At 42.0% G+C, this 60,948-nt stretch overlaps 1 protein-coding gene across 11 annotated transcripts; it reads left to right on the plus strand.

Moving 5' to 3' along the window:
• Positions 1–23,984: 23,984 nt before the first annotated feature.
• CCND2 (cyclin D2) lies at positions 23,985–60,545 on the plus strand. 11 transcript variants are annotated; one of them, XR_014936585.1, is made up of 6 exons: positions 23,985–24,185; positions 25,627–25,842; positions 28,347–28,506; positions 38,072–38,220; positions 48,348–48,624; positions 55,820–56,912. XR_014936585.1 is itself a non-coding variant. In XM_015871355.3 (6 exons), exons 1-5 carry the CDS (start codon positions 23,991–23,993, stop codon positions 45,796–45,798), a joined length of 747 nt encoding a protein of 248 aa, XP_015726841.1. In that variant the 5' UTR covers positions 23,985–23,990; the 3' UTR covers positions 45,799–45,835; positions 55,820–56,912. The 11 variants fall into 11 exon arrangements, 8 of the variants coding, with proteins under 8 accessions (XP_015726841.1, XP_015726822.2, XP_085378486.1 ...); XR_014936588.1 differs by lacking the exon at positions 48,348–48,624 and adding an exon at positions 39,546–39,634 and having other exon boundaries at positions 55,820–55,959; XM_015871355.3 differs by lacking the exon at positions 48,348–48,624 and adding an exon at positions 45,772–45,835.
• Positions 60,546–60,948: the final 403 nt, after the last annotated feature.

Genomic DNA, 60,948 nt, shown 5'->3' on the forward strand with positions numbered 1-60,948 from the left:
AAATACTTGCAGCTTGAACTTTTGGCACTGACAATATTTCTTAAGTTTAAGCTTTAAAGTGTTGAGTGCAGATTACAGTGTTTCAGAATTTATGGGAAGTTACTATCACAAAAACACAAACACCTTTTCTAAGACCTGTAAAGTTGTCAGTGGTTTATAATTTTCAAAATTATAATTATTTTTAAAACATTTTCTTTGAAATCTCATGGTGTGAGCTGGCCCCATTCAAAATGAAGGAATAATATAAATTGAAGGTTATTTCAAAAATGTTAATCTTCTATATTCAACTTCCAAATTATTCAGCTAGTAATTCTGGATATTATTTTCAGAACCTAATGTCAAATTAATTCAAAGGAGCTCCATAGTCAAAAGAAATTCAGTTTCATCAGTGAATATGCAGTGCACAGAAAATCGAGTCACTCTGAGGTATCACGTTAAGAACAGCTGGAAGCAAGGCGCAAAAGTTCACTAGTCCATTTAAAAACTGTTGCCCATAGAGAACTGCTGCACTTACACTGTGTAAAAGGCAGAGGATTGAATATACCCATGCCGTGTTGCTTTTTTACATACACAGTTTCTTCAAATTCAAGGCAGACTTGCCTCTATCAGGACATCACTTATCTTGGGACACCTTGGAAAAACTGAAACTTCAGATCTTAAACAGTAAGGTACATGGTAGTAGATAATTTTTAATGAAAGTATCTGTGTAAATATTTGGAAAAGTACTCACGTGAGAAGGATGCTTATCATGACAATCACCAGAAGGTGGAAATTCACTCTCTCCCCACAGCAGAGTTCAGAAGTGGGTGGTAAGATGCAGAGCTGTACAATGACCCTGAAATAACCCTGAATATCTACCTGCTGAGGAACACATGCTAGGTATAGGTAGGTAGGAAGAGGGAATGTCACTTTTCCCCCTAAAAAAAAAAAAAAAAATAAAAAAAATCTCATTTTCATTTAAAAAGTAACTTTGGATTTTCTTGGTTTTCTTTAAAAAGAAAAAAAAAAAAAAAAAGAAAAAAGAAAAAAGAAAGTAAAAAGAGAAATACATACAAACATTACTCTCTTCACTTTGTTGGGAAAAACCTTATGTTTTCCAGGAAGAGTTTTTGCAGCCAAACTTCTGCAGAATAGTAAGTTGCTCAGTCAAATACGCTTCAGTAAACAGTTTTCAGCTTCACATCCAATTATCACACATGTGAGGAGGAGGAGGAGAGGAGTGACGAGGATGTTTACAAAATTGAGCTGATTTTGTATTTTCCTATTTTATGGTTTAGGAAAACACTTAAAGTAAAGGAGAACAGGGGACATTTTCTTTTCAGCAAGGCACCGTGTGTTGAAGACACCACAGCAATAGATGTAAACTCCAACTGACCTAGTAAGCCCAAAGCAGCCTGCACCAGGAGCAGTGATACAGGATGGAAAACAGCTCTGCAGGAGCTAGAAGAACATCCACCAGCTGAAAGTCACTGAATAATTCAGGCGGGCAGAGTGTGCTGAACATCGCTAGTCCAACTCCTTGCTCACAGCAGGCCTAATTCCAAAACTAGATTAGATCTCACAGGACCTTGTACAGTCAGCCTTGGGCAATGTTCCAGGATGGGTAAACCAGAGTTTCCCTAGACTCCAGATCCTGTACAGTACTGTTCAGAGAGAACATTTTTTCCAAATAAAAAATCACAAATTCTGTGTTGCAACACATGCATTTTGTCCTTCCTCTGTGCAGCTTCTTGAAGAGTCTAGCTCTGCATTTTCTATAACATTCATTTTGCCAGTGGAAGACTGCATCTAGACTGATCTAATTCTTCCCTGGGCTGATCAAACCCAGTGTCCTGAGCCTCACCTCATACACCATGTGCTGCAGCCACTTGACCATCCCAGAGGCCCTTTGAAGGACTTGCTCTAGTTTATCAGACATCTTGTTCTTCCTATCAGAGGGACACGTGCAACAGTGGAACATGTCTTAGTTCCGAAATAAGAGAGATAAGCAGTCATATTGCATGGAAATGATGTGTGATTGCAGCATGGAGTAATAGAATTAGAAGCTTGTTAGCTTCAGTGATAGTAAGGAAATGATTTTATGGGCTTTTCTATTGTCTGTCAACAAAAACTACTCTTGGCAGGCTGGAACAGCCCACACTCTTGTTCATGAGCTTACTACTGTATTGACTCAACCTACTTTCAAAGTAAGCCTGATATGGCTTCAGATGTAATGCACACAGGCATGCAGAGGGAAGAAAGAGGGAAGGCAGAAAGGTGGATGCCAGTTCAGTGCCCTGGCCTTATGGTCCAGAAGCAATGAAAGCACACTTTTTTCTGAGCAATGAAAGCAAACTTTGCCCATGCACAGAACCTGAAGTACCTCCTCAAAGGATTTTCCAAGTGGCAGTCTTTCCATCTAATTCATGGTCAAATGCAAAATTCAGTGTTGCTGCAGTCAGATTTTCACCTGCACTTGCAGAGAAAGAGCATGTAAAGGGCAATCAGGGCAACAATCAGGTAATTGCACATCTCTGAGAGATGGCTGTTCTGCACTGGTGAGATGGACTGTGGTTTCTGAAGGCAAGGTAACATTTGACAGCAGCCCAGTAATATCACAGTTATCAGCAGCATACAGCAAGAATGTGCCTTTTATTCAGCTTGGGAAGAGTCTTGAGCACTAGAGGTGGCTGAATTGTTCAGTTTCTCCTCCAAGTAGCAGGATGTATGGAAAAAGCGACGTGATCAAGATGTTCATGGACAACACTTGAGCTTTCTTGACTGAATTGCTTTCTGGGGTCATTGTTACAGAGGACAGCTGAAATAATAGCTACCTTCAGGGGAGCTGTCTGGTCCTGGATCTTATGAAAACGATTTGCTTGATGTTTTTTTAGTGGCCCTGATTTTCCTACATAAGACAGATTATAAACTCTAACTGTAGCTGAGGACTAAGAATTTGATAACAATCTTAAACATGTATTAGCGCATACATAAAACAAATCCATATATTGTTGCATGTCTATAACATCCATGGCTAACGAGGCATCAGCAGCACCAGACACCACTCATTCTAACACTGAGAATTTCCAGATGAGAGAAGGAGGTTGGCAAAATCTTGCTATCACCAAATCATTGTAAAACAGCAGAGCTTCTAGGAATTTCAATTCTTTTCTCAGTTATGGGCTGAGAACATTACAATTGTGTTGAGCACAAAGGCAGAGTTGTAACTTGACAGGCTTGCATAATTTATAGCCTCCATTAAAAAAGAAGTTTTTATTAAATTACTTAATTTATTAAATTTTTGCAGCCACTTCTGACTTTGATAATATTGAGGGGATTTGCATCCTGATGCTATCATTCAAATCCTTCTGTTTAACCTTATAAACATTACTGAGATTCCAGTCCAAATAAACAATTATTTATCTATTACTGCTCATCAATTCAGAGCTGAAGGTATTTAAATGGGTACCTCATTTCACACCTCTCAAATAATTTTTCTTTCTCATTTTGTAAAGCTGAGCTTTCTTTACCAATAAGTATTAACTAAACAATAAGCAAAATCCACTTATGACCAGGAATATACCCTTTACAAAAAAGGCATGTTTTATGTGTATTTATTCACATTGCTATTTAAACTAGAGAAATATGTGATAAAGAACCAAAGCTTTTTTGCTGACCAAATGTTAATTCTCAATACTGAGACACAATAGTTAGACAAAACAGCGTCTAACACTATTTTTACCTCCATGTTGAATAGAAAACATGAGAATTTGTACAATTGAAGTGGTAAAAATACTTTTATCAGCATCCGCTAAAGAATATTTTAGCAATGATAAAACAGCACTAAGCAAAAAGGGTGGGTGACTGCAATCTCAACATTACATTGCATACTCTAGAAGGATGTTTACACTGCTGGAATGAAAACAATCCATAAGCAAGCTTTTAACTTAAAATAAGTAATATAAATATTTATCAGACTGGTGTTTTAAGGCCTATATTACTAAACTATTTCTGTATAACATTGGGAATGACAGCTATTGTTAAAATTGAAATGCTTTCATAGCAGAAAACTAACTTGAATCCATTTAGCACAGAATTTTGCCTTAGTGAATACACTCTTAAATGGGCTTAGAAAACTCAAGTCAGAAGTTTTAGACAGATAGACCTTATCTTGGGAATGTGTTCTGTCTTAGCTTGATTTCTTCTGCAGATCCCACTGATACTTAGAAATCCCTCTTATTTTTAATGCAGATTCTATGAGATGATTTTGAGATATTCCATAGTACACAAGCATCTGATGAGTTTTAAGCTTGTGTCCAGATTCCTCTGCAGGATCTTTCTACTCCCAGGCAGACTGACACTTGATGTCATCTGCAAACTTACTGAGGGTGCATTCAGTGTCATCATCCAGATCATCAATAAAGATATTGAACAGGAAAGGTTCCAATACCAATCCCCGGGGACACTCTAAATAGAGAGCCACACCATCACTTCTCCTTCCTTGCCTGTCCCTCCTGAGGATCTTGTAGTCATTCATTACAGCACTCCATCTATGGGAGAGACCCACCATGTTTCCATAATGGCAACTAAGTCATAGTTTGCTTGCTGCACAATGGCTTCCAGCTCCTCCTGTTTATTGCCCATGCTGTGTACATATTGGTGTAGATATACCTCAGCTGAGCCCCTTACCTCATCCCCAGTGCCATAATCTTTCCCTATGCTTGTCTCTAGTGGGCCTAGTTTTATCCCCTTTAGACTAGCTATGAAGTCCTCTCAATGAGCCCTGCCAGCTCCTGAACTCCATTTCCTCCTTTGAGACTGGTGAGACCCATCAGCAGACATAAGGCCAGGCAGCAAGTAAACCACCCCATGGTCAAAAACAACAAACCTCTTGCAATTGTACTAGCCTCTCAGCCATGTATTTATGAGTTGTGTTTTCCCTCTCCTCTCATAATCCTTCCCTGCCACTAGAGGAAAACACAACTTGTACACCTGCTCCATACATTCACTGCCCCAGTCCCTTGAAGTCATTTTTGATAGTCCTCAGACTTCTCCCAGAGACTTCATTGCTGCTGGCCTGAACTATCAACAGAGGATAATAATCAGAGGGGAGAATCAGACTGGGAAGTTTCCTAGAAACACCCCTGACCTGTGTCCAAGAGTCAGCACACTTCCCTATGGGTAAGGATGGGCCAACAAATGGGGCCTTCCATTCTTCTCAGAAGGGAGTTGTCTATGACAATCACCCTTCTTTCCTTCTTAGTGGAGTGGCATGTAGAGTTAGACACCTCACTCCAGACAGTCTCATTTGTGAACATCCTACCGCATCCTCAAGTTCCAGAGCCTTAAACCTATTATGGAAGGGCAGCTTGGGAACCAAGCTAGGTTGGGTTGAGGGTTGCCTGTGATACCAAGCTGGGACTTGTTTTCACTTCTCTTAAATCATCTCCTTCTTCTCAATGATGGCAGAGCAGGGTGTCTACCACTTTTGGGAAAAATCACCCTGGCATCTTCCTGACAATTTCAGCAGAGTTACTCCACCAGTCTATCTCCTGCTTGCACTCTTTCATACTCAGTCTCCCCACTTTCTCCTTGAGCTCTGCTACCATACTGAGAAGATGAGCCACCTGCACACATCTCACACAGGTGGAATCCCTGCTGCCATTCACCAACAGCAACAGGCCCAAGCAGTCCCTGCAGCCAGAGACTTGGACCACCATGTTTTTAGGTGGACATGCTGAGTTGTCACATTTTTTTGTGCCAGAGGTCCCACCTAATGGAGACCATGGTTAGATTTGTTGTTGGGGAGGCAGCTGATAGTCGAGCCAGTCTTCTGAGTGAACAGAGACGCTCTGCCCTCCTTGTGCAAACTGCCCAAACAAACTGCCACACCACACCTTTTCTGACACACTATGCTGTGTTTGCCCATCATGTTTGTACCACTCCTGGGTTGCTGCACTCCCTAGTGGATGGTTTTATACACGGCCTCTGCTCCTGGCTCCACCCCCACAACATTAGAGCATTACTGCCACACAGAAGACAATGGCACTGGGCTGCTGCTCTCTGACAGGGCAACCCCTCAATCAGCTGAGGCAATTCCCTGCTTCAGCACAGATTGTCTGCTCCAGAGCCGAGCATCTCACCAAAAGGTTACTCTGCTCTTGAACAGTTGCATTCCAAGCTTATTCAGCTTGGACACAAGAAGGCTCTGGGGAGACCTCATAGCAGCCTTCCAGTACTTTACTCCAGTAAATGGAGCTTATAAGCAAGAGGGAAAACAACTTTTTAAAAAGGTAGAAGACAACAGGACAAGGGGTGAATGCTTTTTAACTGTCAGTGTCAGTTTTAAGGAGGATTTTTTTCTCTGAAAGGGTGTTAAGGCTCCAGAACTGGCTGCCCAGAGGAGTTCTGGATACACATTCCTAGAGGTGTTCAAGGCCAGGTTAGATGGGGCCCTGGGCTTGGGCTTGTAACTAACTTTGAGGTCCCTTCTAATCAAAGCCATTCTATGATTCAGTGATGTATAAACAAGAACATACATTGGTGTGGTGTCACAGGTCTTCATGACAACAGCAGCTCTGAACCTAGCCCTTGAAAAATATTCTTGGGTATAAAACACCAGATAGGCTTCACTCTATTTGCATTTTTAATACTCTTGTGTTTTGTTGCCTCCAGCAAATACAGCATGTCAGAAAGACAATTAGCCCAGTCTTTGGCTTTGAGAAAGAAAGGCACCTAATGTATGTACAGTCATACACAAGCAGACTCAAGCTCTGTGGCCTGATTTGCACTACCTCCTTGCCAGCTCTTGAACTGCATGCTCTAACACAAACAAATACTCTAGGGTATATAAATAGTGAATTGGTCAGAAGTTTCAAGATTTTTTTGCAGGGGTTGTTTTACCTGGGCTGGCACAAGCAAAGCAGTAGGCCACAAGAAAAGCACTTGCTTTTCATGCTGTAGCCAGAGGTCGAGGCAGAAGTCCTCCAACACTCCAGCCTTCCCTAGCACAAGACATACATAAGAGAGCAGGGTCATCACAGATAATCCTTTTGACTGAGGCCATGCCAGGTTTGTTAAATGATGTAATTTCACAGCCCACATACAAAGGTGCTTAAAAAAACCACAAAAACTAAACAGAGTCCCTATGTCATTCTGTCTCAGGAAAACTGGCAAAAGTGCTTAACCCCAGAGGTAGGAGAAGCCCTTAGCCACATTCAACCTGCCTGCCAAGTCCTTCTGAACTTTGGAATCTTGACTGTTTAGGGATCTTTCCATGCTTTTGTTCTTGTCATACTACTACAGCAGTAGTATCATCTACATTACTGTAATGCTTAAAGACCTCATTTGAGACACAAGTCTCATAGCATTGTACACAAGACACTAGTCTGAGTGGCCTTTCTCAAGTACATCATTATCTAAAGGGACGTAGCAGATGAAAGCAGGTGGAAGAAAACACTAGCAAATCCACTTTATATGTGAGTAACCAATAGACTTTCACACCAAGGCCACTCTACACCACTGGCAGTACTGTGGTAAATAAGGATTTCAGAGTAGTTTACTGAAGAGTAAATGAGAATTATACCCTGAGATAAATTGAAAAAATTATTAAACAAGAATTATGTTGCAGAGCCTTCTGAGGCCTTCAAGTATTCAAGATGCATTTCTGAAAGGTACACTAGCTCTGCCTTCTGATAGTAACAGTAATTTTTAGTCTTTTTCAGCTGTGGGTTTTTCAGAAGAGCTGTGAATATCATCTGCAGATACAGGTGAATGCAGAGCAGACATTAGCCTATCTGCTTTGCCACCTCCTGGGCACTCCATCTCTCCACAGCTCAGGAGCCTGCATGCTCCCAGCTCTGGCACAGCATAAGACTGCTCTTGTATGACACCCAGGCACCTCACTCAATTTGGCCAACTCTTCCTGTTTCAGCAAAGTAAACATTTCATCTCTGGGAGCAGTGAAACCTCACTCCCATTTGGTGGGGGAATTTAGGAGCACATTTTAAGCTCTCAGATGCCTCACCTCTGGGCACAAGTTTGTAGCCAAGCACATTTAGGATTACTATTAGAGAAACAACCAGACAATAGTGGAAAAACAAGCAAACTGAAGACTCTGAAAGTGTTCTAAATGCATTAAGCTAGGTGGATCTAGGTGGGAAACATGTATATTAGGTCTATATCTAAGTAGTGCAGTGAGATTAGACATCTCAACTTACAAAATAAAATAAAAAAGAACAAAAACCACAAAAATGGTGGAAAAGTCTAGTATAAATTTTACGTACTCATTTCCTAAAGAAAAGTGTGAACATTTGTGATTATTTTTAAATAAAAGAGGCAAATGAGAAAGTGAGGGAGAAGTATAGCTATGCATACAACGGTAGTACATATTTCCATGTAAAAGGCCATATGTACACTATTTAACTGAAGGTCTGCTGGTGTAATCATTACATGAGCTTATACTACAAGGTATTCATTTTGTGACATAGTAATGATACAGGGTATCAGCCTAGATATTTTTTAGATGGAGCTCGTAAACAAAACAATACAAAGTAGTGGACCACCTTCCTAGGGAGGGAAAGGGAAAAAAAAACAAACAAAACTAAACTAAACAAAAACCACCAAGCTGCTGTCATTTACCAGTTCAGTCTCAACTGTACTGAGATGATAATATACGTTCAGAAAGCCAGGGTAAAAGCTCTGTATTTGGCACTAACTCATCGCCCAGAGTATTCAGCAACATAGGCACAATGATATGTTTACACGTACACCCATTTAATCAAACACTACTAGATAAAGAAATATAAAACAAAGTAATGACTGAGATTTAACCCAAAGTTTAAAGTGGGCATATTCAGCGTACAGCCCCGTGCTGCCCTAGACAGCTAGTAATGCAGCCTCACAGGATCACAAAATTTTAACATCATAATGTATTTGATATGATTGGTCTTGGCCTTTGTAGGGAGAAGAGTCATGTGGCCAAAGCACAGCTAGAGTTGAAGCTGGCCAGTACAATAGGGAACAGTAAAGATGTGTTTGTTTGTTTCTTTTTTAAATATGCGAATAACAAAAGGATGGCCAGAGAGAACATTGGATCATTACCTGGTGAGAATGGTCACCTGTAGGACTGGAAGGTGCTTTGAGCAAGTGTGCAGATGATTAAATTGGTAGGAGCTGTTGACTCCATTGAGGATGGAGAGACCTTGCAGAGTTCTAGTCAAATTAGAGATCTGGTCAGTCACCAATTGAATGAAGTTTGACAGGAGCAAGTGCTGGATTCTGCACCTGGGAAGGGTCAACCCTGGTTATGCATACAGACTACATAATACAAAAAGGATATAAAAACTACTGGATAGCATCCAAAGTGGGCCACAAAGACAGTGAAGTACCTGGAGAAGATGCATGAGGCGTGGCAGAAGTCCTTTTGTTTGTTCAGCCTAAAGAAGAGCAAAGAGAGACCTCATCACAGCCTCCAGCTTCCTCATGAGAACAAGCAGAGGGGCAGGCAATAATTTTTTCCTGCAGTGGACAGCAACAGAACTCAATGGAACAGTATGAAGCTATAACAGGTGAGGATCAGAGCTCACTAAGAACTGCAACCACTTCCACCGAACCAGACACTGACGTATTAATTTCACAAAAACAACATCAAACATCCCACTAGTTTCATGGTTTTGGATGACAGTCTGCAAACACACTCTGTATCTATGGTTACTTGGCCAGGTAGTCTTTCATCTAGAGATGCATCCACCCCTCCAGTTGGCTCTTCATCCCATGAGGACTTCGAACCCTCTGCAATTCAGGATGACTGTAAGACTCTCTCATCCCACATGTGGGATTTCTATCAAAAAAAACAGAGGGGGAACAACTGGTGGACTGAAGGGGAAGGGAAAGGCATATCATTAGATGGAAATAGGCAGCAAGAGGTCTAAAGTCTGGGCTTTGTCACGTATATTTGATTAATTTTTTGATGGATTGCACAATTAGTGGGTGAAGGGAATATAAAAGATATGTGTTTAGATTTCAGTAAACTATTTGATCATGTGTTCCATGAAACCATTAGTGGGTAAATTAGTTCAAATTGGCTTGATAAAAGAATTACTAACACATGGGCTGCAAATTGGATAGAAGACTGGAGGAAAGAGTAATGATAAACAGCAATTAAACCGGAAGTAGTGAGAATTTTATTTTCTTTCCCAAAGTGTTAGTACCAGCATTATTAATTCACATGCATTATGCAATCAAGGATGAAAATCACAGGTGATAGTAAATTGATATAATCTATTATTCGTAATTATAGAGTAAATAGATAGCCAGAGAGTATCTCAGGAAAGACTCACCAATGCTGAGGCTTTCAGTTGAGACAGATGCTCACCAATGTTGAGGCTCCCCACAAAGGAGCAATCACCAGAATGAGATGCTACCTTAGTCGTGGTCAGCCCTTAAATGGGATCTAGGAGAGGTGGAGCCAAGCTCCATCCCTTCCAGGAGCACAGCTGAATTACCTTCATCTGTGCTCCCGTAGCTGACTTTTCACTTACCTCAGGCAGTTAATCAGAGGTTCAGGCTGTGATCAACAGTTTCCCTTACAACAACAAACAAAAATGATAAGCCTGGAAGTAAGGCTTCAGTGTTCAAGTGCAAGAGAAATATGTTGTTCCATTGTTTTTGAGCTTATGCATTTTGAGTAACCTCTGCATAGAGAATGCTAAGGTTTTACGCTGGCAGCAATAGCAACTGTTACCCCAGCATGCCATCTAACAACTTACTACATGACTACTGTAGCAAAACACTATCTACTATTAGCTACTGAGTGTCTTGGGGGCATTACTGCATAAGATGGAAGGAAATAAATAAATGGAATGCCACTATTTACTTGTTGACCACTAGAATCCATTCACACCATTTTGACTTTCCAGAATTCTGATATATGATTTCTGAAGACCGTAAGTAGTTATGACAATGGCTGCATAAAAAAGAAAGTGTCTTCAGGAACAGAGGAAGGAACATATGACCTTCCATCATTAAGAAGACAAGCAGGAAATTCTTTGACAGCTCCTTGAAAGCAATTTTGTCTGCTACACCAAACAATTTTGAGTTGATAGCAACACTAACTACCTCCAGTAAACTTCCAGGTAGAAAGTTTATGCACATTAAGCACTATCACAAGCTATCTCTCTCTTGGCCACCAACAGGTGGTAACAGAAAACTTCCTCCCCAAAGCCCCTACCAGCCCATCAGTGTCTCCCAGACGCCCTTAAATCTCCTCAGTTACTCTAAACACTGACAGGTGCATATCAGCTGCTGTCAGGCTCACAACCCCGCTACAGTTTTAGTAGATAAAAAAAAAAAAGGAGGAGAAAGCCTTATCAAAATCAAACACCTCAGAAGATGCTAATGCTGAGAAGATGGTATAGGCCTCACCCTACCAGAAAGAACTTCAGCATTAATAAGTATTAAAGGCAGTACTAGAACACCTGATCTTGTGCAACACCTTGCATTAATTTTAAATTCTAAACTATTCTTCTAGTTTTCTTCCCTTTATTACTGCCTAACAAAGATAAAGCATTGGAAAGTTATGGAGAGGATGACTAAATGGGATGACTCTTAGAGAAAGTCATGCCTTCATAGGCATAGGAGGGGTCTATAGATGCTAGCATTTCCATGGGTGTTTGCAAGAATATTGAGTCACCAGCAGATGAACAGCGTGCTTCCATGAAAAACATGGGGCTTTTTTTCTTTTTTCTTTCTTTGGTCAACCACAGTTCAAAGGAAAACGTGGGTCATCACACAGGGCTTTACATAGCACAGAAACCTCTGTCATTTCTAGTCATGTAGACATTCTCTGAACATAAGCAGCCTGTTAACCCATAGAGCATTTAAAATCTTTATTATTGCTTGTTCTGTGAAGTTACAACTGCTTCTGTAAAGTTCTTTGTAATACTAGGGAAAGTATAGTCATATACTAGAAACATACAAGAAAAATAGTCACATACAAGAAAAAACTGATTCACTTAGCTGATCGTGAGGGTCTCTGCCTGTAGAGTGAGCACTCCTTCTCAGATAAGAACCTTCATCCAGAAGACATTCTCCTTTCAGAGGCTAACCCTAAAATGAGCCTGGGGCTGAGAGGAGAGTGTGGACACTGAGTCCACCCCTTCTGGTCACGTAGGAAGCACGGGTAAATTGTTTGCACCTGTGTTTCCTGGGTCAGTCATAACCATTCCCTGCATGCTCAATCACCCATAGAGGCTGTGACCTAATAGTTTCCCTACAATGATGAAGACCCAACTCCTAAGATCAATAGGGTAGTAAAATATCCTGTTGGTGCAGGAGCTAACTGTTCTGGCAAAGTCCTTGATCTGTCTTTCTCTTCCATAATATCCTCTTCCTATGTATTTGCTTTGGGTTTTTCCTGAAGGTTTTTCTTAGGAGTCCTGAAAAAACTTTTGAGCTATGGTGGAGTCACTGGGAACAAATGGGTTGTGAGCTGTTTCAAGTTCATCACTTCTGTTCAATGGCTTGTGATTTCCTTGGTGATGCCAGCTATCCCTCTCAGTCCTGTGCTATTTTAGAGCAATTTTCCTGCCTGCTTATGAAGTACCATCCCTCTTAATAAGTCTCTGTAAACAGTGAGACTTCTTCAGTGCAAAATGTTTTCATGACAGTCACTTTGTAAGCACTGTCCTCAACACACTTTGTTTTTCTTAAGTCCTCAGATAAGTGCATTTTATGATGTTTGGGTGGTCTCTGACACTGTGTTCCTTCACCTAATCTCTTTAGCTCACTCAGATTACTGCCAGATTTCTTAATTCTCCCTCATGCCTACTGAGCTGATGCAGTATCTCTGGGCTAGTACCATGCTGCAGCCTGTCAAAATGTGATGGAAGATGGCCCTGAGTCCTTCCTCGACTTAAACTGCAGCTGTCATTTTCCATCAGTGCCTACTGTTGTGGCTTAGCTCCTGTTGGCACAGTACCCTGTATACAGTTTAAACTGTGTTTTTTGCTGTAGGTCTCCACTTTCCACAGAACTTACACTTTTAACTCAACTCATCCCCCCCGTTTCCCTCCCCTCTTCCCCCCAGTCCCCCCCCACTCCAGCTTTTGCTCCTTTACCTTTACTCCTGTGGTTTTGTTCTCTCTTTACTTAAGGTTCCAGGAAATCATCTACACTCATGTACATTGCCATACACATTGCTTTCACAAAAGCCTCCTATATTAAGCCTTCATTATTAGGAAGAGAAAACGAAAGATTCAGAAGAATTTCTTCCTAAGCTATTAGTGTCAGATGACAATTTCCATTAAGATACAGCTAGCAGCAACTTCTTCCCAGCATTAGATTCCTCTCTTAGGATGACACTTCATCAACACCGGCTTAGGAGCACCGTGCCAAGTAAGGTTGGTAACCACATCCCAGGCTCCCATTAGGGTACTGGACACACATGTGGCATTATAATGAGACTCAGCAGGTGGATCTAAACTGGGGCAGGGGGCCCAGAGAAGAAATTAGATGGTACCATTCAGCATTCAGAAATCACAGGACACCAGATACATTGCCGCTGACAAGTTTCTGTAGGAGTGGAGGATGAGAAGAACAGCATGGGAGGGTCTGATGAGCGATGAAGCTCTGCTATACTTTATTAGGAGCATTTTCCCTGTATAAGAATCAGTGGAAAAGAAAGTGCACATTTGTTGGAAAGTGCCCACAGTGGACTTGCCATGTCCCATACTCCATCAACTCCTTTACCCTTCTTTTCCTCACCCCTTTCATTCAAGCGTCTTCATCTTACTGATAAAATGAAAACAGTAAAAAAACTCTTCCAGAGCAGAAGCTGTCTCTCTGGCTTTGTATTTGTCTACGTAAGAGCTACCTTAGTCACAGTACTGCATTTCTTTTTCAGTATACCGCAAGATAAATGTTTCTCAAGTCTAACTCTTCTCCACAAGGCCATAATGCACATAGATCTATATAAACAGAATGACATGCCTTGGCAGGCTGACATCCGCCCAAGGCTGGCTTCACTGTCTAAAGCTGTTAAAATCATGTAACATCTTCCATCTGGCCTTCTGTCTGCTGTAAGCACTTCATACAACAGGTAAATGCAATGGAAAACATATTACTCCTTGCACTTCTCGTGTTACTGGGAAGATGGAGTGCAGGTCTTCCCTAACAGAAAATAGAGCATAACCTATGTCTTCATGCTGGCACATGGACATGAGTACCCATGCATCTGACTCACAGAACTGTTGTACAAACACAAATCCAGGCAACAATCTTTTCCCCAGCAACCTTGAAATATCACAGACAAGAGGCAGACGAAGCAAAGCAGGACAACAGTGGAACATAGTCAAGCCAGTTCAAACCAAAGACATGACTAACCTGGTATGCTGCCTACAGTCATGATTTGCTTTCTTTTTTTCTTTTGTCCCCTTTTTCTCTCCCAACATCAGGCCTAAGGTGTTTCTCCCTGTTCCCAGTATGCCCATCTCAGAGCCCACATATGCTGTGTCCCAAGCAGCTGTGACACAGGGCTGTTCCCATGAGGCTGAGCGGAGTTGGACATAAACCTGCTACCCTCCCCTGTCCATCTATCTGAATGTTACTCCCTGCATTGTGAGTCCGTGCTGCTCTCCCCTTCAAACACAAATGTCTGTGTTGGCAAAGCCCCTTGGCAAATGAGACAAAGGGCGGCCAGCTCCGTACATTCTGACCTTCCTCTTCTCAGAAAAACATTCTGCACTTTATTCAGGGTGGGCTGGCCTGGATATTACATGTGGTGTCTCCTTTCAGGGCACCAGAATCCTTGTGTCCACTTGTACAAGAGTGGATGGCAAATAGGGCCAGTTAAATGGGTTAGTTGCTAATGTTTTGCTGTTTGTATCTCTTTTTACCCATGTGTGTAAAGAATGGGAGGGAGAGGGGGTAAAGAGGGGGAGGGGGGAAGTTAAGGAAAAAGGTGAAGAAAAACAAACAAACATACAAAAAAGCACCAAAAAACCAAATAACACTGGTGTCCCCAGGGGTCCACAGACAAAAGCCAAAGCCCACTGTCTGCAAGGAAACATGAAAGAGATGCAAGAACAAGACAAGCATATATGATTTTTCTCCACATATTCTCCTGTTACTGCCCTGCTCAGGACACATTGACAATCAGTGTGCCTGGATGCACTCACTTCCCCATGCCTGCCAAAAAGCTGGCAAACTTTACTGAGTCAAACCTCATAATATGCCTGAAATCGACATATCTAGAGATAGCTATATCTGCTTTCTCTGCAGACAGAAGGAAGTTCTGCAGTCAGCACTGTCAGAGTTGGAACCATCTGGGAACTCCCGATCCATTCTTGAGCTCTGACCATAAAAAACAAGGCTCCCATTAGAAGGGAACATTCAAGTTATGTGGCAGATAGAAACACAAGCATTGGGATGAGAGATAGTATTTCTGTCACATGAAAGATTAGTTAATTGTAGAACATCCTCTCTCAAGCCTACAGGGAGAAGCTTGGAGGCTCACAGATAAAACAGACTGAGTTATGTCTTCCTTTGCTTCAAGGGAGTACAAGTACAAGGACTTTCATTGTCTGCAACACCAGCAACATTGCATTGTTCAAAAGACCTTGTTCACTTATCAACTTTCTTAAAAATCTTTTGTTCACAAGCCTGCTTGTGTGCAAACGCAGAAAAGAAATCAACTTTAACTAGCATCAGCCTGCAGTTGTTCAATGACAGGAGTCAAAAGCTATGGATATGAACATGGGAAAATCCAGCCAAAGCAAAAGGAAGACACAGTGAGCAACAGCTGCATGAAAAGAAAATGGTGTTTCTGTAGTGTAAGGGGGAAAAAAAAAAAAGATTCAGTTACATTAAGCATCAGGAAGAAGTTGTCAGCAAACATTAGAATTGTGATTCAGTTCAGAAGAGAAGTTATTTCTCCTTCTAACTTTCTCTGATGCTCTGATTCTCTATCTGATGTTCTTCTGGACATCTGCTCTTCTGAGGCAGATGCTTCTTTTCAGGTACTGCTCTAACACTGGAAAGGCAGTGCTACTCCAGGTTGTGTCTCGAGACCCTATAGATTGCTTTACATCCTATAGCCTCCACTTCACAATAGTAGAATAGAAATGTTTTCCTAACCCATGGGACATTGTGAAGCACCTGTTTCAAAATGATGATTTCTGCCATTGAGTCCTAAAAATAAAAATTTGAATACCCCCACCCAAAGAAAAAAGAAAAAGGTGGAGGAGGGAGGGGGAAATGGTCTCCTAGTTCACGGGGCAGAACCTAGAGAACTATGTAAAATGATGAGGAGATAATAACATTGCTCAGGAACTTCCTGTTCGAAGTTGCCGTATCAGGAGGAGGTGAATACCCAGGTGAGAGTTTCAGCATAAAGAAACAGTAACATAGCAGGTTTTTGCTGGAGGTACAAGTTTGCAGCTTCAGGGGTGAAGAAAGAATAGAACTCACAACCAAGAACAGAAGCAAGGGAGCAGAAAGTAGGGGTGATCCAGAGATTCTGAGGAAGGGGAACAAAATGAAACATACGCTAGTGATTTTCTTAGTTAATAAGACAATTTAGTTACATTTACTAGAAAAATCCACATCTTCTGCACCATTTTCTGAACAACGCATGTAGGGTTACATCAGTGGACAGCAAGGACCTATTAGTTTCTTGTCTTTTTTGAATACTCAGGAAACTTCAAGGCAACAGACGGAAGTCGCAGCCAGGCAAGTGCTGGCAGGACACAGGTAAAAGCTTATTCCTCTCTGAAACTGGTGCTCACCAGGCCAGACTGTCAAGATTGGCTGTTGGATCTTCATCTTCTCAAAACTCGGCTGGATGAAACCCTGAGCAACCTGATGTAGCTTGGAAGACAGCCCTAGATGACTTCCAAAGGCCCCTTCCAGCCTAAGACATAAATGAGTCTACACATGTTTGATGTTTTTCTCAGAACTGTGCTATTTATGTTCAATTAGAGAGCTGAGGTACATCAGGTCATACATAGTTGTATAGGTTTCTGAAGACCAATTTCAGAACCAGGGAAAACAACAGTTGAGAGCAGGGAGGGAAATGGAAAGAAAGAAAAAGAAACACTTCCTAGCCAGGAGCAAACCAACATGCTGTAAAAATACTGTTGAAGTGAGCTGTGGAGAGGAGAATCCTTTTGGCTATAGGAAGAGGCTGCTTGTTGGAAATCACTCACCACTACCTAGCTATTGCCCAAGCATTTTGCCACTGTCTGGAGCTGGACATTCTTTGGGAATCATTCAAGAATAGAAGCAGTGAATTTCACAGAGGCCTGAGAACTGCTTGCCACTTCAATAAGAGAACAATTTTCATTCAGCTGCCTTCTTGTCTCAGTCCCTGCCTAAGAAACCTTCTCTCCCACATCAACAGGAGTTTTGTCCTGGCTGTAACTGACACAGCAGATGTGAATTTCACCATGTCTATCAAAGCAACCTCATCAGACAAAAGCTACCCTCAGAGTGGTAGGGGCTTAAACCCAAAAGGATTGCAGGTAGAGCTTGAAAGATGTTCACTGCCTCATTGCACAAAGACAAGGAGCTGGTCCCTGAGGTCTTTGGTCATTGCTATGCATGCAAATGCCTAGCAAAGTCTCAACCTTGGCAACAGCCCCTCAGCAGTCAGGTTACCAAGGGGTGGCAAGGAGCTCATGGGTGAAGAGGGTTTCACACCATCTACAGATTCTTGCATTTTCAGAAGCCATGAAGCTCCTTGCAAGAGACTGAAGGCTCTTCCTGTAACTGGGGTAAGGGATGCAGACTTTTAAAAGGCTTTATATCATTGCTAATATTGAAATACACACACCTTTTCATTTGTAGCACACTGATGCCAAGATACTGCATTACAGGAATGAAATACTGAATTCCGAAAAGAGAAGGTAAGGAAAAAAAAGCAAGTAACAGAATTGCATTCAGATGGTCACTAGCACCATATGCAACATCATATTTTAGCCTAATATATTCTTAAACTAATTAATTTTCCCAGATGTGGATGTAGTTGATGCAGATCAGAGTAGTAGAATATCTAAACTATTTATCTGTGAGGATAACTTATAATGCATCAGTTTTACAATAGAAAATGAAAAAAGTTGTTTTCTTCAACAAAGGACATTTATCACTTATTTAAGCTTACATTGTCTTCATAACATTCAGTGTCTGACCATATTAAGAAGACTAAAGTCAACAGATCTAGTGAGTATTTTATAGTTCCTGGAATGCAATGGGGACATCCAGAATACTGGTGAAACTAGTATTTCCTTACAGAGCATTTCAGGGTGTTTTTACGGAGGAAATAAGCCAAGTTTTGAGGGAAAACCTGGCTTCCCTTCCACTTAAAAAAAGAAAAAAAAGATAAATAAATAAAAAATCAACCTCCTTTCAGAACTCGGAAAATCTCTATATTTATGAACAAAAATGAGAAGCCCTACTTAACCCACTGCCTGTTAACACAATTATTCATGTTGCTTCCAAAACAAAATTTCATACTCATGTAGCACCCCATAAAATATCTTGCTCTTCACCAGAAAATATATATCTTGTTCATTTCAGCAAACTATTCAGTGTGCATCAGCATAGTTTTATTATTAGAGATGAAAAAATCATTACACTTGCCTTTAAAATACGGCTGCTTGTGGTAATAAATTTTCAGGATTATCTAGCAGCTCACAGGAACTTTAAGACAACTAAGGGCTTGAAGTACCCTTCCCAGTGCCACACGAAAGACAAAATTTGCTCTAAAGATCTTCCTCTCTTCTCTGTTTGTAAAGACCCGGGTGCACTACATACCTACATTAAGTATACAGTATTTGCTTCAGTGTAGACAGGAAAAAGAAAAATAGAAGGGAATTGAAACAATATATTTGTTTTGATTGGAAAAAAAAACATGTAATAGATAAAGAATGAGATACTGCAGAGAAAAGTCATATAATTACTTTTGAAGGAAATTCTGTGACAGCAAAATGCTCCAAAATTGGGGATCTGCTGAAGGTTTGGGGACAGAGAGTCTTTTATTAAGCTCTCCTTAGAGTGTGGAAAGAAAATAAGATTATGCATTTAATGCTGAAGCCATCTTTGAACTATGAGCTGATCAAAACAACCCAGAAGCATGGGAATCACACAATGGGATGCAAGAGGTTAATAACAGCAAAGTAAATTTTAAGCAGGAAAATGCAAACATTCAAAGGCAGAGCATGAAAAAAAGAAAGAATGTAATGTTGCATTGAGTACCTTCCATACTGTTGTTAATAATAAAAGAGATATCAATTGTCCATACCTGTAATTCATCAGAACTATTCTTGCTCTTTGAATTCTCTCTTCCAAATCAAACCTTTTCCCCACAGTACATGTCAAGTGCTCTGTATTTCAATCGATTTCCTGGCATGTAGGAAGAACATGTTACATGTTCCTGCTCCCTGTAAAAGAATGGCAGCCTTATAACTGAGTTCATCATAAAGCAGATCAAGTCTACAGCATTCACTGGAAAATGTGTGGCGATCCTGCAAGGTAAGGCTGTGGCACCAGGAGAGTGAAGGGGTACAAAAATTTCCCAGTATCCCACATAGTGAGAAAAATCATAATTCTAGATCACTAGTTGAAGCAGAAATTTCCTTTCCTCCATAAAAAAACCTGAAAGATTCTGCCAGAGTTATGTGTGTACCTGTGTTATCAGAGATTCTACACACATCCAATAATTAAATGGCCAGAATACATCACGGGGATTACATATCTGACCCTTTCTCTAACAGTAGCCATAGAACATCATGTAGTAAAGCCTGCTTCCACTCTGGTAGTTATTTATTGTAGAATGCACTTTCTGGGTTTCAACCCCACCTAACTCTAAAGACACAGCCCTAAATTAAAAACAGAAGAATGAATTAAACTTGCCGAGTTCACTCTCTAGTTAGCCTAAATGTGCCACTGTATCCTCTACTTTCCTAAATTCTTCTACTTTTCTCTCAGTTTGCTTAGATCACGTTCATGTCAGACCTGGGAACGTCCTTGTGCTAACAGTGATGAATTTACAGTATTTAAGACTGAAACATGATTTCCAGTTATGTGATCATTCTTGGAGGTTTGTTTTCTTGTTGTTGTTGTTGCTGTGAGTCCTTTCCAATCTCATCTATTAAAGACGTTCATACATGGAGTTGAGCACTGCTTGTACTCTTCGCTGCACAAATACATGCTATAATTACCACTCCAAAAAAATTAAAGCTAAGGAATATGAAAGGATAACAAAGAAACTGCATAAAAGAGAAAGAAGTGAAGAATTAAAAATATGTTAATCATCACTCAGAACCTATTAAAGCTGTAATTGGTGTGTCTGCATAAAATGACCCTCTAGAAACAAGTATTATTACAGGACATATTTCACCTGCTCAGCGATTATGTTGTTTGAAGGGGCAGTTAATGATAAAGCTCCAACTAGACAGATCTGTAGTGCTGAAAATTGCACTTGGAAAGAACTTGAAATCACACAGTCAATGTGCAGCAGTTCCTGTGGGATACAAATCCCTTTCCAACCTTTAATCCGAAACCAAAGGAAAGAGTGACTGATCTCACTTTGTTCCCACTGAATGCACAACATCAATTTTACAACTAAACAGATAATAACTGGAATAATTTTCTTTCAAACCTAATGCATATTTTATTATATATGGTGTTTGCTTTTGGGGCTTTCCTCAGCGCGGAAAGTGGAAATACATTCATCTGTTTCTGTTTTTGGTTGTGGGTTGTTGGTTTGTTTTTTTGCCTTCCAGTCGGTTTCACTTTCAGATTCTCATGTTTCACACTCCGGTCTTCAGGTTTCAAGCAATGCAAGGAAATACTTCTTTCCAATAAACAAACAAATACCTTGTGTCCACCCAGTGTGCGCACGCACCGCTCCTACTGATCTGTGGCTCAAGAACAAAACCTGGTACAATACCATCCTCCGAAGCATATTCAAGAAAGCTTTTTTGGGGGTTTTCCAATGAAGAGAAATAAGTGGGAGTAATGATGGATTAAGAGTATATCAACAGTCATAATAACAGTGAAAGAGGCACGGTGTTTTGCAGCGTTCTCCGAATGACACCGATGAAACGCAGTTATATGTCACTGACTTCATGACAACCGATCGGGAATCGGGTGATCGGTACCGTAACACCGAGTAATGACCTGAAGCGACCGGCTGGGCTCTGTTCAGCCCATCCAGCAGACCTGACACGCTGCTGTACGGCACCGAGAACACGCCGGCGCGGTTCAGTTCAGCGACTAATGCCTTTAAATGGCCAGAGTAGCTCGGCAAAAGGAGAAAAGTTTGTATGTGTTTTTACTCTTTTTTTTTTTTTTTCTTTTTCCTGGAGGGCGAGCGCTATTTAACATATGGCACTCGCTAATCTCGCCATGTTAAAACATCTGTTGTCTCCAAACCCACCCGGCAGCAGCGCATGTGAACACGGGCACAAGGCGAAGCGGCAGCGTCTCTCCTCCCGCAGCCAGCGGCGCTGCCCCACCGGGGCTCCTCGGCCACCGGCCCGGCTTCCTGCACCGAGGTCCCATCGCAGCGGACCAGCGTTTTCCGTTTGCGAACGGTTACGCTGACCTTAAAAGCCGCGGCACCGGGGATGTTTCTTGGTTGCGTTTGTTTGTTTGTTTGTTTGTTTTTTAACCCGACGTGTTTGCAAATCAGCGACACCTCCACGTGTGGAGGCTGAAATGCTTCCATATATTTATTCCATAAATACTTAGCGCTTTTTATTTCTCTGAATTGGACCCTTCCCCAAACAAACCGGCGGGGAGGCGGGACCCTCTGGAGGATCCTCACGGCCTCCCTATAGTGAGGCGCGTGGCTCCCAAGGTTCCCCGTGTCCCTTCCGTACCCCAGCCATCACTCTGCTTCGGAAAGTCGGTGCCGAACAATTAGGACACCCGTCATCTTACCCCTCCTGCATAAACCACAACCGCTGACTACAAAGTCAAACGGGAGCACTTATATTCATACATGAAGTTTGGAGAAGGAAAACTTAGGCTGACACAACACGCTCCCCCGTTTACGGGAGTAGCCAGGAAGGGGAAATGAATGGTGGAAGTTAAACAGCCTATCGCTGCGGAGCAAAGCGCGCCGGAGCAGATGCCGGCTGGCCACTCCCGACGTACGGCAGGAGCCCTCGCCGTCGTACAACGCAACCTCGGGCAGGCGAATCCCTGCCCTAGCGAGCCGTGAGCGCTCGTCTCGGAGGATAAAGGGGCCGCACACGGTGCCAGCAGCCGCCGTGTTCCTCCCGTGCCCGAAAGCTCCTCTCTCTTCACGGACGGGACGAGGAGATGGGGACGTGCAAATTATTTCGTGGGGAAAACGCCGGCTCAGGTGCCTACCGTCAATTGAAGGGTCGCGGGGAGTGAACCCCGCTTGTTTCGTGGGAGCGAAAGAGAAAGCGGAGCTACCCCTGCCCGTGTCGCAGAGGAGCCTCGGTGGCTGCACCCCGAAGAAATGCAGCCCGGGGTGCCATCCCTCCCACTCTTCCTCCTGTTGCACTGCGGAGGAGCGGGGGCCCGAATGTCCCCCTATACCCGCTTGCAGCTCCAGGGCTGCCGGCAAGGCCAGGTAAAGAGCCGACCCTCGCCCCCAGCCCACAAGCGCTGCTTTCCATATCGGGCAGCACGCGTCCTTAAGATCCAGTCTGCCCGGTAACAATGAGCGCGCAGCGGCGAGAGTCCCAGAGCCATTGGCTATGCAAATAGAGGGAGGGGAAGCGGCGCTCTAAAACTCCGCACTCGCACTTTTAAGGAGGTATTTCCCCACCGGGAGCCAACGTCGGGGATCGGGGGCGGCTGCCGGCAGCGTGCTGTCCGCACGCACCTCGGAGCCGCCTCCGCGCCCCAGGAGCTCGGCTCCGGCAGCCGGCGGCTCTTTCTCCCTCGGGAGCCTGAGCCTGGCAGCGGGCTGCAGCGCAGGCTTCACAAAGTTGATACATTTTCCAGGCGGCTGCTTTACGCCGGCCGAGAGGTAGGCGAGGCAGCGATGTGCGGGGCTGGGGCAGGTGGTTTGTGCAGGAAGCGGACGTGAAGCGTGAGCGCTCGACCGCAGCGGCGAGTATGGCTGGCGTGAGGAGGGGCGAAACCGCACGGTGCGGGACCGTCCCTGCCCCCACCCGGACCCCCCCCCCCCCCTTCTTTACCCGCGACGTTTCCTAAAAGTTGTATGGCCGTGAGTACGCGGTGCTACACCAGCTCGCCCGCTAGAAACGGAGCGGACAAAGTAACGTGCGATTATCGCTGAGTTTCACGCTGCAAACGCCGCCGAACGCTCACCCTTCAAGGAGCTCTTCCGCGTTTGCTGTTGGGCTGCGGTTTAACAGGTTCTGCCCCCACGGCTGCGTAGTCAGGGTGTATAGGGGGGAGGAGTGGGTCAGGCGCCTGGGGGGCCGGGACGCGCATCTGGCGCTGACCCAAAGCAGGGCATTTCGCCCACAGACCATAGAGTGTCTGTGGGTGCCAGGGGAGCCCGTGGCTTTCTCAGAACAGGAGGGTACGGATTCGGGCAGGCTCCTGCAGAAGGGAAGTGTGGAATAGGGTTCTGTTCGGCTGCTGTAGAGAACAAGAGAAACACGTTTGTGAATGTGTCTCCCTATTCGAGGGCCTCCTGGTTCCTTGTTAGCTTATAGAGTGGAAAAGAAAAAGAACACACACACACGAAAAAACAAAACAAAAAAGCCCCAAACCAACAGCAACCCGCGTTTGATGTTACGCCTGACCAGCTGCAATGCTCCATAATAACGAGAGCTGCCTGCCCTAGTGGTTTGCGTCACTTCGCTTCAACTTTAGGCTAGAAATCAAGAGAGGACAGACGAACTTGAAGAGAGGCAGGAACGGGCTAGAAACGCTGCCGCCCTCCTCCTTTATCCTCCTTCTTTCCCCACCCCCTTCCCTCTTCCCTTCCCCCTTCCCCCCCCCCTCCTTCCTCCGTAAAAACTTTTCCATCAGAGTAAGAGGGAAATCGCTTTGGGAACATGGAGTTGCTGTGCTGCGAGGTGGATCCCATGAGGAGAGCTTTGCCGGACCCGAACTTGCTCTACGATGACCGTGTTTTGCACAACTTACTGACGATAGAGGAGCGGTATCTGCCCCAGTGCTCCTACTTCAAGTGCGTGCAGAAGGACATCCAGCCCTTCATGAGGAGGATGGTGGCCACTTGGATGCTGGAGGTTGGTGCAGGCAGCCCCGCGAGCAGCACCTACGTCTGTCCCGTCCTCTCTCTCACCCCCACACCCATTTATCCCTCCGGTAGCGGTGGGTTTCACTTTTTGTGTGCGTTTCTGTTTTCCTCCACCTCCAGAGCCTGCCCAGCACCCGTCGCGTTAAGGTGGGGGCAGGGGCTTCGAGCATCCCGGAGTCCTCGGGGGGAAATGGCCCCGCCGGGGGCTGCCCCCACTTAAAGCGGGGTGCCGAGAGGGGAAGAAAGGGGGGAGGTCGGGGAGGGGGGGGGGGGAAGGAGGTTGGAAAGGTCATTTGCAAGTAAAAAGCAGAGCCATCTCTGGCTGCGCGCGACTGGGATTGAGGACCTTTGGGAAAAGGGAGCCGGGGTAGGGCAAGGGACGGGGGGTGCCGAGTGCCCCCCACGTTTTGCTCGGCGAGTATTTGATGACCACGTATGCACTGGTTAGGACGTGCCTTTTTTTTTTTCGCCATATTGAGCTGCATGCAGCAGCTCGGAGGCGCTCAGCCCGTCGTCCCGTTCCTTCCAAAGAAGGGGCACCCCGAAGCGCCCTGCCGCCACGCCCCGAGACCGCAACGTGGCCGGGGGCTGCTGGGAAGAGCGAGGAGGTGGCGAAGCGTCTCCGCACCTCGATACTTAACGCGGGGCGGTCGTGGGCCGGAGCCCCGTAGGTTTAACTGCTTTGCCCGGATCCCACCGTCCCGATTTGCCCCTTTAGATCGCTTTTGGCTGGGGGGATTTGGACCGGGTCGGGTAGATCGGACCCCCCGCTCGGTTTTCATGTGCGATTTGTGCGTTTTTTCGCCGGCTCTGATTTTTAGTAAATTTTTGAAAATTATTTTTTTCATTCTCCTCCTCTGCTTTTTTTTTTTTTTTTTTTTGCTGCTCAGCCTTTCCCCACCCCAGTTCGCTCTTGTTGCGTCTCTCCCGGCCTTCCTTTCCCCCCCCCCCCCCTCCCGAGGCGGCTCAAGGGCTCGGGTCTGGAGGATGCCCCCCGGGGGGAATTTTTGCAATTGTCGGAAACGATGGGGGAGAGCCCCGGGATGCCACCAACACCAAAACCGGGACTCTTGGAGAGCTTCAAATATTTCTAGCGATTTTTTGAAAATATGACGAAATTATGTAAAAAAAAAAAAAAAAAAAAATCCAACTCGGAGGCTGCTGGCTTGCAGTTGGATGAGGCTTTTCGGCTCTCCCACACAGTGTCTTGAATTCATTTCTCATTCAATGGACTAAAGGAATGTGAAAGCCGATTGACAAGCCTTCCCAGCCTCTCCAGAGATATTCCCCCTCCCCCCAAATTTAGCTCCCCGAGAAAGAAAATCAGGAGGGGCCGTAGTGCCGAGGCACTAGTACGTTCGGTGGGATTAGTCACTTATTTATTATTGCCTTGTCTCTTTCTCCCCCCTACCCGTGCTACTCGCCTGCAGGTCTGTGAAGAACAGAAGTGTGAAGAAGAAGTTTTCCCTCTGGCTATGAATTACTTGGACAGATTCTTAGCTGTGGTGCCCACTCGAAAGTGCCATCTGCAACTGTTGGGGGCAGTGTGCATGTTCCTGGCCTCCAAGCTAAAAGAGACAATCCCCCTCACAGCAGAGAAGCTTTGCATATACACGGACAATTCCATCAAACCCCAAGAGCTGCTGGTAAGCAGCCCCCTTACTCCTCCAGCACATCCACTCTGTGTATCACTCACAGCCTTCTTTGCTTTTCTCCTTCTTAACCCAACCCCCCCCCCTCCCATCCCAGTATGGATGTGCCACCCTGTTGCCCCCCCCCTCATTCAAAATCACATTTCTTACTTTTTTTTTTTGTTTCCCTTTCCACACGCTCTTGTGCGAATTGTCAAACGTGCTGGAGGCACCCACATGACTTAAAAGGGATCGACCCAAAACTGTGGGGCGTGTTGTGCCCGAGGGGCGGCACTGTAGGGGGGTTGGGGGGGAGGTCACAGCCACCGCTGCTGGCTCGTTGCGCAAAGCATGCGGTATCCAGCTCCCGTTGTGTGCTGCTGTCACACCTTCCACCCCGGTACCGGGTTATCCCAGCGGGGCCTTTACCCCGTGGCCGTGGGCTCACACGTGCGCGATTCAGAGCGGCCCTTCCGCGCCACCTCGCGGCAGACACGCGGAGCCGGGCATGACTTCATCCCTTGAAGCGCTGCCAGGCAGCCCGGCACCTCGACCGCTGCCTGCCGGCCTTGCGAGGAGCGGGGAGACGCGGCCATCTGCCTTCCGGGGCCTTGCTCAAGTACCACCTGGTGCTGCGGTTTGAGGCGCTGCGGGAGGCTGAGAGGTTCGCTCTCGTTCTGCAGCAAGACTTTGGCTGCGGGATGTCGTGGAGGTGCCTGGTGCTGTGTGGCTGGTAAGGGTTGGCTTCAGGCGCTTGTTTCAGCTGCGGAAGTTGGGACTTTGTTCTTGCGGGTCTGGTTTCCAGTTGTTATCTCCGAGGTGAAAATTGAGTGCAGTTAAATGCTCTTAAGTTAATAGGCCTGTGTGACACTGTGGTGTTGGAGACTTCAAGGTGAACACAGGGATCAGGAAGGGTAGAAACAGAACCATAGTCATTTGCTGGAAAAATCACTATTTACAGAGCACTAGACGAGCATTAAGCTTGCTTGTGAGATGTATTGCGCAGGTTTTCTGTCACAGATCCTGTTGGTTATGTGTAGCAAGCTGAATCTCACCAGAATTTAATCACTTTGTGAAACTAGTGAGAATTCCCCCAGGGAGGGGCCAGGAACTCAGTCTGTAGAATGAAGGACTGTGCGCTGCAAGCCCTGACAGCTGCCACAGGTGTCCCAGAGACAGCGTTGGCTGCCCCAGGACATGTCATGTTGCATGTGAGAAGGAAGTGATAACATACCTCTCTTTATGTCACGTTGATTGAAGCCTGTTTTAACCGCTTCCGTACGTACAGTCTTCTTTTCCCTATCAGAATCCATCCCGTTATTTGTCTTACTGGTCCTTAGTTAATCTAAATTGCCATCTTGTTAAAATGTTTCACTAATGTCCCTGAGAAAGAAACAAAAAACAAAAACATTTCCAGGCTCTGTTACCTACATGAATGTGAGATTTCCCAGCCGTAATCCAGTAGGAATGTCTATAGGAAAGTAGCTTGCTGTTACAGCAGGCATCTATTCAGAGAAATGGCTGCAGAAATTGCATTGTAAAGTCCATGTTTATGGTTTCTCAGCAACGCTCATTGACGTCTCCTCGACTGCAAAATTAAAGGACTTTTTTTGTTGTTGTTGTTGTTGTTTTTTTTTTTTGGCTTGGGAACTCTACAAACTTAGCTGGGGCACCCTGCCATGCTGGGTTCCATCAGGCTAATGCATTATTAAGGCTCAGGAATCAGGGCATGTGTGGGATAGGGCAAGGCTGAGGCCTGAGTTTTGTTCACTCTGTGGGGCACTGATAGAAGCCCTGTGAAGAGGATTGGATCTGTTGATGAGGTACCATTTCTGTATGTTGTCACATTGTAGGGAATGGCCAGTAGTTACGTATCCACTGAAGTTTTCCTTTGATTTCGCTAGGAGTTTGGGGTATGTGAATAACACGGGTTTAGATCCTACATCATTTATTGGTGTATAATTTACATAGGCTGTTTCTTGACTGTGTTAATGAGCATTTTCTTTCTGCAAAGCTTTAGTTTAAGCACCACCAGGTTTGTCTGCAGGAACTTTTGTCTACAGTTTTGGAGAGAATGCCATCAAGTGAACTTCCCCCATTTTGAAAGAGAATGTAGATGTCGATTATTCTGGTGTCAGGACCCCAGGACCTTAAACGATACAAAATAATAACTATAACCATCGAAAAGAAGTTATTAGGAAGGGACCACAATGACCTCGGCAGCGTGTAATTGCAGGCTAAACTTTCTGGGTGGGCATTCAACACAATACAAAAAGTAAAATCTTGGTTGGAGCTGCCAGGTCTCATTATTTTCAGTGCAGTTTTAACTCTTCCAGTGTTGATGGGTTGGGGGTTACGGGTGGGTTGGAGAATGCAGTAAACAACTACAAAGGAGTAGGAGCGTACTCAAAAAAAGTTTGAGCAAAACCAATTTAGTAGTGATATAATTACAGTCAGAGAAATAAAGTGTTTTCTGCTGGTTGCTTACAGCTTGTCTTCTCCACCTTAACCCCCTGCAGGAATGGGAGCTCGTGGTACTGGGGAAGTTGAAGTGGAACCTTGCAGCAGTCACCCCGCATGATTTCATTGAGCACATTCTACGGAAGCTGCCTCTACCTAAAGACAAGTTGGTTTTGATCCGGAAACATGCACAAACATTCATTGCCCTTTGTGCCACAGGTAGGCTTAAGGTACTCTGGGTATGCCTGCATGTGATGATATGGTGGAAAGATGAGTTGCTGTTGGCACAAAGGCTTTTCGTCTCTGGATCCTTGTCATGGCGTGGGAAGAGCTGTTCTCACTTCTTGGGACTATTTGTAAAAGATTTTCATGCTGTGTATTGATGACGCTCTTGTAACAGGAACCTGTAAAGTGCCGGCAGTTCTGTAGCTGCTGACTAACACGTGGTGCCAGTAAGACTGAATTAGTTTGATTTTCTGTTTTGCCTGAGTCACTACAGAGGGCCACAGGGTAGCCGAAAGAGTGGAAGCTATCATGACATAATAGTCATTTTAGGCTAATGATGAGTTTCATAACCTTTTTTTTTTTCAACTGGACTTTCTCCAGTTTATGTGATCCTGTTATATTACTGAAGTACAGGGAATGAAAATTTTAAAAGTAATTAAAAAAAACCAAACAAACAAAAAAACCAAAAAAAACCCCAAAAACCAACAACTGAGAACATAAGGATTCTTTCTCTAACTGGCTTTCAAACAAGCAGTGAAATAATTCCTTTCGTAAGGAAACGTTAAGTTTTCCTTTTTTTCTTGTGTTTGGTTGTATATAGTTTCTGAAGCTTTACGTAAGAGCAAACGTCTCTATTCCATGGAAACAATGACTAGATGTTTATCTGTAAAATCCTGTTGGCTTTTCTTTTTCCTGGTGTACAGAAGCTAAGTGTACCCTAATTTTCATTGGAAGGATTATCCATATTAGACTTTCACAGGAGCTAAATCTGGAGCAGATGAGCAGCGTGCTGCGTTTTACAGGGGTGTTTCAGAGTAGTACATGACTTAATTTTTAGACTCTCTACAGTTTGATATGCTCAGTCTTTTGTGATAGGAACTGCACAGTTGTGAGAGAGTCATTTCCCACTGTGTGCTGGGAAATGAGGGAAAAGGATCATCAGATGCAGCTTTTGGGTAATATCAGTGCATAACTGCATACCACTACACCTACTTCTTGCTGTTTGAGATGTAGGCCAGTTTTTGCTACCTCAGCTGATATGTTTTAAAGCATGCTAATTTGGACTGTTTTAGGGTAATTAATGTTTCAGGTACCGCAGTGTTGTAGCTTTCCCTTCTTTTCCCACTGTTGTGTGATCCTTTTCAGGCAGAAGGACATGGAGCTCATTAGAAATACTGCTCCAAATCTTCAGGATCAATCTTGGTAATCAATTGGATATGTCTGGCCTAATTAGCATTTTACTTCAAAATTAGTCAGTTACATCAGCTTTATACTGGCTTTGCTTTCCCTCCCTACCTACTTAATGCTACCCCACTCTTCTGAATGTTGTTCTTACCCTCCTATTTGGAAAAAAAACCCCTTCTTACTAATCTTATTTCCAGATCCAGTTGTTATTTCCCTTTTTTCTCTTATTTGTTGTGGAGCACTCTTTGTCAGCCACTCTATTTCTTTCCCTTTCTCCCTGAGAGCTTCTGCTCTCAGCCAGCTTGGATTAAGCCTGTTGTTTCATTTCTCCATTTGCATTCTTTCAGCTAGATGACCACCTTTGGCATGTGTTGTGTTGTAACAGACTCCTCCTTTGCTCCTTCCGTGTGTGTCTTGAGCCCAGTTTTGGTTCTTAAGCACCGACTTAAACCTGGCCTTGATGGTTGGCTAATGACTTCAGTCTTGAGCACTGTAGCGTTCTTCCTTTTACCTCCTGATTCATCTCAGTGTGGCTTCTGCTCTCCAGTAGTTTTTCATTCTCTCTGTGCCTCTCTTCCCATTCATTGTAGTGAGTAGTGATTCAGATGAGCATGACTTAAACTGGAGCGTGTCCCTCCTTACTGTTGGTTTCATCTGAACATGTTACTCCTAGACAAGACAGAAGCGTGTTCTCTGAACAAGAGGTTTTCTCTTTCCCCTACCCTACACTTGAAATGCTTTCTGAAGCCTCATTCTACTCTGGAAGGGTCTGGCAGTGAAGCACACCCCTGGACCAGCTTTGCCTGTGTTTGCAAAGCAGCATCTGTGCCAACAGAATACTGCTGAGTGAGGAAGAGCGCAGTCTTTTGGCTAGGAACTGACTGTACATAGGGCAGCTTTCTTTAAGCTGCTTCACTCACTCACTGCATAGTAACGGTGTTCAGGTGTGTCAGCATGTGCTGACACATGCTTGTCTCTCACAGTGTCATTCATTTTCTTGCCCTGCTGGTGGCCATCACTCTAAGCTAAAATCTTCTTCAGGAGTCTTGAGAATCTTAAAGGCACCTGAGATCTGCAACTAGACTTCCTGCCTTTACAGTATAGCTTAGTAAAACCAGATGCTTACCTCTGTTTCAGATTAAGAGGGTCCTGCTTATTTGCAAGCCTGAGAGAAATCATTCTTTTGACCTCCAGAGGCACATCTCTTTGATGCTCTTATCCTGCCTGTTGGTAACATTTTATCCATCATTGCTCCTGCCATGGGCCCACCTCTTTCTCTTTGCATAGTGCTTCCCAATTTGGTAACCTCTGGGATTACTCATGTGCTGTGCTTCAAGTTGCAGAGTTGTTCCTGGAGGAGCAGGAGCAGGAACAACAGGAACCCAACTGCAGAGCTATATGCATGACATGCCATTCTGCAGACAGGAGGACCATTCGTTCCTTGTTTCCCCTGCTTCAGCTTGCCTTCTATTCTTTCTTTTTTCAGGTCGTGCAACATCAGAGAGTCAGCTTCCTTGTGCTAAGCTGTCACAATGGAGGCTGTACATGGCTCTGCTTTCACAGAGGATAGTTTTCTGTGTCTATGGACCTACAAAGGAATGGATTTTGAGGGAGGAGAGGCAAAACAGGCTTCCAGTAAGAGGAGCTGTACATTTCTGGGCACAGGCAGTAATGGAGATGCTAGTAACAGTGAGCAGATTTTCAGCATTTTACGTGAATGGTGTATAAAACTTGAAAGCAGAAAGTGTTGCAGGTTTTCAGAGACAGAAGGCAACTGTGTAGATCCCTAGACTCATCTCTTTGTATGGACTTCTGTATTTCAGTTTTAAGTCATTTTTGTAGTGCATGCGCTAGATATCTACCCACTGTTTCTGAGGCTCTAATCATCTACACTTGGAAACTAAGAAAGGTGAAATGTGTTGTTTGTTTTCCCCCCTCCCCTTATGTTTTTCTTTTTTTTAATTCTGAACCAAATCATGGGTCCTTACGCAGACAGAAGTTCTATGGAAGTCAATGCAATGGAGGTGTTATCTGAGCAGAGACCGTGCAATTAATCCCCTAATCCTGGTGACGTGGAGGATAACTACATGGAATGCTGTGTAACACTAAGAGGTCCTCGGGACCCCTGCTGGGCAATGTGCTGTGCATCCTTTCCCTTGTAGCCAATGTAAGAGATGTTGGGTTCTGTCCCTGCAGAACGTTAAATGTACTATATGTTTCAATCAGGATCTGCTCTTCACAGAGAGAAAAAAGTCCATGGAGACTTGTGGATCAGACTCATAGGAGGAAAATAAGTGTTGTGAAGTAACAGTAGTTGCATAAATAGTTCTTACTTGATGTGTGTCAGAAGAAAGAATAATCCACATGATTTTATTTCTTGGCAAAAGAAGGCTTGCTTGCTCCTGGGAGGGGCAGTTCATATTACTCCTGGGAGGGGCAGTTCATATTAGTCTATCAAGCTCTCTAGAAGAGTGAAGACCCCAAAGCCATTACTGGTCCATCATCAGGTAGACAGGGCCTGGGGAGTACTTGTGTGGGCAGAACCTCCTTATGTTGTAGGACCATCCGACTGGGGAAGGTGAGGCAGAAGAAAGTGAGGGAAAAGAGCTTTTACTTACATGTGCTGGTGGAATTCCTGTGCTGTCAGATGTTATGTTCTACCTGCTGCAGTTCTGACCTTCCCATGGTTTAAGTGCTAAATGTAATCCTGATCTTGATTAAGTTGTCATATTGAATTTGTAGAACAAATTACATTAATGATCTTAAAAAAAACAGTTGTTCAGAAATAGTTTATCACCAGGTAATGAGCATGTTGTGTTGAGTGCTCATACACTTGCTTATGTAAAGTGCTCAGTGTATTTTCCAGTCTTCGTCTCACTTGGGTTGTGTGATTTAGGATGCTTTAAATACGTTCATACAAAGGCCAATCTTTTTAGCATTACTGTAGTCCAGGAATAGAATTAAATGTCTGCCCTCCCACCTACTCAAAGGAAAGGAGCACTTACATCTGCATTCTCTTTTACTTAATAGTCTTTTCTTTGGTCATACTGGTATAACTTTGGTATACCCTGGTATAACATTTTTTGAAGTGCTAAATAGTCAGCTCATTATGCTTTTGAAAACAGAAATAGTTAACGCTGGGGGAAAAAAAAATCTGTGCCTTGTAAAAATACAAAAGCAAGAGGAAAAAGATTGCCAGTGCAGTTAAAACCAACTGTATTCAAATAAATACTGCCCTTTTTTTTTTTTTTTGGAAGCAGTTTTGGATGGAAGCTGGTTTGAAGTGCATGCATTAAGATCAAACCAGGCAAGAATCAAAAGTATTACCTGTGTTGTTTTCTTAGGGTTTTTTTGTTTGTTTGTTTGTTTTAAACTTATCTCCTTGAATGAAAATCCGTGCTTGTCCTCATGGTAATATTACTGGCTGGATGAAGTTCAAGGTTAGGTGAAATTGGGATGTATGCATATAAATAGCAGTTTACAGACAGATTTTGTTGGCTGTCGTCATCCTGTTCTCCCAATAGACTTAACATACCATTCTTTAATATTTTTTTTTCTCCCACCCCTAAGAAATGTTGCCATTCTCGAGACAACATTTTCCTGTGCTGTTTGTTTGCAGAGCTGCAGATGCCTCTGTCAAATCCTAGGGATGAATGCTGGCTGTTAAAATAATGGCCTGCAGCCAGAGCAGTAACAAAGGTCATTGTAAGAAGGTGGAGTTTGCACCTGACCTTGGCGCACTGAGGATGTCCAGCCTGGTGCTGATGTACTTTTCCTTCTAGCAGTTTTCTTTCATGGTCTACTCTTGAGTTACTCCTGGTTGAGTTCTTTAATCAGACAATCAGCTTTTGATTTTCCTGGTTCAGTTACATAGTGAAGTTCATTGGATCTGCTTGCAGGAGTTAGCCAGCAAAATAGCTCAAATGTTGTTTGCAGAGTACCTGACTATTGGTCACATTTGCTACACGTGCAGAAAAATGACCTTGGCATGTGCATACATTGGTCCAGTGCATACTGTTTGAAATAAGAATGGAGATGAGGATGGTTCACTGTACTTGTTATCTGTGGATAGAAGTTAAAACAAATCCTGCTTTCTAACAAGCCATGAAGTGTTTGAATGTTCATACTGTCCTAGACTAGACATTGTTGTGCTACCTCTTTTACTTTCACCGAGACTCCTATATGTTGACGAAGAGTTGTTAAGAGTCAGTGCTATGTCTTCAGAGCAGGCACTAGGTTTGCTTTAACCAGGGTTACGTGTGGGTCTGAAAGAGAGATCTAGCTCATAGCCCAAGTTCAGGTGTCTGTAAGAAGTACTTTTTATAAGATTTTCTCTCTGATTCAGATTTTATCAGTGTCACCAAGAATTTTAAGTACATGTTTAAAAGCCAAATGTTTTAAATTCTCTCATCCCATTTATTTATTTATTTAATTTTAATAAATGATTTAATAAATGTCAGGTTACACTTCTGACTTAAATCTGGGCGTGGGTTTACTTGTGTGTAAGGATGGCAAGATTTGAGTTGTTATCATGGGGGAACTGGGTTAGGGGGATTATAATCTAAAATAACACGTAAAAAGCTTGTTGGCAATTTCTTGTTACAATGTAAGAGGCTTGAGGAGGAGTTCTGCATCCCAACAGATATGGTGCTTAATACTTACGCTTTCATTGCACCTTGAAAAACATTTCACGTAGTTATTACTTTGTTTGAATATGGAAATATGTTAATTAATGCCTTTGTTCCACTGCCTGCTCTTTTCTTTATCCTTTTCTATTCAACCCTCTAGGTGGCCTAGCACAATGTGGCTTCTTTTCTGTCAATGAGCTCTTTCTGCACTAATAGGGTCCAGGGTGATCTGGAGAACCATGTGCACAAAATTGGTCCACCACCCCCCCCATCCCTTTATGGGCATGTCAGGTTAAATTCATATCAGCAGGAGGGTCACTGTCATGATTTTCAATGGCGTAAGATGAGGTGATGACTTCAGACAATGGTGCCACACTCTCCATTTGGAGACACTTGCCTCACCAGTTGCATTAGTTAATTAATATGCTAAAAATAGGAGCGAGTGATACAAATCGCTGCCTGTTGTACAACAAAGACTGGGCATGTGTAGCTTTGATAGCCAAGTTTATGGTGCTTGTTATGGAGGGAAGTTAGTTTAGAGCTAGAGGCGATGTAAGACTTTCTGGATGCTGAGCTTTAGTCAATCTGGGCCTCTGGCCATTTGCTTGCTGTCTCATTTGCATTATGAATGACATTAAGGGAACTAACAAGGTTACTGGGCATGGAAATGTTCTCATGTGACCCCACGTGGAAGCCGACCTACAGCAGTGCTTGTTGGCAGGGGCACTGTGGCTCTTTTATTTGGCTTCCTAAGAAGATGGTTTTGGGGAGCGCATAACTTGTAGGTATAAAATCCACCACAAGAAAACCAATATTCACGTAATGTGGAGATCCTGACATAAGTTTCTGGGAGCCAAGGAAGTTTGAAGGGAACACTGAACATGTGGCTTGAGCTTTACCTCCTTGGTAAAGCATGGACTTGTTCATGCTAATGAACCAAGAAGTCTGCTAGGTAGAGGTCAGTACTCTCACAGGTATTTAAGCAGGTATTGTGTTGCAGCCTACATTGTTAGCTGTGTTATCTGTCAGTAATGCCATCAGCTCCCATGACAACTTGCTGTGTCTGAATTTGAAATTTATTGAAGTTGAAGAGCCTGAACTCATTACTCTCAGTCGAGGGATTAACCTGGTGGCACTAAACCCAAGCATGTACAAGAGTGGAAGCAGATCTATGGAGATATGTCCTTCTTTAATTCATTCCTTTCTATGTAAATCAGTGGATTCACTCATGAGTCACACTGTGGGAACAGATTTTTGGGACCCATAAACATTGTTTGAGTATTTTTCAATTTTATAAACATTTTTTACTTGCTCCTGGGGCTGAATGAATCACAGAATGGCTTGTCTTGGGAGGGACCTCAAAGATCATCTAGTTCCATTCCACTCTGCTATGGACAGGATTGTCAGCCGCTAGGTCAGTCTTCTCAGGGCCCCATCCAACCCGGCCTTGGACACCTCTGGCCAGGGGCATCCACAGCTTCTCTGAGCAGCCTGTTCTAGTGCTTCACCACCCTTCCCAACATCTAATCTAAATCCCATTTTAGTTTAAAACTGTTTCCCTTTGTCTTCTCACTAGCCTCCTGTGTAAAGAAGTTGGTCTTTCTCCTGTTATAAGCTCTTAGTACTGAAAGGCCACAATCATAGAATCATTAAGGTTGGAAAGACCACTTAAATCATCCAACCATCAGCCTATCACCACCATACCACTAAATCATGTAGTCAGTGTTGCATTCACCCTTCCCTTGAAAAATTCCAAAGGTGATGACACTACCACCTCCCTGGGCAGCCTGTTCCAATACCTCACTACCCTTTCTGAGAATGTTGTGGGTTCTTTTTTCTCCTGAACATCCAACCTCAATCTTCCCTGGCATACGTTGAAACCATTGTCATATTACTGGTTACTTGGCAGAATGGGACCAACCCTCACCTCACTACAACCTGCTTTCAGGTAGTTGGAGAGAGTGACCTCCAGACTAAACAACCCCAGTTCCCTCAGCTGCTCCTCCAAGTATTTGTGTTCAAGACTCTTGACCAGCTTTGTTGCCCTTCTCTGAATGTGCTCCAGGACCTCTATGTCTTTCTTGTAGTGAGGAGCCCAAAGCTGAACACAGTACTCCAGGTACATTCTCATCAATTAGGTATTCCCAGAGCCTTCTCTTCTCTGGACAGTCGTTCAAGCATATGAATGTGTGTGTATTTTACAAAAATACTTGTTTATCGGAGTCCTGAACCATTTCTCATTTCCATGGCTGAACTTCGAAAACTGGAGGCCTGAGCTTCTTCCACAGAGTCACTAGTTGCCCAGTCTGCTGCAACAGTCATCAAATTCAAGACCTAGATCTTCCAGTAAGTGAATGAGAAAGAAAAGAGACAGGGTGTCTTAAAAACAAAGGCTGTTTTGAGCATCTGTTATCAAGCAAGGTGTCTTGTCAGAAGAAATAGTGAATTCTGCTTAAGATCCCATTGTATTTATTATGTATTCCTGGGGTATGGTCCAGTAAGAAATGTGAAGGACACAGGCACCGAGGTAGCACGTTCTGGGAACGCATGTGCTATGTATATAGATATATATCAAGCAGCGCTGTTTGTTAACATCACATATTTACAACCTGGGTGTTTCCTTTGCAAGATGAGTTTATGTGAGGCAAATATGGAACACTGATTTTGACAATGGAACTGTAGTTCTTTGTATGATAGTGCCATAATTTGCAGTGTGTGCAGAAATCAGCTCTTACCAGGCTATGTCCAGTATTGACAAGTAAGGGTCAAAGGCTCAGTTTTTATTGGTGGTAGGACAGTGGTCAGTTGTGTGCAGTTGTGACCTGCAAGTAGTTGCCTTCTAGTGGCTCCATGAGGCAGGTAAGTCTGTGTGAGGATTTCTTTCCTTGGATTTCTTTCTCCTCCAACTGAAAATTGGTAGAGAAGGGCTTATTAATGAGCTATTGTTGATTAAAACAACTTGCAAACCAAGTTTTATGTTAGGAACATATTTGTAATCTAAGAAAAATCAGAATCGTGTTAAGTAAAAGGAATACAGGTAAGCCAGTGTCTATAACAGTATGAAACATAAGGTCACAAATGAAAATTAAATTCTTATCTCCTAATTTCCACAGATAGGTGTGAAGTTTTGAACTACTTCTCGACTTGTCATTACTGTTATTATTTTTTTAAGAAACAATTATGGCATTTGTTTTTTCTTTGATGGCATAGCTCTAATTATTCTCATTTTCTAATTGCAAAGATATTCAACATAGATGAATTGTTAATTAAAATCTCTTTCCCAAACAGTTCTTTAAATGCTTGAGTTAATCAAGTCTTTGAATTTAACAGGACTAAAAATCTTAATTCATTGGGTTTTTTTGATACCTTATTCCAGTTAGTTTTCTGGTTATACACGGGGCTGTAATGTGACTGAGAGCCAAATTTCCGATGTTGATTACAGAAAGCCTTTCTCCTCTTTCCTTTTTTTTTTTTTTTTTTTTTTTCCTAACTAAGACTATTGAAAATTTTCCAGATTTTCTTTATGCATCAATGAGAATAAAAGACTAAACTACATTTCCATCTTAATTTGCAGATCTGTTACATCTCCTTTGACTACTTGTGATGAGTAGTGTGACTAATGAGCTCAGTCAGACCCAAGAGTTTTTCTGCATTTTTACTCTTGGGTGTGGCTTTTATGTTGATGCCTCTGTTTTGCAGCTTTTTCTGGTCTGGGCTTGGACTAATTCCCAGATCTGTTCTTACAGATTTTAACTTTGCCATGTACCCACCATCAATGATAGCAACTGGAAGTGTGGGAGCAGCCATCTGTGGCCTTCAGCTTGATGATGGGGACAGATCGCTCTCTGGTGACAGCCTAACAGACTTTCTGGCCAAGATTACAAGCACAGATGCGGTGAGTGTCATGGATTCCTGTTCTTGTTTCACTTCTGAGAACACTGTGGAAAAACTGAGTTTTCACCAAACTGGGCCTGATCCTGAGAGCTCAGTGGAGCAAGGGGAGAGGAAAGTTGTAGTGCGAGTGGACACCTTGGTGGAAGATGTCTGGATGTTCAGAGCTCCTTGGCCTCACAGGGAGGCCATGTTTTGTTCAGCAACTTTGATGCTGAGGCTTGTTATAGGGGAGAAATAGCTTTCAGTGCCAGAGGGTGCTTATGTGTGTTAGCAGACAGCATCTCTCATAGCTTCAGGTAAACTAGTATGTGCACAGGAACAGCAGGCCTGTGCTCTCCATCTTGAAACTGCTGTTCTGACCCTCACTGAGATACCTTCTAAAATCCTTCGTATAAGGGAGGTGGATACTGAGCTGATTCTCCAGCACCAGCAAAGCAGGAGTTGAGTGTGACCCAAGCTGTCTGGATTTCTGTTTCTAACCTCATTAAGCTCTCTTTTTGAGAAATTAATGCTTCAGATTGTCAGAAAATCCTTTTATCAGTAGGTAGGTGAATCTGATAGTGGTTCAGTAGCACCTGATTTAGTGAGCATGTATGGAAAATGCAAACCAGGCAGGTCTGCATGGTAGAGTAAGCATGGGAGGACTGAGAGGAGTGCTCAGATCACCTTAAGTAGGGGATATGACTCTCCAATTATGCTTCTATGTTGGTTAGTGGGCCATTGAAGGTTGGGTCTGTGTTACTGCAAATTCATATTGCTTGGATTGCTTGTCTGTATGAACCAGGAGTTTAATCTCTTGATAAGCTGATAAGTTTTGCCATGCTGAAATACACTTGAAAGAAAATGAGTGAGATTTAATGGAAGGCAGACCACAGATTATATACTTCCTGTAAAATTACCAGTTACCAATGTGTCATCCTTAACCTGTGTTCACCATGAATCTTCTTGCAGCCTGTGGAGTAGGTATTCTGTGCAATTATTAGATACGTAATAGCATTATGAAGACAAAGTTGTTTGGTGGTTGTTTTTTTTTTTTTTAAAAAAAAAAGTTCTAAATTTTGGCAAAAAAGGAATAATCCAGCTTAACCAAAAGGGAAGAACTTCAGTTTCTTCTTTCTTTCTTTAGGTGAGCTGAGCATAATTTTTAAAGTGCATTTCCAAGTCTTCCCATTTCCTTTGGTTGGAAGTGAGTTTTGCAAAGAAAAAGGAACATAACCAATTCTGAATGCTTGTAACGTAAATCATGTAGCTTTAGAAATTAAACATGTGCTCGTTTCAAGTGAAAATTTCACAGAGGTGATTTGTCTTTTTGTGCCATTTTTATAGGCACGGAGGAACAGTGATGGTACATTGCAATAAACAGCAGAAGCAAGAAGAATCCTATATAACAGTTCAGACTTCATGGCCTGATACAAGTAATGCGTAGCGTTCATTTGTACAGTTGTTCCATTTAGAGCAAGGAGATCTATAAAGCTTACTTAATATACTTAGAAAAACAAGAGTTATGAGTTATTAAAATTGGCAGTTGTTGGCTGACTGTAATTTTCTACTTGGATGTTTGATTGGATGTAACGTGGTAAGTTTTAGATACAGCATCCAGCAAATGTTAGGCAGGACACTAGATATCAAGTGGACAGATGTGAGTGGACATCAGAAAATTGGGTAAAGGAAGACTGAGATTTATGAAAGACGGAGATCTTGTTAATATGGGTGCTGCTTTTTGTCACATTTGTGAATATCCTAATAATAAGGAAAACAGTTGCTATCTGTTAAGAGCTTGTGGAACTACCAGCAGTCAAAATGTTACGGAGTATTGGAAAGGGTGAAACTGTCCTGACTTTGTTTGTCAAATGGAAAAGCCAGGTGAAGTTGACTCCTTGACTGCTTCTTGTTTTCGTGCTTGTTTTTACTGATGTATTCCCCACAAGCACTTATGTCCCTCTGTTTCAAACCTCATACTGGGACTCATCTAATTTAAATACGAGGGAGAGACCATCTGTTGTTATTTTGAGGTTGGTGATGGGGAGTTGCTTGGCTTTTAAGAATAGCCAGCACTGTCTGAGTCAGAGAACTTTAAAGATGCAATTTTTCCATCACTAGATCATGTTCCATACCCATGAGCTCCAGATAAACTTCTGAAACTATTTTTGCTTTGTCAGACAGAAGATGCTAGGGTAGGCCTGCTGTGTTTCTCTCTGTTGTATTTAGTGGGTTTTAATAGGCCATTAAGTTCTGTCTTTCTGGAGATGTCAGAGAGTTGTTCAGGATAGGTATTCAGTTTTCTTATGCAGCCACATGGATCTTTTTCCTCCATTTCCACTTGTGGACAAGTAACAACATGCTGCTGATCATATTCGTCTTAGGTCTTAGTTGAGGGTAAGCAGGCTCACCACATGGGGCATGACACTTGTATTTACCTGGATTCCTCCATAGTAGGGGGAAGGGCATTTCCCATCCTCACCTCATCACTTTCTGACATAGCTTTTGCTGTGGTAATCTGTTCCTTGCTCACTTTCAGACTAGGTTATTGCAGTTCAAGCTGCATGGGACTATTTTTGGATAACATTTATATATTCAAGCAAGACTAGACGCAGCATAGTCTTTCACTTACATAGTTGCTTCTTTTGGTGGTGATTAAAACCACAGGCTTACCTACTGCATCTCCTCTTGTGTTTTCTTTCTGATTACTGTCAGGTGTCTTGCTGTTCAACCTGTGAGGCTGTACTTGAATCAAGATCCCAGCTGTTTCAGAACCTGGCTCTTTCCATGCTTTGTTTGCATATTAGGGTTGTTTTTGAAGGCTTTTAGGGACAAATGAGAAGTCATGGCAGCATGTCTTTCTCTTGGGTTTTTCTTTCTTCTATGTCCCTTGTTAATTGACTTTCAGAGAACACTGCAGGCATATTGTGCAAGACCATGGCAAAGAAGGAATACATGGCTTTTTTTTTTTTTTTTTTGCTGTTTTAGGAGTGTTTTTGGATTCTGTTCATTTGATATTTATAGGTATGCATTTAAAGTTCATGTTCTTATAGGAGATATTTGAAGCTTTCTCAGGCCTCCCAGTGCTTCTTAATGTAAGGCCTTTTTGCAACACCTTGCAGGTTGGACAGCTTTTTCTCATTCCGAATATTTAAACCTGTTTGATTCAGTTTGCAAAGCAATACCTGTCAGAACAGCTTAGTAGCTTCTAAGTGGTCAGAAAAAAACAGATGTTATTTTTCACTTTGAAAAACTTATTGTGCCTTTTCTTTGAAATCTTGTTGATGTTTTTGTCAAAAACGTGCTTTTTGCTCTGTCCTGGTGAAAAACCTCCCAAATTTGGCTGAACTTATATGTCTTTGAAGGAGGGGAAAAAAAATAAAAAAATAAAAAAAAAATCATTCATCCAAATGTAAAATCCTAAGAATTCTTTGTTTAGTCACATCCTCTCCAAGAATCTGTTGGCACTGAGTAGAGAAAAGCTTTCTTCACTTTGCATCTGATCATAGCCCACAGCAGCACAGACTACTAAGGAGCTTCTTACTTAAGTCAGAACACATAGATAATTTAGCTCAAACATTTAAATCTTTAAAGATCTTAGAGAAGCTGTAATTTTTCAAGATAGTTACACGTGGCCAAGTTTGGTAGATTGTCATGGTCGTTGGAGAGCTGGTTGTGATTCATAGTCATAATTCAGTCTGTCTGCTGCAAGATTCAAAGTCTCAGCTCAGCTGGAAGGAGCCAGAATTGTTAACTTGTGCAAAATAGCCTATTTTTCATTAACCAAAAATGGCAGAAATAACTTGGTAGGTGTGTTACCCATGACTTCTGTTTTAGAATTAGGAGCCAGGACTGAAAAATTTCATTCCATCTGTTAAAGCTTTAGAGGCAGGGAAAAGCAGCTGAAAACAGGATCATAAAGAGTTATCAGGCACTCTTAATGATAGGTAGTAACAGCATCATTTGTAGAACATTGTTGGAAAAAATGTGCTGTTTGGATTGTGTAAGAGTTAGCTCAAGGAGGGTAATGTAAAGACTACTGTAATATGCTTTATTCTGGGATTTAATTAAAATGGAATAAAAAGCTTCAGTTATCTGATTTCCTAATTTCTGATGCCTGAAAGCTGCTCTTGTAATTACACAATTAATTTATCATTGCTGTGTGAATGATGTTGTTTTCAAAAGGTAGGCTGGGGAATACCAACAGTCTAGAGCTTGGAGACTGTAAGAGCATCACAGCGTGAAAATCAAGGTAATTTACAGAGTCCACAGTTCTGCAGGGGGAAATGCTCTTGACCCCTTCGGCCTCTTGATAGTCTTGATAAGAGGTGGAGGGATTGATAAGCTTGGAAACTGGAACATTTTCATGAGCTTTCAAAAAAAAAAAAAAGTCACTGAGGTGTAAAGCATGAAAAAATTGAGCCTTTAAGTTTTAAGCATATGAAGGAGAATGATAATGAAATCAGTGGAGTTGTTTTGGTGGACAGTGGTATGGCTAAGAGTGGAGTTTGGCATTAAATGCTGTAATATGTTGGAGGTTTCATTAAGACTTAGATGTTATTAATAAACACCATTTATTTTAAAACCCTGCTGCTGGATAAGCAAACAACTAGCATGAGTGTTTCTTTAAAAACACATTGTCGTTTTTGTGTGTGTGAATCCAAAGCAGTACTCTGTGCTTTAGATGAAGTGGTACAAGGCATCATCAGTATCATTTTAGTGATAACAGTGGTTTTTGATAAGTAGCTGTCCTTGGCCATTTGGTGAAGGTTGAATCACTGTCTAAAAAGGCAGTGACAACTGCCCCGTGCAAATCTTGGTTTCTTTACTCCTTCCATCTACCCAAATAATAGAGAGCAACTCTTGGAGAAACTTCAGGGCACTCAGCAGCCTTATGGGTTCTGAGAATATGCTCTACTTGGTGTATTTGAGTGGCCTTTTCTGATAACTCCCAAAGAGCTGATAAGAGCTAGTCTAGCTCAGCTTTATGCAGTTTTTGCAAGGTAGGGATTGTACAGTCTGAGCTGTTTTGCTGCCAGAGTGGGAACGTTTCCTTTGCAATTTATAGAAGAGGAATCAAGAGGCTGGTAGGCAAATAGTTAACAAACTTCTCACAGAAAGTGCATGGACTCCCCCTGTGCATCATTTGGTGGGTCACTGCAGTGGAAAAATAAACAAGGAATTTTCTTAGTATCCCAGACAAGGACTCCAGTGTACACAGTATCCTGTCCCCAGTGGAGCCAGATGCTTCAGAAGGGGATGCAAGTATTCCTGTGGTGCAGATTTACGGGATGTGAGGAGGGATAATGGAATGGGTAGGGTTGTAAGTCCAGCATCTTAAGAACTTGAGTTCAGTGTTCTGCTTTGTCACAGATCTGCCTTGGTTGAGACTCTCTCTTCACCTCCTAGAAGAGCTGCCATCAGTTTAGCATGTCAGCTTGCTAGCTGTGTGTCTGGAAATTGCCTTTCTTTGTGCCTGGGATCATTCTTATTAATCATGTGCCTGTCAAACATATTTGACCCAGTTATTGCTTGCCTTTCCCTTGAGTCTGGAGAACTGTATGTTCTCTTGTTCCCCAGATCTTCTAATGGAGGAGAAGTATAGAGGACTCTTGAGGAGTTTAAGAAACTATTGCGGTGCTGGATAAATAAAGGTCTTCTCTGTTACAAAGCACCTTGGAGTAGAATTCTAGATGGTAAAATGTATGTAAATTAGGCGTGTAGCTATATTTTAAAGAGAACTCTACTCTGAGCAAAAGGCTGAACTAAATGATATCCAGAGGTCCTTTCCAACTGTTTTTCTCTTTTAAGAGCACTGAAAGAGGGAAATGATGTTCACATACTAAAACACTCTCAAACTTAAATCATTAATGAAAACTGGCAAGGTTAAGTCTCAGATTAAACCAGTTAGTAGTTGCTTGTGACATAAACTGACTGGTTGCATCCTGAAGAGCTGGCCTGGTTCATTCTGTGTAATGATGAGGTTTATGTCTGCATAAGGAGCATATTCTGTAGTGCACAGCTTTCAGGACTGTGGTCAAATGACAGAAGTTTGTCTGCCCTGCATCAGGAACAGGGAGAGGATTTTCAAGTAGACCACGTGTGGTCTTATATGCAGGCACAAATCTCTTTTAAAAAGTCTATTCCCACATGGGACTGGTATGTTCTGAGAGTATTTGTAAATCCAAGACGTGTTTGAGGGCCTGTGGTAGAATGAAAAAAGAAACTGAAGTTTTCTTAATGTTGTGTCAAAAACAACTGTCTGCGAACTGCTGAAAATGTGGATTCGGGCTGTTTTGAAAACTGGGTCCATAATAAATGGCATTTAAAATATCTGCGTTTAGATGCACTACATATGTTAGTGCTGGGTTTTTTTTTCCCCACGGTCTGAAAAGTCCCTTCATAAAGATCTTTGCAAATTGCTGTACAAAAATGGTATTTAGTACCACCACATTCAAGAATTCGTTTCCTGTTGAGCTGCAGTATAAAATCATGGAAAACTGTCCTTGAACAGACAGCATTTGAGCATTGTCCCTAAAGCACATACACCATTTATTCTCCTGTTTGTAGTGTTTAGGGCCTGTGGTTTTGGAACCCAGTATCAGGACTTGTATCTTATCCAGCTTTATTTGTTGCAGACCACATTTTGTATGCAAGGAAACAACAGACGAAATAGCCTCCAAAGAAAGGAAGAATGAGATAGTTTCCTAAGTTGTCTTTGCCTGAGTTGGCAGCTGCTCTAGTTCATTCAGCTTTTTGTTCCCCAGTGAGTGCTGTGCGTGTGTAGTAACAATGGGGTGATGCAGTTACACTGTAGGCTAATAGCCGAGTTCCGTCAAATCCATTCATAAATGCAGAGGAGAGTGCAGTGCTGTGAGAGCCGGCCAGCGCACAGAGGAAGTGAGGCCCCCAAGTAATGAGCTCCACATCACAAACATAGCTGTCAAAGCTCAGGGGCTGGTGATAGACTGCAGTCATCTGGTTGGAGCCTTGCCCTGACCCATGCTGCTGCAGATGTGCGACCTGCTTGAGCTGACAAGGGATGCTGATAGCAGCCAGCAGAGATCCCCTCCAGGCCTCCTGCCGTGCAGCGGCTTGGTGTAAGGCAGACAGATAGGCTATTTCAGAAAACCTAATATCTTGATAAGTAATCACAGCATTTAGTACGGCAAGGTAACAGCTTTTGTCTAGCAGTTTCAGATTATTCTTATACTTGTTGGAGAGAAATCAGCAACTTGAAATCTCAAGCCACATTAAGCAGGGAGCATAATTTAAAGCATGGCATCTGCCCCCTGGATCACCCTGATAGTGTTTTGGCTTTATTGTCACTTTTTCCGGTTCTTCCCTGTCGCTCTGAGAAATACCCACATGAGCAACAGGAAGCCAACAAACTGACTGTTAAAGCAAACAGTGGAACCAAATCTACAAAGTCTACTGCTCCAAGTGCTGAAAAGACTGAAAAATCTCCAAGAAAAATGTGCCAACTTTCCCATGCTTCATGCTACTCGTCTTACCTAATCTGTATGAGATGTTCTTTGGAACTGTAAATTAATTTCTTTTTTGTACTTTGCAGATGGAAGGCAGTCAAGCTTATCTGTAATTGATGTTATTTGTCACAGTAGCAAAAATTTAACAAGGTAAATATTTTTGGTTTTAAACTGTATCCAGTAAACGTGAGAACAGTGGGATACAATACATTCAGTAAACGGGCATAATATTCCCACAGCTGCTTTTCAACTGCTTGGAAGTATAGTGGTGTGCTGATGATCGGTGTTTTGCAAATGAAAGCCTGGGTTGGAGGAGGAATCCTTGTTTATGTCAACAATGAAGCAGAGGAATCCAGCCCTCTTCTATATCTGGGAGTATAGATGACATGTTCTGTGCTGGAATTACTGTAAATTCCAGCTCTTCAGTGCATGTCTCACTGCTGTTTTCAAGTAATCCAAGCGATCATTACACAACAGTTGAACAGTATTGTCATTTAAAGTATCTCGAGCTTCTCCATTTATCCTATCAAGTCTTGCACCTAAAAAAAGGAAGTCCTTTTCCAGTTTCCTTTGTACAATTAATTTTAAGGAAGAGATATTTAAAGCAGACATCAGGAATGTTAACAGTTATTTGAGAAGGTTGTTAATCTATATGTGGAAAGCCAACTATGTTTTAATGCAGTGAAGCCAGAAGAATTTTGCAGGGTTCTCAGCTTTGGGAATTTCAGCACATGGCAAAGTATCTGGGGTTTTAGATCCACGCTTCTAAATGTTGTTAGGAAATGTAGGAGCATAAAGAAATACTGGCTAGAGTGTTTTTTTTAGTCACCAAGTGTTTTTCTAAATATAATTATTGATAAAAATAATTAAAACATTGGGAGGCTTGCCAGGGTAAAGTTGAAACTGTGATGCAAAAGGGGAATTGGAAAATCATGACATACAAAGTCACTGTGGAGAAGACCAGATCCAAGTTCATCACAAGAGCTTACTTCTGCAAGGCAAACCTTCCTGCCTGCTGGAGACAGTGAGAAGCAAATCTGAGAAAAGCTCTGATGGTTTCTGACACAGGTGGCTTGATGCCGAGCAGAACTGGGTGCTATTGTGGCTTTTTGTACCTATCGAGCCCTCTTGCCCCCTGCTCCTGTCTTTTTGTTAGTCATATTGGCCATGGTCTTGCAAGATTTTCCATCTTTGGCTTTGCATCTGTTTATTTCAATAAAGCTAGGGAGAATATGTGAATGGGTTGTGTGGGTTGTGATGAGACAATTCTAGAGTTTGGAGCAGTTAGGTCTGAAAATTTAGTGACTACCAATGCAAAGCAAGAGTCTGTTGGTTGGATTGAGTTGAGTGGGATTCCTCACGTGATGGCTTGCTAATTGCAACCATTTTCATTGTGGCATTACAAACATTAGTTTCAAACTGGAAGGTAGGGAGCAGTGTAGGTCATGTATTAGTATGTTGAAAAGCTCAAGAAAATGAGTTGTATATGATATTCTGAGTGATCTTTCCTAGTACGTTTGCTTTCTTTAAAGTTTGTCACATGTGGAAATAGAAATTCTCAATTATTGTTGATAAAAATAACTCGAGTCTGCCATTTTATGGTGATTGCTCTTACCAATCATTTTCGCTATCCACATTTCTATCTATCATTCTATCTATGAGGTTGCTCATCACAGGACGCAGAAAAACATTTATATTCCTTCAGCTCCTTTTCAGTTGTTCTAGTAAAACCACCCAGGAATGAAGCACTCTCCCAAAACATAATCAAAAGAAAAAAAGAAGAAACAGTGAAATGAATCGGCTTTTCAGTTCTGCATATGCTAAAGTAAAAATAAAACTATGGAGTGGAAAGTACCTGAAATTTTCATCGTTAAATCTACTGGACCATAAAGAAGAATGAGGAAGTTGATCCATATGACAAGCTGAAAAACAAAAGCAACCACATGATATTCTGAAGGAATGCCCTATTCCCTTTACTGTAAAATCTGAAGACCTTACTTCAGTATGTTTTACTGCTCTTTCAAAGAACATCTGCTGAAAATAGTGCACTTCATATATATATATATAATTTTATATATATATAATTTTTTTATATAATGTTTTAAGTTTTAATTTTCTCCTGTCAGTACCGTCCAGAGCTTGCAAAATGAACGTCTACTAGTAAAAACATGTATATGACCAGCAGATCCACAGATGAAACTTCTAGGGTTAATAATAACCACTGTCTCGTGGGAAGGCTGGATTTGTTTGCCCTGGTAGCTTTTTCCTTCTTTGTTTGGATTGTATCACTTCACCTTCATTGATGGTTGCAGTGAGACAAACAGTAGTAGTAAAATAGACCACTTCCTGTAATCACATTATGGTCATTGGGCTGATTAGATAGAATAAATACATTATTTTTCCAATTGCATGTGACATTACCATCCAGCTGGTATATTTCATAATTCTTGAGGTTAGTTGCAGATAGTGGCTGTGGTTCAAAAACACAGCAAAGATGGTTTTAGGATTTGTCTTGTAAGAATTCTAGCATTTTTATCATATCTCATATTGACTAGATCCGAACTTTGCCAAATTCCATTTTACTAGAAAAAACCACTGACAAGTTTTGTACCAGGTGAGATACTAACTAAACACGCTGCTTATATGGTATGTTTTTTGCTAGGTTTCATCTACTGTCCTGCAGATAGCGTGGTCAGTGAAAAGCCATCATGCAGTCGGAGTACCTTGGCAGAACTGGCATTATGGGCTTCTGTGTGATCATCATAAAATCAGCGTAGTAGGTTGATAGAGTGGTTGCACAGAGGTAGGATTCATGATTGTGCAGTCTCGGGTGGACAGCTTGATTGTATTGTTGTCATCAGAGCTGAAGAGTCTGGTCTAAACCTACTGGTGTGTTACACCTCATTTTGCTGTGTGCCTGAGGTTCGCTTGAGAATCAGGTGTTGGGGTTTCTGTTTTATTCTTTTTTTTTCTTAGTAGATTTTGATTGTAGGACTCGACAGCCTGTAAAATGAAGCGTCACCGCTTGTCTTTAAAGCTGCTTAGCCAATTTCAGCTCCTGAATGGATGCTTTACAGGTGGAACTACAACGAATGTTTAACTCATGTTAAAAGCTGAGTTTTAAGCATGCGTAGCGACTGTTTTTTGGAAACTTCACACAATGCACAATGCTTGTAATGTTGCCTTAGTTCTTTTTGCTTTAAGTAATACACTGTTTTCACATTCAAAATGTGGGTGTAAATCAGAGCTAACACATGATAATAAATGCATCGGTGGCTTGTGGATATCTGTATAAGGTAAAATCCATGTAAACTGTGGCAATTCCAGTCTGGACAGCTTTATTGGTTTTATGTACAAAATGATCCATTTTTGTGTATAGGTACGAAGAGACTTCAGCCTCTTCGTAAATTAAATCAAGCACTAAATAAAGACTTTTTACAAGTTTTTATAATTTTGGTATAAATGATAATGTGTAAGAATACTTAGAAACAGAGAATTGGCTCTAAGCACTCAGGCTTTATGTTCCATGTGTCACCACCCTTTCTTCCCCAAGACTGGCTGTAGGGAAGTTGCCTCGTTAAGTTCGCAGTCAGTTCAGATACTTGCAAAAAAATATCAAAACAAAATTCTGAAGGGCATATTACTTTGAAATTTTACATTGCTGCTTTACAAGAATGGATTCTTACACAAAAAGAACATTAGGAGTATAGTCTGCTGTAGGAACCTACAAATGGGTGGCTCTGCTCTTTCTTCTTTTTACAGATCTCATTCTGCTCAGTTTGGCCATTGACTTAAATGTAGACAGGTTTGAGATCTGCTCCAGGAGACTTCTTGTAGCCAGAACTGGCAGCCTGTAGGTTGTGACTCCCTATGACTCACAATGAGGTTCCCTCAGCATCAACTAGGATTGAGTTGTGCCATATCTATCACTGAATCTCTGCTTTTGGAGAAAGGTAACTCCCAAACCAGTGTCACAGAGTGACCCTGCTATCAAGTGGAGCTGCACAAAAGCATTTTCTTTGAGCAAGTGGCTGTTTCAGCCACACAGTCTCCTGCTTTTGTCAGTGTAGCTGCTGCTCTGTACCCCTATTTGCCGTCTCAAACAGGTAAATGCTTACAATGGACTTGAAACCCACCCAAACAGCAGGGAATTTACTTGATCTGACTTTCCAATAGCTTTTGGCAATAAAGTACTTGGAAAAAAGGCCAAGGAATTTGTCCAGTTCCCATCATTAAAAAAAAAAATTCCAATGCTAGGAAATCACTGAGCTCCCAATAGGCAAGAGCGAGACCCAGCTATGAAAAACATGTACCCGATTCAATAAAAGTACATGCTCTTACCTTAACAAAACTTGTTACGCTTCCTTCTCTCTTCACTTTCTTGTAGCTGCTGGCAAATCTTTCTCCTTGCCTTCTGTTAAAATGAGAGGAAGTGAGGCGTGCTAAAATCTTGCTTGTCTGTTTAGTATCTCATCACAAAATTCACTGTGCTGATGTTTTATTGCATCTTTAAAAGACATTCATCTTGCCCTCACCCTTCTGAGACTTCCTGCTTGCTCTGAGCAAACTTCCCTTAAAGCTTCCCTTCTCTCCAGGGGTCATCCAGCAGACTGTGGTTCTCTGCCTTTTGTGAGAGCCATACACAGATGTACAAGCAGAGACAGGCAGCCCAAACCCCTGCCCGCTGGGCAAGCTCTGGAATGTTGGATGTTAGGCATCCCTTCCTCAATCAAATTCCATTTTTATCTAATTAAGCAAATTCATAAAGTGTGTGTTTGGTAACTATGCTTTTTTATTAACCTCCTGCTGACATGGTTGCCATGTGCGGAGTTTTGCAACGTGGAATGCTGGGAAGGGCAGCTGGCATTGGTGAGGAGCAGAGGCAATGTGCAGCGGAAACTCATGTGGGCATGCAGCCCAGGGCTGGCACTGGGACAAGCTGATGTCCTGGCTCCAGAGCAGGGAAGCAATGACCAGGCAATTGCCAGTGTAGTGAAGGGCAAGCACATTGAGATCAGCGTTTTGAATGTTACTGGGTACTCCTTTGTTAATGAATTGTCATTTCCTTAGTATACTAAGAATCCTCACATCTCTGAATTAATTTGGTGTTTTGGGTGCTCTATGATTCTCAGCTCCTCAGTTATCCAGTGGGTGACAGTGACAGTGGTTATGCATTGGCTGTGGCAATGCAGTTACTGTACCTGTGCAGTACCTCTAATCTTCCAAGAGCATCGTATCTGAGCGCTGGGATGAGGAGCGGCTGTGACATAAATCAGGGCGCAACCCAGAGACAAATAGGAAGAGTGTAATCTATAGAACACATCTGATGCAGGAGTCCTTCCAGTGCTTAGATGAGGACAGGCCCAAGCAAGAGCAACTGATGTGCTCTGTGAGATGAGCTCACAGCCAAATGCCTGAGTTCAGTGTTCATTGCTCACCAGATGATCTTAAACTCTCTTTGTCCCAGCTTCCTAGCTTTGGCGTCATGCTACATTTGTATTCTGATCCTTTGTCAGTGATATGGTAGATTTTTACTATAATCTGGATTCTACAGGGTGGAAATACAGGTGCCTGTAGGGAATTCATTGCATCCCTGTGGTTTATCTGCAAATTGTTCTGTTCAGTTTAGGAGAGTTAGAACTTTTGCCTTCCTCTAGAGCATAGATCTTTTCCATCTGTGAATGAAGTTCACCAAACTTGTTAACACCTGTGTTAGAGTAGCAAGGTTTTTGTAACTGTGTTTCCATACTCCTTCTGCTGTCCAGGATCTGGGCTCTCATCCACTTGGGGAAGCTTTGCTTTTCTGCAGTTTGGATTTGATGTTCTTACAGGCTGAGAAGGCAACACCTGCTGTAGGTCTGCTCATGAGAAACTGCTTCATAGGTTTTGTGCTGCAAGAGGTGAGCACCAAGCCTTGCATAAGCTATTCTGAGCTAGGGAAGTAGTGGAGCTAAAAACACTATGATTGAAAAATTTGGTTAAAAACTGGCTAATTTTAGTAAAATTAGCTGCTTTCCTTATTCTTCATGTTAGAAACAACATCTCTTTTGTGATTTCTCCCCTTCAGTAAAAATGTCAGCTTGAAGCAGAGAGTGAAGCACGGAAGAGTTTAGCTCCAGTGACTGAAACTTAGAGAAGCTGCTAGTAGGAGTATTGCTCATTGTAGAGCTTTACTGGGGTGGATACAGTTGCCTGCTTTCAAGACAGATGTGAGCACAGGGAAGGCTTGATCTGTCCACATGCATGTAGTTTGGTAGCAGAGCTTTTTAGACTCATCATGCTTTGTTTCACCATGATGTTACTGACTATGATTATTTTTCCCAAGGGAACAAACTTGTGGGTTCTGATTACATGCAGGTATCCCAGATGCTCAGATTCAAAACATCTGTTTCTAGTTGAACATTGGTGGCTTTAGCTGGCGTGATCCACATCGCTGAATATTTTTGTCTTCAGTACAGTCAGCATCCCAGCGACTCAATTTTCATGGACTTATTTGAAAAGCCATTTTTCGCATTTGCTCTTTGACAGATAAATCTTCAAGTAAAGAAGGTTATTATAGGGCAGTTTCACAAAAAAGAGAGGACGTGATATTACAGCGGGCAGTTGTTGACTGCTAACCATTTGCCAAGAAAAATGGACGTTTGTGACACACGAAAGCTAATTGCATGCATCATGAGTGTAGATGCCATCGGTGGAACAGATATTTTGCATTTGGTGTGTTTTTGCAAGTCTGACCAGGATGACAAATCGCATACATTAGTATTTCAAACTCACCTGAATAACTTGATATTGTATGGAGAAAGCAGATGTTGCTGGTCAGAGTTTTGCTCTCCAGAATTGCATTTGCGTTCTGTATTCTGTTTCTGGGCTGACGTAGTGCTTGTGTGATGTGCCTGCATTAGGTCAGTGCCCAAAACTGCAAGGGCTCTGGATAGAATACTCTTGTTAAACTCATTCTAGCTCAAACTGTTCTGCTTGGAGGTCCTTGGAGAAACCCAGTCCTGAACGAGCTCTGACACATGCCAGTGCTTCAGTGAGTTCATCTTATTGATATCTTTTAATATATTTTAGAAGGACACTGTATGGCTGCCCTATAGCATCACTACCTACCTCTCTACACAGTGCAATATTGACAGTGTCTCAGTCCCAGCACGTTACACTGGTACTGTGGGACTGTGTTCATATAGCTGTGGCTTGAGTTTTATTTTTCTGTTTCTTCTATAACTAAGAGTTCATCAGCCTTTTCTCACATTCCTTTTTTTTTCAGTAACCACACTGTTTGACCATCCAACATACTATCAAGAATGTGGAACATGTGGTAATACTTTAACCATATTGGTTTTTGTCACTGTCTGATTTTAAGCGTGATGAATCCTTCCTATTTGTTTGTTCATATCACATGACGGTTGCAGGAGTTGTAATGTATAAGGCTTCCAGATTTGTGTTGCTCTTTCTGCTAAGTTATGTTGTAGAATTTGTAATATAGTGGTCTCAGAGATTCCTAGTGCTGTTAAAATAGCCCAATTCTACAGGTAAAAGTGTGGGGAGTGTACCTTGTACCTCTTCTTCCTGTGCTGCTGAAATCTCTTTTCTTCTCTGGAATGTGCTCAGAGGATGGTGCTGCTGGAATATTTGGGGCTGTATAGTTAGTTCCCTTGTTGTGGATAGTATATTATTTCCCTCCACAGCATCCAGCTACAGAGCAGCGGGATTAAAGTTTGAGTGCATTGTTCAGAGTACAATATTCTTGTTTGGAGCCTTAACTCAGAGATGGTTCTTTCTTGCTTATTCAGTGAAGACTTTTTAAAGGAAAAAGCAGTAATGGCATGAATTGATGGTCTGTGCCGCGCATGTTGCAGTGTGCATTTTGGAAGCTGTACTGTTCAAATTTTGATACTTCTTTTGTTCTGGACCTTTCTTTATTGCTTTTACACAAGTAAATACACCTTTCTTTTGCCTTTGTCTTGAGGTGCCAAATACATGACTCATACAGTGATAGGGCACCTCATGTTTTTGGGAACCTCAAATCCTTCAGTTTTATGTGGTGAATTGAGTTGGTGAAAAACTCATGTGTTTCTGTCTGTGTTGCACTGGTATAGTACAAGTTGGTAGTGTCAAGAGAAAAACACAGTATTGTTTTAGTGAAAACCTGCTCAAATCACTTAACTTTGCATAGGGGAGTGCAAATATACCCCACTCTTCATTTTTTTTACAAGAGCATCAAGGAGCACTGAGTTCTTGCTCAAGACAACACAAATGAGCGAGAACAGGTAAAATATTAAGATCTGGAAAAATTAATAAATGTAGAGTTAGTGTTGTACAGCCTAGGTGTGTTCAGCTTGTGGGCCTGGACTGCTAGTGGTGCAACTCCACAAAACCATAAACTTCTAAGGTTATTACTTTATGTTAGAGATATTTTTCTTGAGTCAGTTGCACATGGCTTTACCGCAGGCTGTGCTGTGCAGGAGATGATATTGCTGTGGAGGGAATGGTGCAATGCAACGCAAACTCTGCCTCTTGCACCCACCACAGTGTACTCAGTTGAATTGAAACCTGTGCATATTACACATTACATGTGTTTGCGCCAGTTGACAAGTAAAATGCTGTGATTACCAGTAACAGTATTTCAGCTTACCAACGCGTGCACACATACCTGTGAAGACATTGGTTTTTCATTATTAAGCAGACGTGTAAGTTTTATTATTTAATCATTAAACTTGGCTTTGTGTTACTTTGCAAAATAATAAGGTAACACATTAATTGCAGAAGAAATATCCAAAATACTTGTGTATATGCTGGATTTAGCTGAGGCAGTGTTAAGAGAACGTCGATGTTCTGGTTGTTCCTGAGTGACTGGAAAACACCTATGGCTGGGCCTGGCTGGGATTGCTGGTGGAAGAGCTGCCACCATGGTGGTGTGGCGGGGGATGGAGTGAAACCAGGATGGCTGGCTTGAAATGGGAAAGGGTTTAGTGCATAACATGTGATAGCATGCAGAAGACTGTAAAGCTGTGGGGAGTTGGCTGAGGGCAACTGCTGCATGGAAATTGATTGGGTGTTGGTCAGGGGCTTGTGAGACACTGTTAAGAATCGGGCTGTTGATCAGCAAATAGTTGTATACTTAGGTGGTTGCCGGTAGTTAGATGGCAAATAGTTGCTTTGTGGATATATAGAGAGATGAATATCATTGTGGTTTTATTGCTGTTTTATTAAATACTTTCCATCTCAGCCCGCAAATTCTGTTTTGTTTCCAATTCTTTCCTTCATCCCACTTCAGGGAGGAGTGAATGAACAGCTCTGTGGTGCTTAGTTGTCTGCTGAATTAAACCACAACAGTGTGGTGCTGACAAATGTTGTAATTTTCAATATCTTAAGCTCACGAAAAGTACAAAATATTTTGTGATATATTTTAAATTAGTTTTGTGGATGCCTCATCCCTGGGGGCATTCAAGGCCAGGCTGGATGTCTCTCTGAACAGCCTGTACTAGTGGTTAGCAAACCTGCCTACAGCAGAGGGGTTGAAACTAGATGCTCTTTTAGGTCCTTTTCAATCCAGGCCATTTTATCATTCTGCGATTCTATGATTCTATCTTACTAGAGTAAAATACCCCTTACTTCACAATTATACATGACTCTTGTCATTGGTTTTTATAGCAGTACATACATTTGTGAACAACTGTTCTGAAAGGTGAAGAAAAGGAAGAGTAAAATTTCATCAAAAATCTCTGATGAGCACCTTGAGAACTGCGACTGCTTCTCTTGAACCATACAACAGTGCATTAGTTTCACAAAAACAAGGTTAAATATCGCACTAGCTTTATGTTATTATTGCTTTCTTCGTTATGTTTTATAAAAAACATGAAAATAATACAAGATGTTTTGTTACATATATATAACTATATTATGTACTTTATATACAGCCCAAGATAATTCCTTGGCGTTCAGTGTAGTCTATGGAAACCAAAAGGTTGGATGACCATGATTTAATCCAAGGGAGTTTGTAAACAGTGCTAATCACTGAGAATTTAAGGTTATGTTGTGTCACAGCAGATACGTGTTTCCTGCTCTTTAAACTTCATAAGTTCAGTATGGAAAAAGTATAACTAACATATCAATTTGCTTTTTATGTCCTAGGACTGCCTTAAAGCTTGTCAAGAACAGATTGAGTCGGTGCTAGTAAGCAATCTTAGGCAAGTCCGGCAGCAACAACAACAAAGCAATCCTTCTAAGACCATTGAGGAACTGGACCAGGCCAGCACTCCAACAGATGTGAGAGATATCAACCTGTGAGGACATCAGCACAAAAAGTCAGGCTTGTTCTCCTACCCCTTTTATTTTTGTTAGTATTTTTAGATTTATTTTTTTCATCTACTCCCACGTAGAGCATATTTAAAGCTCTTTTAGGTGAAAAAAACTGAATAATGAAAAAAACATTTGGTGCCCATGATGTTCTACAGAAGGGAATCCCGCAGTGTATTTGGTAATTATTATTTGATTATGTATCAGTGATATTAAGTGCTTATAAAAGCATACAGAGTAGCTAGGTAAATGTAAGCCTGCATTTGTGGGAAGAGAGTGTACTTGTCTGTGTATTACAACCTACTGCACACACCCCCTTTTTAAATTTAAGAAAGGAATAGTGTGTGTGATTTTACGGCTTGACTAGATTGCAAAGCAGTAGAAGAGGGGCTAGGGCAATGTGGGAAAAGGTCCCTGAAGCAACGGAACCATTTTCAATGCAGAAGAGATTTGCTGATCTGTCACCTCTGTTAATAGTCAGAAGTGTTTGTTGGATCTTTGTATGTTAGTTTTGTTTACTCTTGCTGTCTGTGGTAGCTGCTACTTAAGAAAGAAGATGCTTTATTTTGCCAGCTAGAAGAGAAGGTGGTTTTTTTTTGTTTTATTTTGCTTTAAATTCCCCTCTCCCCTATGACTTTTTCTACTTCTCCTTCAGAAGTGGTTCATTCTAAACACAGCAGCATCTTTGGCATAAGGGCAGTCCCTTTTACCCAACTGTGGGCCAAGCCAATAAATGGGGGAAATGCAACAATTAATTTTGACCAGTCGGCTAATCAGACCACCTCTGAACTTTGGATTGCAAGATGCAGTGGATCATCTGTGAAAAAGCATTATGTTCCTTTACAGAGATAATGTTTCATATCCGTGTTAACTTTTGGCAGCTCTTCAACTTCGTGTAAAGATAATTAAATGATGCTGTGTTCATGTTCCTCTTTAATGTATACTCACTGTGTTAAGGAAGATGAGATTTGGTGTGAGACCTATCTACCCAGCTTCCTCCACTTTCCCCGTCATGCTTTTTGAGCATTTCAATAACTCTGTTGATCCACAGTGAACATTATTGTAAATCATTTCATTCAAAAAGCACTTTGAAAATTGTTCCTAAGGGATTAAATGAAATGGTTTATGACAATTTTGCCAAGGAAGAAAAAAAAAAAAAAAAGAAAAAAAAAAAGAAAAAAGGAAAAGAAAAAAAAAGACACAAAAGCAAAAGCATATAGCTTTTTATAGTCAATATTCTCCAGTATCTGGTGTACTTTACTTTTTTAGTTGTGGTATTTCTGGAAATACCAGCACCTGCTTCAGGTGACATTCCCGTCATGACATTCCGGAAAAAGGCCTCATTAATTTGTATTGTTCAGTGTCACAGAAGGATCTGAATACCACCTGTATGTTATCCATGGACAATGAAAGAAAATTTGCTGGTGCAAAAGACAGAAGTGGCAAACGGTGAGGTTTGAGACTTGGATTTTAATTACAAAGGTGTATTCAGTGTACTTGAATTTATTTTACTGCTCCATCTGTAAAGAAGAGGCATTTAGTTGGCAAAGGAGTTGGAGCAATTTGGTTTTTGGTGGTTTTTTTTTTTGGTTTTTTTTTTTTTTTTGCACAATTGTATTAACAGTTTGCAAATATACAGAATGAAGTTGTTGGTTGCAATGTTAATGGTTGCAATTTTCAGACAAAGTCCAGAAAGAACATGCTACTTTAAAGAATATTATATGGAATGGACTCAGCTGCGTTTGGCTAGATGAGGGTAGAAGATGGAGTAAAGTTTTGGTTATTTTGTTTGGGTTTTGTTTTGTTCTTTTTTTTTTTTTTTTTTTTTTTTTGTGCGCTGCTAAGAAGCTATGATTTGTTTCATTCTTATTCACATTAACAGTACTTAGCTGTATTGTTTCACTGAGTGTGCTGCTATTTTATAAACGTTTTTATAATATATTATTTTACTGCTTAAATTTCAAATCCTGAAGTAGATGGTTAAGTGGAGATATGATGAATTCTTTGATTTACTGGAAATGCCCTGTACAGGTTGGGTTGTTTTGTTTTTTTTTTTCCTAATAGTGTGTTCATTATTTACTTTTATTTTTATTTTCTTTTTTTCTTTCTTTTCTTTTTTTTTTTTTTTTTCCTTCCTGATCACATCCTGCAAAGATGGTATACTTACCTCAGGTTTACTGGACAAGATAAAAATGGTTCCCATTTTCACAATACCTCACAACATGACAGTTACTTATTCCCTGCTGAAAGCCTCAGCAGAGCTATCGGTGCAGGTGTCTGCTTAGGGCTTGTGCTTTGGTCAGCGGAACACAGTTGCACTGGCTGCGTTGGGGAAAAAATTGCAGCAAGCAGGGGCCTTGGCTCCCTTATGGTTTTTCATAGTGGAAAAAATGCATTGGTCCAAGGGCATATCCAGGAGCAGCTCTCATGCCTCCAGACCCTAATCCTGGACACGTGGATGATGTATATGGTGACTACACCTCCCCTCGAGGTGCCCACACAAGCACAGGTACTGCGTGGCTCCCACAAGCTATTAGGTGGGCAGCAGGACAGCAGCCAGGATGGCCGCTCTCAGAGTCTTGCTGTTCAGAATGACCAGCTCTGCCTCACAGCCCATGTGAACAACCTGGCCCAGCTGCCTACTGTGCCTCAGCGGTCAGGTGTCAGCTCTTTCCCTACCTTCTCTGAGTCCTGAGCCATAGTGCTCAAAACTGCTGCTCTGTGTGCAGAAGTATCCGTCTGGTAAAGTGCCAACAATCACTGATCCTTGTGAGACTTGAGGGCTCAATTGCTCTTCCCCCAGGTGGCTTCAGGGCCACAGCAGCTATACAAAGGAGCATAACACCTCACAGCTTGCCCGAGCAGGTTTCAAGCAGCTGTGTTGCTGGAAAATGGTAACTGGATGGCTTTGTTCTGACAGTGGCTTTTCACACTGAAAGCACATAAAATTCAGCAACTGCATCACTCTTAAATGAAGAATAGTTAATTTTTGGAAGCATTGTGATTAGCAAGACTCCAGAACCACATGCAGCACACTCATGAGGTAATATTCCCTGAGAGATCAGATAACTTTCTGGAGGCTTTTGCATGCGCAAGTTTTTATGCTAATGTTAATGGAGAAGCATGAAGACTGTGGGCAAAACGTTGCCTGTGCTTGGCATTAGTATGGCTTCATATAGAAAGCATGGGCATAAGCGTGGGCTCTGCTCCTCTCAGTTCTGCCAGGCAGCATGGCTGAGTATAGAGAGGAGAAGTAGCTGTGAGAACTGCCTTGCTCTTGAGAATTACAGGAAGTTTTCTGCCATCTTTAAATGGCCATCAGGATGTTGGCTGCTAGGCCCTCTGGAAACACAACCAAGTCAGTGGACTGAGATGCTCACTATTTTGCCCTGACAGGTTTACTTGGGAGCAGGGGATGAAGGGCTGGCCCTCTGTTCTGCAGTGTCCTTGTCCACCATGTGGCTCCCCACTGAGGCTTCTCTCTGCTGTGTCACCCCATGCATGGGCTGTACATTCACAGTTTCATAGATTTCACTAGAAATACGTAAGTGTTGTGGCTCTCACACCTCACTGCAGCTGCAGGGGCAAGTAGTAGGCAAAAGAGCTGGTTTGGAAGTGGCAGCATCATTGTGTAACAGACTTGTCCACTGCAGAGCGGGCTTATGCAACCTCTGTGAGTGCTGGGAGCATCATCCACTGCAGTGGCGTTCTTTAAAAGTATATGACATTCTTGTAAAGAACATGAATAGTCTCACAGTAGCATTCATAACAAAAATACTCCATAGTGCCCCTTTTAGATGATGTTAAAAAAATATTATTGCAAATGAGATGTAAGATTTTTTCCCTGAATTGCAGATACCATGAAAGTTTCCTGTGGGTTAATTAATAAAAAACAAACTACTGCTGATGTGCCAGATGATTGACATAACTGAGTAAAGCATTTGTCTCAGTTATTTGTTATTGGTATTTTGATCTTCTCCCTCCAATGAATGTCGAGTAGGAGCACCTCATAAACATTTTATTTGTATGAAAAAGGAAAATAGTGTATTAGATTTTCAGTGATTTATGTGGATGTCTCTTAAGTACTCAGTGAACCATATGGCCACTGGATTTTTTCCACTATGTTCATTAGTATTTTCTCATGTACCTCAGAAATCACTCTCAGTTGCACAGTTCCTGTTCTCAAACTCTTTTTTTTCTTTTTTTTTTCTTTTTTTTTTTTTTTTGCTTTAACGAGTGTGATGCAATATCAAGTCAGCTATTCTCTCACAATATGTTCTTAAAGAGTTATGGATGTTTATATGGTCAGGGAATGCTAGAAAGTGTGGTAGTAGACATGATCAGTGTAAACAAAAGTATTTAGAAAGTATATGAGATTATTTTGGATGGATAAGACTCTGATACAGTATAGTCTTGATTACCTTTTAAAAGGTCTTCTCTGTTCAGTGTTGTCCTTTTTATTAATAATCTGTTGTTTTGACTAGTTTCAAGATGGTTTTAAGAAAAGTGTTCTGGCGGAATTAGGTATGCTGTATAGACAATAAACTCACCTTGACCTAAATTTGCGTGTCTTGTTTTTATTGATTCAGAGTGCAAAAGACAATGTGATTCTACAGATTTTTATCTAGATAGATCATGTAACGAGGCATATAAAATGAGAACTGTCAAATTCTTCAGTCACAGAAGTTTTCCTCCAGAATGTCGTGTATCATTAATGGGTAAATTCTGATGTGTTTCTTCTGTGAAAAGATCCAGTGAGATTTAAGGAGAACGAAGTCCTAAAAGTGGTAAGTTTCTAGATTAAAATATTTTTTGGAAATTAAAATGAACTGGTGGAAAAGTCTTTGTAAGTGCATGTGAGTGTGCATTTTTGCAGCCAATTTAAATTTTATTTAAATCTCCAATTATTTGTTTTATTTAAAAGTCAACTGTAACATTACGTAGTTTTTCTTCTTATAAGTTTT

This window comes from Coturnix japonica, chromosome 1 (assembly GCF_054131305.1).
Source record: "Coturnix japonica strain WE chromosome 1, WE-NBRP24, whole genome shotgun sequence".
NCBI lineage: Eukaryota > Metazoa > Chordata > Aves > Galliformes > Phasianidae > Coturnix > Coturnix japonica.

Coding starts and splice junctions, on each gene's coding strand:
- CCND2 (XM_015871329.3), top strand. CDS start 23,991: ATGGAGTTGCTGTGCTGCGAGGTGGATCCCATGAGGAGAGCTTTGCCG. Junction 24,186..25,626: donor TGGCCACTTGGATGCTGGAG/GTTGGTGCAGGC, acceptor ACTCGCCTGCAG/GTCTGTGAAGAACAGAAGTG. Junction 25,843..28,346: donor TCAAACCCCAAGAGCTGCTG/GTAAGCAGCCCC, acceptor AACCCCCTGCAG/GAATGGGAGCTCGTGGTACT.